This window comes from Arvicola amphibius, chromosome 3 (assembly GCF_903992535.2).
Source record: "Arvicola amphibius chromosome 3, mArvAmp1.2, whole genome shotgun sequence".
Lineage (NCBI taxonomy): Eukaryota > Metazoa > Chordata > Mammalia > Rodentia > Cricetidae > Arvicola > Arvicola amphibius.
This window is the reverse complement of record NC_052049.1, coordinates 99,473,026-99,538,711: the sequence shown is the minus strand read 5'-3', so window position 1 is coordinate 99,538,711 and position 65,686 is coordinate 99,473,026. Positions and strand designations below refer to the sequence as shown.

At 48.7% G+C, this 65,686-nt stretch overlaps 1 protein-coding gene across 1 annotated transcript; it reads left to right on the top strand.

Moving 5' to 3' along the window:
• The first annotated feature begins 17,421 nt into the window (after window positions 1–17,421).
• St14 (ST14 transmembrane serine protease matriptase) lies at window positions 17,422–56,132 on the top strand. Its single transcript, XM_038323351.1, has 19 exons — window positions 17,422–17,660; window positions 37,577–37,736; window positions 38,053–38,180; window positions 38,528–38,598; window positions 39,818–39,975; window positions 40,161–40,196; window positions 40,446–40,686; window positions 44,973–45,112; window positions 45,594–45,691; window positions 46,944–47,053; window positions 47,163–47,293; window positions 49,521–49,625; window positions 50,016–50,126; window positions 50,226–50,339; window positions 51,149–51,271; window positions 51,920–52,106; window positions 53,981–54,255; window positions 55,048–55,184; window positions 55,502–56,132. The coding sequence occupies exons 1-19, from the start codon at window positions 17,580–17,582 to the stop codon at window positions 55,661–55,663; spliced, it is 2,568 nt and encodes an 855-aa protein (XP_038179279.1). The 5' UTR covers window positions 17,422–17,579; the 3' UTR covers window positions 55,664–56,132.
• Window positions 56,133–65,686: the final 9,554 nt, after the last annotated feature.

The following is a 65,686-nucleotide window of genomic DNA, read 5'->3' as shown; positions in this document are numbered from 1 at the left end:
TTTTAGTTAACACGATTACAGGGTCACCTGCACCTAGTGGTAGAACCCAAGTCTGGTTACGGACAGTGGGTTCTTTTCCAGGACCCAGGACAAAGAGCGAAGTGGTCTATATGAAACCAAGAGACCAGTGTCTATTGCCTTTCTGCCTGTGAATGCAGGATGTCTTTCTATCCTCTTTGTGCTCTTCATCTTCATTAGTGACTTCTGCTGCCACGCAGCCCAGAGATTAGACATATAAAATATATTTTCTCTAAAATTTTGAGATGGATTGGAAATGGCTTGAGAAATCTGTAGATTTCTGGCCAAGAAAATCCAGACCTGGATAATAATTTTTGTTTGCCTTAGTTTTTTGAGACAGGGTTTCTGTGTAACAGCTCTGGCTATCCTGAAACTCACAGAGATCCACCAGCCTCTGCCTCGCAAGTGCTGGAATTAAAGGTGTGCGCCACCACCACCCAACTTCAGGATAACAATTTTGAAGTCAGGTGTTGGGTTGCAGTTTTGGACAACTGTAATGCCAGCACTTGGGAGGCTGAGTCACGAGGATCTCCAAATTCAAGGCTAGCCTGGTTTACATAGTGAGTTCAAGACCAACTTGGACTACACAGGAGACTCAAAAAAAAAAGATGTGTGTGTGTTTATATGTTTGTACATATGTTCATGTGTGGATGTATGTGCATGTATACATGTGCAAATGAAAGCCAGCATTTGATGTCCAATGTCTTCTTCAGTTTCCCTCTCCACCTTTAAAAAAAATCTGTGTGCATTTATTATGTATTTGTGTATATGTTTGCAGAGGCCTGAAGAGGACATCAGATAATGAGGAGCTGGAGTTGCAGGGTTTGCTAGCTGCCCAGTGTGGATGCTGGAAACAGCTCCTGTCCCCTGGAAGAGCAGCAGTTGAGCTCTGGCTCCAGCCCAATCTGCATGGGTTTGTGTGTGTGTGTGTGTGTGTGTGTATGTGTGTGTGTGTGTGTTCGAGACACTGTTTCTCACTGAATATTTGGCTAGACGGGTCAACAAGCCCTAGCAATCCTTTACCTTCCAGCACTAGGATTGCAGTGTGTGCTGCTGCACCCCGCCTTTTGATGGCCATTTTCCCATCCCCCCCCTTTTTAAGTCTAACTGAGTAGAAGTGAATGAATCAATGAAATTTTTTAGTAAGCAGAACCTTGCGAATATTTACATAGTAATTTTTAAATTATGTATGTACTGCATCCAAAATAGAAACCTGGAAGACAGAAAAGAGATGAAATAGTTTTCCCCAAATAATTTACTTAATAGGAAGATAAAACCTTTTGGATCCAGTAAGATACCGACTGCTACATGCATGCCTGGGTGTGGGGGGTGGGGAGGGAGGATAAAGCTACTTAGACCAGGCTAGCCCCAAACTCACAGCAATCTACCTGTCTCCACCTCCCCAGTACTGATATTGCAGGTGTAGTGCTAGCACCACACCTCGCCAGAGCGACTCTTGTGCTCACTCTCATTTGTGTGTGGCAGTGCACACCCATGCTGTGTATCCTGTCCCCATCAGTGGTCATTGTCATTCGGTTTGCCGTGGTTTCTATCTACTGCCACCTTTCTGTCCGTCCTAGGAAGTGACTTCCCTTGTTTTGGTGGTCTTGACAGGTGAGTAACAGGTTAGCTGGTTTTTTGTAAGATGTTCCGATGTTGGGAGTGTGTCTGATGTTTTTCTTGTAAAAACTTCCTGGGGCTTATGTTTTTTACTTTAATTTCTTTGTTTGGGATCAAACCCAAGACCTTGTACACATGAAACAAATGTAGCTCTCTGAGCTTTGGATGACCGCAGGAACAAACACGTTGTTCACAGGACTCATCACAGCCATGGTGACCCTGATCACCTGGGTGGCCCAGGGCTGTCAGATTTATCTCCTTTGAAGTTCCTTTACCCTCCCCCACAATGTTGTCTTTGGAAAGATACTGTTACATATATGTAGCCCATACTTAGAGTGGGGAGGTCAGCACTTTTGTTATGTCTTAAAAAGAGATGGGGGAGGGAGGGGATTGAGACAGGGTCTCCTGTAGCTCAGGCTGACCTCGGATTTGTTATGCAGCCACGGGGAAATATTTTATCTATTGTCTGTCTGTCCGTCCTTCCTTCCTTCCATCCATCCATCCATCCATCCATCCATCCATCTATCTACCTGTCTGTCTGTCTATCTATCTATCTATCTATCTATCTATCATCTATCGCATGCCAATCCCACTCCCCCCTTGTCTCCTCCCACTCCCCCACTTCCCCACTTCCCCAGCATGGAGTATCTTTAACTAGGTTTTTAACTGTTCCTCTTGCCTCCACATCCCAAGCACTAGAATTATAGGATGATCTGTCTCACCAGGTTTATACAGATCTGGAGAACAACCTTGAACTCTATGCATGGTTGGTAGGTACTCTGTCAAGTTTGAGTTCTTAAAGGCCCATTTGGCAGGCTTGATACTGTTGAGACCTGGGAGGAGGAAATTAGGTCATTGGGGAAATGCCCTTGGGAGCTGCACCCTTCCCCTCCTGGCCTCTAGGAGGTGGGCAGACTGCAAGTTTCCCAATGTGATGGGCTGTCTCGCCACAAGGCTGAGTGACCACAGACTAAAGCTGTGAGTGAAAATAGCTCTTCCTCCTCAGAAGCTGCTCAATTGGCGTTTTGTCACACGATGGCATGCTGACTGTGCTCTCTCTCACTGTTTTTTAGCTTGTGTTTTGACGCCTTGGAATAGAGCAATTCCTGGTTCTAAGGTCAGGTCGTTGCAGTGCTATACTTAATGATCATCAAAACTGAAAGAACATTCCAGATTGTGGTAGTGTTTCCACAGGTATCGTATGTCAGAACTCAGACATACATTTTATTGTGTATGAGTGATTGTGCGGTATATTATCTGCTCTCATGTTGCTGAGATAGGTGCCCACACACAGAACAACTTAGATGAGGAGGGTTTCTGTTGGCTCACAGTTCCAGAAGTGATGAAGTCCATTGTTGTGGATCAGGCAGTCAGGAAGCAGGAGTGAACCAGAGTGGAGTCAGGCTATAAAAGCTCAAAGCTCAGCCAGGCATGGCTGTCCACGCCTTTCATTCTGACACTCGAGAGGCAGAGGCATCTCTGAGAATTCGAAGCCAGCCAGAGCTACATGGTGAGACTCAATATCAGAAACAAACCCTCAGAGCCTGACCCTAATGACGTATTCCTCCAGCAAGGAAGTTTCCATCACATTTGACAACATCTGAAAGGTTCTGTAACATTCCCACACAGCACCACTAGCTGGGAGCCAAATGTTCGAACACTAACTGCAACACTCAGTAACACTGTCTTTTTAAGTGTGCTGGCGCTAGGGCACGGTTGGAGTGCCTGATTAGCATTCATGAAATCCTGGGTTCCATCACTGGCACCGCTGCATAAGTCAGACACGCGCCTGGATTCTCAGCACTTGGTGGAGACAGGAAGCTCAGAAATTAAGGTCCTCCTTAGCCATGTAGGGGGCTCGAGACCCTGTCTCAAACGAACAAACAAAATGAGGTGCCTCACAAAGTTATGCAAAGGCTACTTAGACTAGAAAGGGATGAAATGGCTTAGTGGCTAAGATCCCAGACTGCTCCTGCAGAGGATCCAAGTTCAGTTCCCAACATCTATGTTGAGCAGTTTACAACTGTTTTTAATAACAGCCTGGGTGATGCAACATTTCTACCCTCTGTAAGCACTCAGATACACACATGTGGGCATGCACGCACAGAGAATTAAAAATAATACAACCTTCTTTAAAGGCTTGAAATTGCATAAAGACTCACCCTATTCCCAGTGTCCTCTCTGCTTCCTGCTTGTGGATCAAGGTGTGAATCCTGCCACCCTGCTTTGGCTTTGGCATCTGAAAGTATAAGCCCAGTTACACTTCTTGCTTCTGTATGTTGCCTTGGTCAGGGTGCTTTGTCACAGCAATAGGAAAGTAAACACCTGCAAACTCAGCCACCTTAAACACTTGCCCTGTCTCACTGACTCTGCCTTCTTTCTTCCAGGATTCAGTTTAGTTTTTCCTGCCTAGCTAGCTTCTACCCTATCTAATAAAATCGACACATATATGGAAGGACTTCCTACATCAATCGTGGGCAAGTAACTTGAGAGCCAATCACAATAAAAATAAAGATTCTACACTTGTTTTTATGTTTTGTACTATTCTCCAACAGAGTTTCACTATGTAACTCTAGCTGGCCTGGAACCAAGAAGATCTCTGTGTCTCTGCTTCTGAGTGCTGGGATCAGAGGTGGCCACCACACCCTGGAACACTTAATTTTTTTTTCTTGTTTTGTTTTTTTGAGACAGAGTTTCTCTGTGTAATAGCCCTAGCTATCCTGGAACTAGCTCTATAGACCAGGCTGGCCTTGAACTCAAAGATCCGCCTGCCTCTGCCTCCCAAATGCTGGGATTAAAGGTGTGCGCCACCACTGCCCAAATAGGGCCACCTAATTTTTAAACCTTATTAGTGGTGTCAGCCTCATTAGTTATATCTCCAGGTCCAAGACACATTTTTGGGCTGGGCGGCGGTGGCGCACGCCTTTAATCCCAGCACTCGGGAGGCAGAGGCAGGCGGATCTCTGTGAGTTCGAGGCCAGCCTGGTCTACAAGAGCTAGTTCCAGGACAGGCTCCAAAGCTACAGAGAAACCCTGTCTCGAAAAACCAAAAAAAAAAAAAAAAAAAGACACATTTTTGTATACATGTACTCTGCTGTCCATGAGGAATAAGTTCCAAGACCCCCATGGCTGCCTGAAGCCACAGTACCAACTCCTTTCAGAAAAAGCTTCACACACATACCTGTTTCTCTGGTGTGGATCTTTCTATCTCTCCAAGGCCACGAGTCCCCAGGTTGGCAGTACTGGGAAGTGAGGTCTGCTGTTCTGGCGCTTGAGCTGGCTTTTGAAAACCTAATCCCCATACTGGGTGGCCTAACCCAATCCTTGTTCCTACCTCAACTTTATGTGCCATGTGTTGACTCCCGTAGGAGGCCTGCCCCTTTCTGAATGGAGTCAGAGGAGTAGATAGCAGGGGTGGGGCGGGAACTGGTCAGTATATAAAATAAATGAGAAAAATAACTAAAATCCCAATAACAACAAAAGAGTGAGATCTAGTGGGGAGTCCTCAAGTCACTAGGGGTGCCTCTGAAGGAGGTCGTGGGGCTTCAGCTTCCCCATTTTTCTCTCCTTGGCTTGTCATGGTTGAACAATTTTCCATTTTTTTTTCAGTTTGCTGCCTTTTTTTTCTTATAAGTTGATATCCAATTATTTGAGTACTAGAAAGCTGCCTGACATAATAAATCTTAATTTATTATGTTCGGTAAGAGACTGGCAAGAATGGGACAGTTATAGCTGCTGCAGTAAGTTATGCAAATATTCTCTCAGTGCTGGGCTCATTCTTTCTCCTGAGGTCATGTGACGTCATGCAGTGCCTGTGTGGTCAGATGAAGTGAGGTAGATGCTGCCGGCACCGTGACACTGTGGGTAAGGGTTACGTTAACATAAGCACTGTGATACAATGTTGTTGCTCTGATAATTGGAATGGCTACTAAGTAACTTAATGGGAAAGTGGTATAGACAGCATTCATATGTGGGCAATTGGGTGATTCATGGGCTGGGAATGTATCTAGGTTGGTAGAGTGCTTGACTAGTATGGAGGAAGTCCTGGATTCAAATCCCAGCACTGCATGAACCAGTGTGGTGGTAGGCACCTGGAATTACCAGCCCCCGGAGTGGTAGAGAATCTGCTCATTTTTACTTATATAGCAGATTTGAGGCCAGCCTGTATGAATAAATAAATTCTTAAAACAAATTAAGATCCTAGAGGGGATGAAATGGAATGATTGCTGCTCAGAATGGTATGCAATTTTAAATGATTTTTTGTGGGACTGCTGTCAAGATAGCTCCAGGGTCTTTATGATTTAAAAAAAAAATACGTAGGAGCTGAAGAGATGGCTCAGCAGCTAAGAGCACTGGTTGCTCTTCCAGAGGACCTGGGTTCAATTCCTAGCACCCACATGGTAACTTAAAACTGTAACTCCATGAGCTGGCTCAGCGGTTAAGAGCACTGGCTGCTCTTCCAGAGGACCCTCGTTCAATTCCCAGCACCCACATGGCAGCTTACAACTGTAACTCCAGTTTCAGGGGACCTGACACCCTCACACAGACATACACACCAATATACATAAGATAAAAATTATTTAAAAAAAAAACTATAGTGTCAGTCTCGGTTTTTCTGGCCTCTGCAGGGCTTTTAGACATAGACATACATGTGATGCACAGACATGTATGCAGACAAAATGTGTGTGGCGTTAATGTGTATATATGTATATGCATATACATATATGTGTAAATATTTGATAATAAAATTGTAAAAAATTACTTGGCTGTGGTTTGTTCGGTTGGTTGGGTAGTTTTTTGAGACTGTGTAACAGTCCTGGCTGTCCTGGAACTCCTTTATAGCTCAGGCTGACCTTGAACTCACAGAGATCAGCCTGCCTCTGCCTCCCGAGTGCAAGAATCAAAGGCGTGCGCCGCCACCACCTGGCTTGACCAGGTCTTTATCAAATGATAAGCATCTTCACCTAAGGACTGATTGAAGCATGTGACCGGATGACTCAGTGGACTTTGATTTTCATAAAAGCCTACGTGGCACTGTGGACCAGGCAGCAGGCTGCGGCATAGCTTCACAATGTAGGAGGATGAGCCTAGATGTCCTGAGGAGGTAGACAGGGCAGGAGAAGTCAGAGAAGGGGAGCATGGACTAGCCCAGGGTGCTCTGAGAACAGCTCCCAAGTGAACACGTCAGCGTGTTCACATTGCCTTTGCCGAGACAAATGCCTGAGAGACAGCTTCAGGAGAGGAAGGGCTTATTTTGGCTTGTGGTTTCAGAGCTTCTAGCCCAGCGGTTCTCAACCTTCCTAAGGCTGCAATCCCTTAATAGAGTTCCCCATGTTGTGGTGACCCCAACCATAAAGACACTTTGTTGCTACTGTGTAACTAATTTTGCTGTAAGAATCATAGTGTAGCTATCTGATATGCCACCCACAGAGGGGTTGAGACCCACAGGTTGAGAACTGCTTTTCTAGTCCATGTCATTTGGCTGCCGTGCTTTGGGGTCTACAGCAGCATAGTAAGTACATCAAGTGTGTGATAGAGGAAAAGGGAAGGAGAGACAACAGGGCTAGATTCCCAGCATTCCCTGAGGGCAGGCCTCTAGTGACCTAACTCCGACTGTGCTCCACCACCCAAAGGGTCCCAGAGCACCACAGGTCTTAGAGCACCACAGGGTGAACGAACGCCTCAGCACAGGGGCCTTTGGGGACATTTGCAACCCAAGCCATTGGATCCATCAGTCCATCTGCATTTATATAGCTTTGGACTTGACTCTGGCTTTCAAGTTGCCCTGTTTAGAGAATTTGCACCGAGTCCTGACCAGACAGTTCTTGGCTTACATGGCTCACTGGCCACCGACCCAGTGAGACATGCCCGGAAGAGATTTCCCAAAGGTTCAGAGAATCTGCTTTCCGAGAGTCAAGGAGGAAACCCCTGGTTTTGTGGGCAACAGTAGCATCCTGGCTGCTGTTCAGATTTCGAGCTCTGTGATGAATGAGTGGTAGGAGCAGTTCGGTTTGATGGATCTTGTTCCTGGCAGTTTCTTCTCCCTCCTACCTCTCTGGTTCTCCAAGACACCATGTGACTCACTTAGAATCATTTCCTTATCCCCAGCCGGGAGAAGTGAATCAAGAATTAAGTGGGGTAGGAGGTGGGAAGGCAGGGTAGTATGCATGGGGAGAGATAGCGAACACTAAAGACTCCTGAAAACACCATATAGAAAACTAATGCAGTAGAAGCTTCCTAAAATACATGCATGCATACATACCTCTCTCTCTCTCTCTCTCTCTGTGTGTGTGTGTGTGTGTGTGTGTAAGAGTTGCCCTATGGCAGGAAAACAAAGCCTTTTCTAGATACCATAGTCTATCAAAGGAAAGACAATGCCAATTGTGGTGGCATACACCTTTAATCGCAATACTTGGGAGGCAGAGGCAGACGGATCTCTTTGTTAGTTTGAGGCCCTGGTCTACATAGTGAGCTCCAGGCTAACCAAGGCTACTTAGTGAGACCCTGTCTCAAGTGAAATAAAGGCTAAGTGCCAGGTATAGGTTACATATTTTCCAGTTATTTGCCAGTGGGATTCTGTAGACCTTCCAAACTTTATAGGCCATTGCCATTCTCTTGTTTACCTTCCAGAACTTGATGGTAAGATCCTGTTTTTGAAGGTACTGAATACTTCAGTTATAAGACATTGAGAAATCCAGCTGGTACTGACCTAGAAGCTTCATCCCTATTGGCTAACTTCCATAGGTACTATGTGCATTACTGGGGGAGAGAAGTAATCAATAGTCTTACCCAGATGTGAATCTATGAACTGCAAAAATGACCAACCTGGCATATACCAACATGGCAATAGCGACATGATTATTGTGGGAGTAACTACCTTTTGATTTGGATTTCAGATCCACTCCACAAGATGAAATTCATAGGTGGCACCATTCACAGGCTATTGACTGCTAAATGGCCTTAGTATTAAACCCCTAGACGAGTGCATCTTCCAACCTCCCACAGAGAAGCTGCTTCTGCAGTAGATGGTAACTAGCATGGAGACACACAACTGATCATCATGCATGGAATAAGACCTCAGAGTGCACAGCTCTGAACGGGACATCATCACCTCACCCCTCAAGTGTAGTGATATTTCATTTGTATTTTAATAAATAAAGCTTGCCTGAAGTTCAGAGACTAAAACAGCTACACAGATCAGCCTTACAGACCAGGCAATGGTGCACACACTCTTAATCCAAATAGCCACACTAGTTTGCCATAGAAACCAGATGGTAGTGGTTCATGCTAGAGAAGAATATAAAACAGGAGGAGACAGCTCTCACACACAGTCTCATCCTGAGATTCTTGAAGGCAGGATCACCATTTCCGACTAAGGTAGAGGTAAGAGCCAGTGGCTGGCTATTTTCCTTTCCTGACCTTTAGGTTGAACCCCAATTTCTGTCTGTGGGTTTTTATTAATCATGGTAGAGGAGTGGGTATAAAGATTTTAGGATCCAGAGGCAGTAGATGCCTATAGCAAAGAGCATTTTCTGGACACAATGGTGATTGCACATAAGAATTCACCACAGCTGTGACAGGCATGCACAAGACTTCAAGATCAAACCAGACAGAATGAAAGTCAGTTCTCCTCAGCTCTACAGCCTGAGAGTCTGCCCATGCTTAGTAGATGGCCCTACACCCATGAACGTATTGGCAGCATTAAGTGGATTTAGTGGGTAAGAAGACACATGACATTGGGAATGGGAACTATTGGGGAGGGGAAACACGAACAATTGGAGGGCTGGTCATGACGGATGGATTTGACCAAAACATACTATATGTATTTAAGAAATTCTCAAAAGAAAATCTTAACAGGAAAAAAATCCTACCCCTGCCCTTTTCTTTGCTCACACAGTGCTCTGTTCGTCAGCTGGGGTGTGGGTAAACTCCACTAAGGACAAGTTCTCTGACCTCTCCTGGAAGAAATTACCTGTTGCCTTTAAAAACTAGGTTTGACCAGGTGGTGATGGCACATGCCTTTAATCCCAGCAAATCTGAGTTCAAGGGCAGCCTGATCTACAGAGCAAGTTCCGGGATGGCTGGGGCTCCATAGAAAAACCCTGTCTTGAAAATCCAAACAAGCCGGGCATGATGTTACATGCCTTTAATCCCAGGACCCAGGAGGCAGAGGCAGGTGGATCTCCATGGGTTCGAGGCCAGCCTGGTCTACAGAGTGAGTTGCAGGACAACCAAAGATACACAAAAAAACCCTGTCTCAAAAAAACAAAAAAGAAAAGGAAATACAAATAAACAAAAACCAAAATCTAGGGCTAAGGGAGCTGGAGAGATGGTTCAGCAATTAAGAACACTTACTGCTCTTGCAGAGCACATAGGTTCCATTCCCAATACCCACATAGTGGCTCACAGCCATTGTAGCTCCAGTTTCAAGGGATCTGATGTCACTTTCTGACTCCTGTGGTCCCCAGGCACACACGTGGTACCCACACAAGGTGCACGTAGAAAATACATGGCGGATAGGACACTGAAAAAGTTTTAATCTAAGAAAAAATGATAGAAATATTTAAAAATAAAAAGCTAAGGTTAAAAACCAAAGTGAGGGCTGGGACTGTATTTTACCCAGCATGCACGAGACCTCAGGTTCAATTCTCAGTGTGGCTAGAGCAGGAACAACAGTCATATAAGGGGTCTCTGTGAGTGGGGAAAAATACAGATAGAACAAGTTCATATCATGTGGTCCTACATCGTAAATGGAGGTCTCAAATGGAACATGAAGAGTACTTTATTTCTTAAAGGTCTCATCTTCCTGAGACCAGGGCTGTAGTTCAACGTTACAGCACATGGTTCAGCATGAGTGTGGCTCTGGCTTTGGCCTCCAGCATCAATAAATAATGATGATGATGATGGTAATAATAATAAATTTTAAAAAGAGAAACAAAACCTCCTACCTTTCTAACTGGAAACCCAAGAAACAATGACCAAAAGACCAAGGCATATGCTTTGTGCCCAGATTAAGACCTTAACGTTGGGGCTGGAGAGACGGCTCAATGGTTAAGAGCATTGCCTGCTCTTCCAAAGGTCCTGAGTTCAATTCCCGGCAACCACATGGTGGCTCACAACCATCTGTAATGAGGTCTGGTGCCCTCTTCTGGCCTGCAGACACACACACAGACAGACTATTGTATACATAATAAAATAAACAAATAAATAAAAAAAGAGCTTAACATGTCATGCTCTACATGACATCAGTATATATTAAAGAAATGGCTAGTGGGTAATGTGAGCCATGAGCGCGGTCAATGAAAAGATATATATGTAACGATGCCTGGGACTGAGTCAAAGGACTCTCGGCAGCTGAAAGCAATGCCCATTGGTTGAAGAGGGCATTCTTGAACATCCAAACGCTCAAGGATGTCCGTGAACCAAGTGTAAGTCCCCAGCATCCTATCCTGTAAGAGCAACAGATTACGCTGGAAGTGTAGCTCAGTGGTGTGGCATTCGCTCAGCACATAGGAAGCTCTGGGCTCAAGCCCCAATTCTGTGGGAAAAAAAAAAGCAAAACAAAACAGCAAAACAAAACTAATTAGTCTGCAATAGACTGGGTATAAAGAGGTCCCCACTGGCTGGGTGTTAAAGGCCGGATCTCTGTTGGTGCTGTTGAGAGGCAGTGAATTTTAGCAATTGGGCCCAACAGGAAGTCATCCGGTCTCTGGGGGCATGCCCTTGAGGACTGTGGGACGCTGGCTTTTCTCTCTCTCTCTCATCCTGAGATGAGCAGTTCTAGTCCACTACATGCTTCCACCACGCTATCCCATGCTACTGCAGGCCCCAAACAATGCCCACAACTGACCACATACCAAAGCAGCACATCAAAATGCAGCCGCTGCCTTTGTAAGTTAATTGTGTCTGGTTTTTGTCAAAGTGCCAGAAAGCTACTAAATTCCCTTTTAATGAAGGAAGAGATTAGTAGAGGTTTCCTTGCTCTCTTCCTGCCTTCCTGTGTGCATGTGCATGTGCGTGTGTGTGTGTCGTGCATACGTACAGATGTGCGAACACTAGTATTATCATGAAGTAACTAAGCAGATGTTGTGAAGATTTACTTTCTAAGTATTCCTACAAGTCAATAAATAGGAATGATGGGTTCACTATTACTGTTTCCACTTGCTAATGAATTTAGAATTGAAGCATGGAGCATACACTAGGAGACAAGAGACAACCCGATTAGAACCCCATATTAAAATACAAAACAAAGGAAAGCAAAAACACTCCTTGAAGGGGGCTGGAGAGATGGCTCGGTGGTTGAGAGCGATGGCTGCTCTTCCAGAGGACCCGGGTTCAATTCCCAGCATATGCATGACAGTTCACACCTGTCTGTAACTCCAGTTCTGGTTCCTCACACAGACATGCAGACAAAACACCAGTGAATGTAAAATAAAAATAATTATTAAAAAAAACACACACACAGCAAAAACACTCCCTGTGGAATCAGTTCCCCTCAAAACAGAAGCACAAGAGAAACATTTCAGTAGGCTCTTCTCTTCCCTTAACACGAGTGCCACTGAGGCAGAGAGTGTTCACACACAAATGGATGAGAACAGAAAATAAGCCTTGGTCTGGCAAGTTTCTGGACAGGCTGGTTTTTAGGGAAAACCAAGATTTCTGCAAGCCCAGTAAACAGACTACAGAATGAAAGCAACATGGGCAGCTGCGGGAACATCTGCACAGAAAACAGTGGGAGCCCTCAGTGAACACATCGTAAAGGAAAAGTTAAAAAACAAAACAAGATGAAGTAGAGCCAGACATGGTGGTGCACACCTGTAGTCCCAGCACTTGGGAGATGGAGGCAGGAGAAAGATGAATTTAAGGACAGCCTGTCTAAAAATAACAATGAAAAATAATAATAAGACCCTGTCTTCAAAAAAAAAAATAACCAGAGTATTGGTACAACAATTTCTTACATTGGTGAGAGAAGAGATTGCTTTGGGGACATGTGCACAGTTTGTGGTGAAGCTGATGAAGTTCTGCAGGCTGTCAGGCATGGTGGCGGACGTCTTTAATCCCATCATTCAGGAGAGGAAGGTGCGTTGGTCTCTGTGAGTTCCAGGCTAGCCTGGCTACATAGTGAGACTATGTCAAACAAGCAAGCTAACTAACTAACTGACTAATGCTACAGGTAGAGCCCAGCCCTATTCTGAAAAAGAAAAATGAGACCAGACACTGGTGCATGCCTTTAATCCCAGCACTCTGGAAGCAGAGGCAGGTGGATCTTTGTGAGTTCAAGGCCAGCCAGGACTATAGAGTGATCTCTAGGAGAGGCTCCAAAGCTACAGAGAAACCCTGAGAAAGTGTTTGAGTGTCAATATGCCACAGGTAGAAAAGTCCACACCTGGGATGGTCTGTACATGCAGTAGAAATAGTGGCTAACATAGAGAAGGTGGCACTCAGCTGTGCACGGAGCTATATACGAAAAGTAAAGAGCTTTGTGGCTAGAGTTTGGGTCCTGCCCTAAAGATAGGATTATGCATATGCAAATATTCCCACATCACAGACAGTTGTGGGCTCAGGTATTTCAGATGAGGGAGAAAGAGGACCTGTTATTTCTCACCTAGCCGTCCATCCCAGGAGTGTTACCGTATAGTAGCCAAGGGAGGGTGGGCAATATCCATCTTATGCTATCTTCTGCATTTTCACTATATTTATTACTGAAAACTTAGATATCAGAAAATTGGAAAGCGTTTATTGACATTTTTTATACAGTCACCTTTTAGTCACTATGACGCACTTGTGTGTGCTAGAGAGCCGGATGCTAATCCCTGCCTTTGGGAGTTCTGTGTTTTGAGAAGAGAGTGACTGAATACACTCTGTCTTTGACTGTGATCCCGATAGACTGGACTTAGGATGGGGAATGTGGCTCTGGGGGTGGAATGCTTGCCTACAGTGCAAGACTGCTGAGTTTGATTCCGGGCATCATAAAGGAAACACACAGATTTGAGTGGAGCTATAAAGCGGAGCCTTCCAGGAGGAATGTAGAGTTTTTGGAGGAGATGATGATGGGAGCTTGGGCTGGGGCAGATAGATCGCGAGCGTATTTTGGAAGTAGAACTATCAGGCTAGTGATTTGTGCGTCTGTTGTTTGTGGGTGGGTGGGAGAGGTAAAGGAAGGCATCAGCAATGCTTCATCAGCAGGGTGACTGGAGAGATGAGATGGCCTGTCCAGAGCCGCAGGCAGACGTGAGACGGTGCTCAGAAGTGCTTCTCTACTGCAAGAGAGTGGCTCATGGCCCGTCTCAGGGTTTTAGAACGTTCTTTTTTAGCTCACGGAACTACATAGGTGTCTTACCCATAGAAGGCACTCAGGTGGCTATTTGAACACCATGCATTCATTACAAATCCCAAGGAAGAGAGGAGGCAGCCAAAAATCCTTCCTAGGGGATCACTGTATGGGATCAAGGTATTGAGTACACTCTGCATGACAGATGTTGTTTAGCCCTATGCTAATTAAGTTCAATCCATTTGGCTTAATCCTCATAACATTACAATATGCTTTTGTTTCTAAGTTGTAAGTGAAGAAACTCAACAACAGCCCGAGCAAGGGCTTAATAGACGGGTATTCAGCTTCACGGACAACTGTCATCGCTCATTCTGTTTCTCAACAGCGTTTTGAGAGTCCTTATGTATAGCAGAAAGACAAAAATATGCAACAATTTCAGGAAGAAGAGCTTGGCTCTGCCTGGGAAAACGTCACAGATGTGATGTGCCAGGTGAACTGGGGTTTCACCACGAGTAGGCAAAGTGGTTTTGGTGAGCAAGTGGGGGGGTGCTGGTGGCAAATGGGGTGGTTTGTCAGAGCCGGGGCTTGGAAGGGAACAGGCTGAGTTAGCATGGGGACACTTACACAGTTGGTGTTTACAAGGTTCATTTTACCACACAAGGCAACTTGCGCAGGTAAGAGCCATAACAGGTTGTCAGACTGATGCCCCTTCTCACACCAGGGGATGCGGAGAACTCATGAATGAGTATTCTCATACTGTTCATTTTACGGCTCTCCCACACCTGCTTCAGGTTTTTCCTCTTCCTTGAAGGAGTGGCACTCAGACGTCTTGGTCCTGTTGTCTTCCACAGTAACAGAGTCATGGTGACTCTAAGCTTGACCTAGGTCTCCACACCATGGCTCCACCTTCCCATATCATCACCAGCCTAGGTAGGTGGTTTCGCCAGAGTCTGGCCCACATATGTCTACCTTTTAAGTGCCCCAAAGACATTCATGAACTGGAGAAATCCTCAGAGGGTCCTAGGAATGTGAACTTGACTTTCCCAGCAGGCAGTGTGCTCTGAAAAATCCAGGGAGAGAAATCATAGCTGCTTTGCAGTAAGCTGGTTTCGGATATGGGCGGGCATGGTAATGCAGCGGGGAAGGCACGTGGTAAAGTCTGACTCATTTGGCTATGAGTTATCCTAGTATAGTGAGAGATGGCAGAGGCTGAAGACTGTGTGTGTGTGTGTGTGTGTGTGTGTGTGTGCTTATAATCCTGGGTATCAAATGCATAAACACTCATATGATAGGTACTCTATCTCTGAGTTACATCTCAGGTTTGGGGTTTTAGACTGGCTGTTCTTAGGGTTCTTCATTGACAATTTATAGACAAAGGTATTTAACATTATGTATACTTTTATTTTATTTTATTTTATTTACTGGGACAGGGTCTCCCTGTGTAACCTGGCTGACTTGGAGCTCAGTATGTAGACAGGGCTGGCCCTGTGCGCCACCACACCCAGCTTATATATCCTGTTAAAGGATTAAACCAAACAGTTCTACGATGTTAGACTAAAGTTTGCTCTCTCCTGTTGTAGGTCACATAGATGCTATAGGCATGCACATAGGGTATGCATAGCACAGGGAGGTGACTCTTCCTCCAGGTTTACAACAAATTTGTGGCATTGCCTTACCTTCCAATGACCACATGGATGCCTTTCGCAGACATGATGTCCATTGGGCCCCCCCCCCCCCCCCGAGACAAGGGATGAAACTCTAGCCACACGGAGAGACTATGAGTCACCCTTTCATAACAGAATAGCAGGTTCAGTACAGAGAGGACCTTTGAGTCCTTGCTGCCTCCGATCTGGCTAACTTTCAGTCATTCCCTAATTAAAGGGTGCTGTGCCAGTCGTAATCCAAAGCAGGGAGTTAGTTCTCAATATCTTCCATTTGGCTTGGGAATGCGTTGTACGCCGTAGGATGACAGATTTATTTTCCTATGCATTAAATTGACCTAACTCAGACTTGGAGTGTTCAGGTCAGTGAGACACAGCAATGTAACGATAGAGGGACAGACAGACCCAGTTCCTGCTCACAGGGAAAGAAGAAGCTCGTGGTGGGACTTGTCTGTCCATCGAGCTAGGATAAGTCTATGCCAGTAGACACAACTATCAGCTCTCATTGGTCTAATGTCACCAGAGTTGTCACATATCACTTATATCTGGAGTCAGCAGGGGACTCTGCTTATTGTAGCTGCTGCGTGACACAGACTCACAGAGATTATACTATTTTAAGAAGATGGGTGAGTTTTGGATGGAAACCTGGGGCTTTTTGGTTTCAAAGTAGGGGTTGCAGTTTTATCCACTCTTGTTTCCCAAAGCGCAGGACAGTGTTTAGCGCACGCGCAGACTCAGCAGTTTTGGTTCGCCGCGCAGGACTGCAGGGTACCAGCGGAGAGGTACCCAAGTGGTTGCTAAAGCAGACTGGGCACGGGCACTCCTGCTGTGTCTTCTGGGAAAGCAGGTTTCCTTATTGGAGGTGAATTGTCCAGAAGGAAAGTGTATGGGCCGGCAGGGTGACTCAGCCACTTAGGACTCTTACTGCCAAGCCTAACATTTCCTAGAACCCACATGGTGACAGGAGCGACCTGAGTCCTTGCGAGTTGTTCCCTGATACTCAGATGAATGTAACAACAACAACTACCATGAAAGCTTAAAGGGAGTGTAGAAAAAAAAAAGGAGAAGGCTGACGAGAGAATGTTGGGGGTCCTTGATGTTTAGGGATCAGAAAGGATTATAAAAATACAGGAAGCCGGGCGGTGGTGGCGCACGCCTTTAATCCCAGCACTTGGGAGGCAGAGGCAGAGGCAGGCGGATCTCTGTGAGTTCGAGGCCAGCCTGTTCTACAAGAGCTAGTTCCGGGACAGGCTCTAAAAGCCACAGAGATACCCTGTCTCGGAAAAAAAAATACAGGAAAGTTTCTTTTCAACAGGGATCTGCAGTCAGTATCTGCTGTGGCAAACAGTTGGAGGATGACTCTAAGGATAGATTATTATTTCTCTGGGCATAGGCCACCGTCAGCGCCTCTCACAGTGAAGAATCAGCTACTTGTCCCCAGAGGAGGAAGGTCCTTGCATATGTCCGTGGCACATGGCACGCGGTGGAAGACCCGGTCTTACAGCAGCTGGCTCGGATTTTGGTGGTACTATGACTTGGACACAGGCATCTCTGTCAAGATGATTGTGGGGAAAGACCCAGGGGAGAGAGATTAAAGTTGCTTAAGGCCGGAGGAAGAGCTGCGCCCCAGGAGAAAGAGCCACCTGTGAGAAAGAAAGCACCAGCACTTCGCAGTGCTCCTTTTCGGGGGTTCTGGCCGGAGGGGAGGAGCTTCCTTGGAGGGGCATGGCGGAGGGCGGGACCGGTCGTAACAGGTGTGCGGGCGCCGGGGCTGGCAGGCTGGAGGCGGGGCGACCGGGGAGGCCACACCCTGAAACTACCTGCTCGGGGAGGAAGGATGAGAACGGGAGCCTCTGCCGCCGGCCGGGCGCGCTGGGCCTGCCCCGGAACTTGGCCCGTACCTCTCCTCGCACTCCGCGTCCCTCGTGTCCCCAACGCCCCGCGGGCCATGGTAGTCGGCTGCCTGCAGGGACCACGCGTCTGAGACCGGCGATCGGGCCGCCGAGACCATGGGGAGCAATCGGGGCCGCAAGGCCGGAGGGGGCTCGAAGGACTTCAGCGAGGGACTTAAGTACAGCTCCCGGCGAGAGGTGAACGGGGGCTGGGTACCCGGGAGCGGGGAACCTGGGCTGGGCGTCCACAGTCCGGATTCTCGTGCACCAGCACCTGCGCGAGGCTCTTGGTTTCGCCTGAGCTCCGCTCTACGACCCGTGGGTGGCCCGGGCTCGGGCGCACAGGTGGAATTTCCTGTTCGGTGGGTGCCTGGCCGCTGGTTGCAGGGCGGGGCTGGCCGGACCTCGGCCCCAGAGCTGCCTCGCACCGGCCACCGAGGAAGCGGGAAGCCCCAGGGCCTGGAGGCGTCGGGGAGCTACTCCTGCCTCCTGCCCTCTCGCTGGCTTGAAAAGAGAACCTCCGTGGTGGTCCCATTCGTTCTGGGTTATAGTGTCCTGAGTGGGCGATCCGGGCTATGTCAAGGACATATCCAGGGGTTGGAGACTTGTCTGTCCTTGGCTTCTGCCTTAGTTTTGGTCTTTCCTGGTCAGAAGGTGTTTTGGCTCTTATGTAGGAGTAATCTCAGAGCAGTTTGTCTACGTACAGCGTGGAGGTGAGGGCTTGTTGGCCCTTGAGAAGGTGGCTGTCTGGGCAGTGGTGACCGAGCCTCTAACTAGATTTTTGGAAGATACAGAAGCAGGAAACAGAAGCCCGGAGAAGTGCCGGAGAAGTCTCTTGAAAGACCTCCAAAGCAGTGTCCTTTACTGTACGGGGGAGAAGGGGGGCTTCAGTCACTGAAGGACACGTATGAGGTGGGGGTGGGGGCAGTGCTCCGGTGGGATTAGCGGCAAGAGGCTTGGTGAGTGAGGCTTGTTGCTCTGAGCGAGGCAGTTTGCTGGAGCCCGATTTCCCCTTCTGACACCTTTTCGTGCACTCTTTCCGAACTGACTTGCAGAAGACGAGATCTGGGGCGCGGGCGTGTGTGTGGGGGGGTGTCTACTGTCTTCACTTTCCACTCCCAGTGGCTGGAGTCCCTGTAGCCTGTGCTTCAGCCTTGCTGTGAGATGCATTCCGGTCTTTCCCACCTGCTGCCTCCTTCTCTTCCTTTCGGTAGTTGGGGCGTTTAGGAATCCTTCGGGCTCCTGCTTCCTGCTGTGTGCTGTTTCGTTTCTGGACTGTTTTTCTCCTCTTCCAAGTTTGCCCTTCCTGACTTCCCTTACAAAGACTGTTACTGATAATGAAAGTGGGTCCTCTGGGGACTGAACTCAGTCTCCTCTCTGGGCTACACCACATCCCACGGGGGTTGGGGTGCGCAAAGTTCCTCCCCAACTGGAGTCCGGGTGGGGCTTACCTCCCTGGTCCCTGGGCTCCTGCTAGGTTACTCTCCACCAGCAACTCCACCTCGTCTTCCTCCCCCCTAGGTCCTCATTCATCTAGTCTCCACTCCTACTTCATCTCTGCCGGTTTCTTTCTCATATGTGGTTTACTTTGTCTGTTTTTTTTCCCCCAACGGTGCTGGGCCAGGCATTCACTGCCCCGGGGGGCTCTCAGAGAGATACGATTGACTCCTTTAAGGAACTTGCTGTCTTGTGGGACATGTGAACAGACACGCACAAAGTTTGTCACCAGACAGTGTGTCCCCAAGAGAGTAGCCACAGCGTACTTTTATACCGGGAAGTTTTCAGTATGTCTCCCACCCTAGGCTTGGTTGCGCCTTCCCTGGCATCACCCAGCAGTGCCGTTTACAGTTGGGGTCTGTAGATCTGCCTGGGCATGTTTTCTGATCAGCCTGTATGGCTGCTGCCTCTCGGTAACTTCTGTCACAGAGCCTGGCTCAGGTCATGTTGGGTCCCAGGACAAACACTATCGGGGCTTTTGGGTTCCTTGTGTCTTGACTGCCTCCTTCCTATTGCTCTGGTCCCTGTTCTGCCCTCGTGACTCCAATGGAGGGGAACAGTTATTACACAGGGTTGTTTTCCCCATTGCACGTATCTTGGGACTGTGTGTGCCCTGCCCAGGTGTGAGCAGGTGTGTAGATGCCAGTTGTTACAGTCACTAGTGAGAACTGAGAAGCTGATTTCACTGAGTGGTTAAGTCCGTGTTGAATGTTTGCTGGTGGCTGTGAAGTTGCCCTGACCTAATGCGTATTTGATCAGTAATGATTTCCGAAGGTGAGATTCAGTGTTCCATAACTACAGAGAGACTGGTTGGGAACTTAGATGCTGTGGGTCAAGATCAGGTGTCTGGGAGCTAGGTCTTCCAACCCTGACAGTCACCTCTTAATTGGTCAAACATTCACCCATTCACCCATTCATTCCAGTCCCTCATTTGCATAACAGGTGTTTACTAAGTATCCAGTGACCACTCACGTGCCAGGTGTTGAGACGAATCCAAGTCCCAGTCCCTGCCTTCAGGGCCACTGTGGGTAGTATGTATGAGCACAGAGTGCGCATTGGGAGGGGCATCTGTTGCTGGGTGGTGGTGGCACACGCTTTTAATCTCAGCATTCAGGAGGCAGAGGCAGGTAGCTCTCCAGGTTTGAGGCCAGCCTGGCTCACATAGTGAATTCCAGGACAGCTAGGATTGTTACACAGAGAAACCCTGTCTTGGGGGAAAAAAAGAAAAAAAAAAGAAAAGAAAGGAAAAGAAAAGAAAAGTTAAAAAAAGGTATCTGTTTATCCCAAGTTGGAACTGTGGAATCACCAGTGCAGCTGTACTAGGCTGCAGGCATCTGTGATGTGGTGACAGAGGGGACAACATGGGACCAAAACCCAGGGCTGCCGCTACCTAGCCAGGTGATCTGAGATGTTATCCAATCCCAGTTAATCTCGATTTTCCTGGCTATGAAATGGGATGGCATGCCTGGCCCAGCTTTGTTGCTAAGACTCAAAGGAGTGCTTTGTTTGCATGGGAAACCTCAGTCAGTCTGCAGTGGTTTCAGATCACGCCATAAGGGGTTTGTGAGTTTAAAAGGCCCTGAGACCACTAGGAGACTATTTACTGGGGGAGGGCAGAGATGCAAATCAGGAGAGGCTCCACTTTAAATGGGTTCCTGACTTTATGCAAGTGCTGAGAGGCTTGACTAAACAGTGGGCACGGCACCACAGAAGGTGTGCTGGGGAACAACACCCCCAGTTCTCTGCCATGCCGGCTATCTCCCTGAGCTCTTTCACTTACTTACACACACACATCCCGTCTCCAGCTTCTATGAAAAAAGATCCTTTTTTGACAAGAACATGAGTGGCCTGCTCACTCTGTTTCCCTCAGATCCTTTTCCGCTCCCACCAGGCAAAACACACCTATAGAGATCTTTCTTTGTTCTCCTAAGTACTGGGTGCTGCGTGAGGGAGAGAATAGAGGAGACAGTGAGCCCTGGGAGTCTGTATGGGTGGGGAACAGGTGCTGGCAGTGGAGAGGAAGGCTGTTTTCTCCAGTGGGTATCAGAGGACCCACGCTTTACCCCTACCCTGGCTCCTAGGAACATCTGAGACTGCCATTTCATTTAGGCATCTGGAAAGCTGAGACGGAGGGGACCTCCGTACTTTGAGCATTGCTTCTGTGTGACTGGGTCTCCCGTTCCCAGAGGGTTTGCTGAGGGTCCTCTGTGGCTAAGGTGTCATCACAGACGATGGAAGGAGAAGCAGTCTTGCTCCCTTCCTCAACCTGGTCTCTGTGGACAGCGGCCTCAGAGCCCTGTGGCCCTGGAGTTCCCCTGGTGTCTGTTTGTTCTCTATTGTTCTTGCTCAGGCTGCTGGCTCCTCTCTCCTGAAGTGCAGGTGTTCTTGAAATGGGAGGGAGAACAGGACAGAGTCTCCAGAGAGTCCAGGTCTTAAAGATGTTATCTGGCTCTCTATGGTGACCACAGGACTGGATCCACTACAGCACTGGCTATTGCTGCTAGTACTTGGGAGCCCACACTGTCCTCTCAGAGGTCGCAATGTACCTTTGTATCCAAGAGATTGTTTCCAGTACCATCACGGATCCCAGAATCTAAAGTGCTCAAGTACCTTCGGTAAGATGGCATTGTACAGCCAGGATTGGATTCACTGTAGGGAGACGTTCCGAGAACTTGGTCATTAGGTGGTCTGGTGTGTGTAGCCTGCCACATACTGGGGCTGTGTGGTATATACTGTTGTATGTGGTAGTCTGCTTTGTGAAGTTTGACTATTCACATATAATCCTAACACATGCCCATGTGCTTCAGGTCATCTCTAAATTACTTATAGTATATAACACAATAAAAATAGTCATTAAACTAGAGATAAACAAATGTCAGTACCTGTTCCCCACAGATAACAGTTTTTATTTAATTATTTATCAGCAATTTCTATTTGTTAGTGGTTGTTTGCAGTGCTAAAGATTAAGCCCAAGGCTTTGTGCACGTGGGCCAACTGTCCTGCCTCTGGGCAGCCTTCTGGTCCTTGCCAACAACTTTTCTAGAAGCAGGTCCTTACTAAAAGTTCCACTGAGGTACTCGTCTTCCTATTCTGCCCATTCTGACTGAGTTTAGCAATACGTCAGGTTTTCTCTGGAAGTTTTGTGCCTGTTGTCTAAGTGGTTAGACTCTCAGATCTCTCTGTCTGTGGCCCCTGCGGGTGATGCTGAGGTAGATTGGCTATCATGGATGTCAATGGAGGAAAGGTGGATGGAACCCCTTCTCCCCTTGCCTAAATACGTGTGCTTCAGTCCGTTGTCTCACTCACCACAGCGTTGATGGGGAGAAACTAAAAGCGTAGTTTTTACAGACGAAAACTCAGAGGCTCAAAGGCCTTGTGTAAACTTCCCAAAGGCAGTGGGAGGTAGAGCAAGATTTCAGACCTTGATCTGTGTGACTTCAAAGCCCATGGGCTTAACCACAATGCTATTATAAAATTGTGTTCCAAAGACAGGGGTGATTGACGCATCTGCTCAGCAAATCCCAGAACACATCATTAGGGCGTTGTGAGCACATTAAAAAAAAGAAGTGGTGATCACCAGGCGCCAGCACCAGCGCACCCAAGTCATCTCTCTCCAAACCTGTCTGGTCTTTCTTTTGATGGACTGAGTTAGCCGGGAGACTAGGTGCATAGCAGATGTGACTTCAACGTGGCTTTCAACAAAATGTACCTTCATTTATTATGTGCATAATTAAAAACCATGGCGCAACTTTAAATTGAAAAACAGTTCACCCAACCCACACTGGCGAATCAGAACAGTCCATTTCTTTTGTCTTGTTCCATTCCCTCACTTGGTTCATGAACTTACCTTGTTTGTTGTGCACAAGTCATTAGCCTGGCAAAGACACAGTAGTGATCCTGTCCTCCAGGCACCATGGAGGGCTAGGAACTGGGAAGTCTTATGGTTGGGTAAGTTTGTGAATGACTGAGCATCTGTGCTAAAGAGGGTCCTTCTGGATGGTGACCTTCGGGCTGCCCCTCATTTCCTGCTGGGCACTGTGACTTTTCCTCTCTAGTAACAATTCAGATGGGACCTTCAGACTCGGGGCATTCGCCTCTTGGCTTTTGCACATGACATTGAACTGGGAGGGAAAGGCCAGTGACACTGATGGTTTCGTGTTGAGTCAGAAGGAGCTGCTAGCCTCTGGATGGATTGCTGAAATGGAAACGTGTCCATCTGGGTCTGGAGGAAAAGCTAGCTACCCATGCGACAGCACTCTCCCAGGCTGAACCAGAAATCACCTCCCTCTGTGGCGCAGGGTGAGGAGCCTGGGTGAGGAGCCTGCTCCGCCCCAGTACATCCAGAGTTTTGAGGTGATCTGACAGGGAGAGGCCAGGCTTGGCGTTTGTCATGTGGCTGTTCCAAGTCTAAAGAAAGGGTTTTTGCTTTTGCTTTCTTACCAGACCATGCTTATTTAGATCTATTAAAGAATATCTTTAAGGGCCAGCGAGATGGCTCAGCAGGTAAAAGCGCTTGCCAAACAAGCCTGATGATCATAATTTTATTCTTGAAACTCACAAGAGCTACATATGGAGGCTCGTATCTATAATCCTAGTGCTCCTCCCGTGATATGGGAGGTGGAGATAGAAGGAATTCTGAAAAGCTGGAGGGCCAGCTAGCCTGCAGTACAGTGCCTAGCAGAAAACAAGAAAGATCCTGCCAAAGTAAAGTGGAGGGAAAGAACCGACTTCCAAAGTTGTACCCTGACTGCCACACCTGCGCCAGGGCACACACACACACACACACACACACACACACACACACTCACACACACTAATAAGTAAAATAAAAAATTAAAATGTTATTAAAAGGCTACAGAATTATATGTTCAAAGAAAATATAGTCAACTCAGATTGCCAGAGTTTCTTTTTAAATGATTTATTTATTTTTACTTGCTGTGTATTAGTGTTTTGCGTTCATGTATGTCTGTGTGAGTGTGTCAGATTCCTTGGAGGTAGCATTCCAGGGAGTTTGTAAGCTGCCATGTGGGTGCTGGGAATTGAACCCAGGTCCTCTGGAAGAACAGGCGGTCACTGATCCAACTCTCCAGACCTGATAGCCAGAATTTTTAAATGAGGGGGAAGTGTTGTAGCAATTTGCTGTTGTTTATGCATGTTTTTCTCTCTCTCTGGTTTTTTTCATGGTGGCTACTATTTAGCTTTGGTTGTCCTTGACCTCACTATGCACACCAGGCTGGCCTTGAACTCATGGAGACCAGCTTGGCTCTGCCTCCCAAATGCTCTCTGGAGGTTGGTTTGTTTGTGGTTACAAAAGTTGGGGGAGGGGTTTGAAGTCAAGCAGTATAGAAAGATTCGGATTAGAATGTGAAGTTTTCTGGGATTTGTTTCTCAAGGTATTAATTTTAAAAATTAAAAATTATTTTCATTTTTGCTTATGTGTGTGCATCACTATATGTGTGCAGGTTCCTCAGAGGCAGAAGAGGGGCATCAGAGCCCCTGGAACCACTCAGTGTGGGCACTGGAACTGAACTTGGGTCCTCGGTAGAAGTGCAAGCACTCTTTACCACAGAGTCCTCTCTCCAGCCCCTTGCTCCCTAAGGTTTTAATCCTTGTAAGTGGTCAGGAAGTCTTTGGGTCATCGGGGCATCCCTCTGAGGGGAGCATGGGACACTGGTCTCTTCCACTAACTGAGCATTTTGCTTTGCTGTATACTCTTGCTGTGATGTTCTACTACAGCTGTCAATCAAGTTGAATCTCTATCAGTTGATTATCTAAGGTATTTCATGACAGTAACAGAAAGCTAACAGCTGGTGCTCATTTTCCAATAAGTCATCTCTTCTTATAAGAATTGGGGTATTGCTGGGTGGTGGTGGCACACACCTTTAATCCCAGCACTCAGGGAGGCAGAGGCAGGCAGATCTCCATGAGTTCAAGGCTAGCCTGGTCAACAGAACTAGTTCCAGGACAGCTAGGACTACACTAAGAAACCCTGTCTTGAAAAACAAAAAACAAAAGAAAGAAAAGAAAAAGAAAGAAAGAAAGAAAGAAAGAAAGAAAGAAAAGAATTGTGGTATTAATTGATATGTGTATACATATTCTTCCCAAATGGAATCATAATGTAATTCCATTCTTCAGGCAAAGACTTGGCTGTCACAACTTAATTCAAACACTTTGTAATTTTTAAAACTTTTTAATTTTATGTGCGTTGGTGTTTTGCTTGCATGTGTGTCTGTGTGAGAGTGTTGGATCCTCTGCCTCTAGAGTGCTGGGATTAAAGGCATGTGCCATCCCCACCCAGCCTTATTAAATATCTTAATCCATACTAGAACTGTGGAGCTAAAACGTAGGCCCCTCTCCTTGCCCACCCCATCATGTTGAGAGTCTAGGAAGGGCTCTGTCCCGGAGAGTTCTCGGAGGACATCTGATGGTCATAGAGGGGGCAGGAATTTGCTATGACCCTCCAGATCTGTTCTGCAGAGCTAACCAACCACTGGTTAAAAATGTTTGGAGAAAAGCACACAGCCGTGTAGGCTTTCTTGCCTTTATTCTCTGAAACACACAGCACACCGTCAGTTAACACTTAGGGATGGTTTGAAGTGTACAGAAGGATGTGTCAAGGTTCTGTGCAAACAGTACTTCGTTTTATGGAAGGGCCTGCACCTGAAGGCCCACAGAGTTTGGCATCCAGTGAAACCTGGAACTAAACTAGTCTTCTGTGGCTAGGGATGGGTGACTTTTTCTGACGAATATGACTTCTCTTTCTGTCTATCTTCGTTTTACCTATTCTTTGAAAGGACGTTTTGGCTTATCCCTCAAGCCTTCCTCGAGTGGTTGTATTATCCCTCACCCCTTCCTTTCCTTTGATGACTCGGGTGAGCCCCTTGATGTGTCCTTGGATGATTAATGGAGATGCAGCAGTAAGGATGACGGCTGTCCCTGAACACCTGCAGCCCCATGGAACCCACTGGGTCAGATCTCTTGTTGAATTTAGATCGTGTTTACAGAAATAGGACTAATGATGAGGTTAAGGCAGATGACCAGAGGTCTGGGAAATGTTCCGTTTGACTGATTGGAGGAATCGAGCATGGTTAGCTAGAGAAAGCGGAGCCAGAACACGCGGAATGCTGATAGGGAAGGGGTCTGAGGCTGAGCACATCAGAAAGAGGAAAGACTTGTGCTGTTGGTGTCCTGTGATAATGAAACTTCCTGCAGAAGCAAATGGCTCTGCAAGCTCGAGGGTGGGATGTGGCCTCGAGTCTGTCCCACGGGAAGACTGCAGCTCCAAAGCTCCCCCCCACCCCAGCTTACTACTGCCACCTCCCGAGATTCTGGCTTGTAATTATGGACTCAGCGGGAAGGGTTTCCCTGTTTGCATGTTGAGTCCTTTCACACCAACCTATCCTTAGATCTTCAGCTTAATTAGGGGCCTGGGAGCCACAGAGCAGGTGTTTCAGAATCTCACCAATTTGTGGAGGTTTGCGGGTTTTGTTTGCGGATCCAAGGGCCTCCGGAGCACAAACGCAGTATGGTATCTATATTTCATGGGTTATTCCTCAATCAGAGAAAAGAATGTCACTCATCTATTGGTAGAAGCAACGCCTCTACCACTGAGCTTCGTGCAGGGGAAAAACAGAGGGGGACAAAGCTAGTTTTCCCTGAATCCTACATGTTGTGTATTTAGATACCATTTTAAAAATAATCCATTATTGAAGCTTAAACAGATTAGTGGCTGGGAGACTGAAGAGTGGCGGACAGGAAGAAGGTAGGTGTGGTTCAAAAAGACGACAGTGGGCTGGGTGTGGCGGCACACACCTTTAATGCTCGCACTCAGGAGGCAGAGACAGGGAGATCCCTGTGAGTCTGGGCCAGCTTGATCTACATAATGAGTGCCAGGACAGCCAGGACTGTGTGGAGAGTCTTGTCTCAACCCCACCCCACCCCCAAAAGAGACAACAGGAGGGACCTTCGCATTGAGGTGGCACAGAGGCTTGTCCATAGTGGACATGGGAACCTGCCCCGGAGGTAGAGCACATGGAGGGACACACTGTACAAGTCAGACAGGAAATCTGGGTAAGATCTGTGGGTTGTATCCGTGTCACATGGTGAGACTTTTCCAAGTGCTACCATGGCTGGGCGTGGGGGGAGGCTCACGCACAGCCTAGAAAGCATCTCATTGTTTCTCACAATTTTGTGGAAATCTGAATTATTGCAACAAAAACTACAGTATTAAAAAAAACACACTAGTCTGTGAAGTTGGAATGTAGACTCAGTGGAAAGTCATGAAAATAAATGAGAAGTTAGGAGAGGCTCAGCACACCTCCCATTTCTGTTTAGTTTAGTGACTGTGTGTGTGTGTGTGTGTGTGTGTGTGTGTGTGTTGGAGGTTGTGCTGTTGTTGCAGAGAGGATGGTGAGGTGGTTGGGCCAGGTCTCAATCCCTAGCTGCTGCTTCATCCCACCTCCTCCAAATCAAAGAGTCAAGTGATACATCTGGGTGGAGTGGAGGATGGAGGACAGGAGGGAGAAGAGGCCTCTCTGGTTCTGTGGCTCACGCAGGTGCGGGTGCAGTTCGGCTGGCCTCCATGGCATGCCCCATGCCACACCTGAGCTTGGTCTGTCCTGGGCTTGTCAAGTCTGCACTGGATAGGTGGATTCATGGTGGGTGGGGAAGTAAAAATCAAAGAGGCACAGCAGGGAGGCCCTGTCATTAGCAGGAATTAGCTAATTATGTTCTCTAAGGGGTCATTAACCCAGTTTTAAGAGAGGGAGACTGAGGCCCAATGAAAAGTATTTGCCCCAGGGACTTAGGGGGCTCAGCCCAGAATGCCATATAGGTCACACCCACTTCGCCTCACAAAAAAGGAAAGAGATTTCTGTCAGGTAGCCCTCCTCACACAGTGTGTTCCCTCTCTTCTGAGAAGGAAGGTGTCTTATGGCTGGGATGTGTGGCTTCTGTCCCCAGGCTGTGCTGGCAGCAACCCTGGGCCTCAGTTTAGCGGGGAGGCATAGAACAGTCACAGAAGGAGCCTGCAGTTCCCTGACAAAGAGTCTCATTTCTGTGTGTTGTGGAAGTCAGGTAGGTCCTGGGGACTTTCCTTTATGATCAGATCAGGTATGGAGACTTTCGGTTTACTTTATTCTGTTGGTGTTCTGTTCTGATGGACTGTAGTTGACACACGGATGGAAATTCTTCATCCACTCATGTCCCAGAATTCACGTCTGATGGGACAGTTGAGGTCAGTGATGGTCAGAGAGCAAAGACGAGAGGGCTGTGTGGGAAAGTGGCGACGGGAGCCCCCACCCCCTACCCCACCCCGCATGTGTCTTGGCCTGAGGCTGGCTCCGTGAATGGCAATTGTGTGTTTCCAACAGCCCCGGGGAATTTGAGGAAGATGCCTTAACTATTATGGGTGGGAGGGTCCCATGGCAGGAAGTAAAGTCAACCCACACCACAGGTTCCTTGTGTCCCGGTGGCTTAAAATAAACTGGCTGGAGCTGGTAAACCGGGCTACCTCTTCCCTAGTGCTGAGAAGTGGGTGAGCCTGACCGCCTGCAAACTGGAAAGGGTAGGTGGAGTTTCTCAAGAGTCAGCTGCCGGAAAGTGACCCAAGCACTTGTTTAGACCTTTCCAGATCCCAGGCCCTGGCCCTGCCCAAGACACCAGGGTCTGCAGGATCTGGAGAGCAGGAGAGAGGCAGGGGATGGTGTGTGTGTGTGTGTGTGTGTGTGTGTGTGTGTGTGTGAAAGAGAGAGAGAGAGAGAGAGAGAGAGGGCGAGGGCTGGAGGGAGATAGGCATAGGGATCCAGACTCCCGAATGAGTGCTGTTTGTTCTTACTAGACGTCTAGGGAGGTTGGCTTGTGAGCTCAGCAGGGACCAGAAGCGCCTCTCGGCTTTTCGGTTGATCAAATGCTGTGGCTGATGGCTGAGTTTCTAGTGTGTGCTTTTTCTTCCATTCTCCTGTGTGCCCAAGGTCCTCTTTGGACTGGAGTTTGTGCCGGGTTCTGCACTGTGGTGGTGGTTTGTTGGGTGAAGCCTCAGATGATGGAATCCATCTTTCTCTGTGGCTGCTGGTTCCCTGGAGAAAGTCCTTCTCTGCAGGGCCCCTCTGGCAGGAAAGCCCTGGGGGATGTTGTGGGTTTGGTTCTGGCCCCTGCAAAAACCAGAATGTCCCGTAGATTCCTGGTTTTCCAGTTCATTTGAAAGTTAATGTTTTCCCTGCTATGCCATTAAGTGTTAAAAGCAAACAAACAAAACAATGTAGCAACTTAACTAAGAACACTCTTGCTAAAAACAATGTAAGTGATCATTTGAGCTACTGTGAAAATGGCGCCTGCGAGACTGAAGGTGGCCTTGCCTTCGGTTTGTAAGCTACGCCCTATTTCTGCAGCAATGAAGTGGAGCGCCATAAAATGAGATATGTAATCAGCATCTTGGCCTCTGGCCTTTCTCTGACTCCATCCCTCTTTCAGCTCCTCCTGCCCAGACACAAACACCCAGCTCCCCTCCAGTGCTCATTCTCTATTCTGTCTGAGGTGGCCTCTGGCTCTGTGGCATTTCTGGGGAACTGGCTGGCAAGGTTACGCGGGCAGATGTCTTCAAACCGCTCTAGACTGTCTTCTCGCGCGGGGGCGCCGCCGGTGCTCAGCCTCGGCCATGGCTCTTTCATTACTTGTTTGAAGAGCCATAGGGGGATTTTACAGTTCTCATGGCCCGGTGGTGGTGACATCACGGAACCGAACTCCATCCCACCTGCTGCGTCGATACACTGAGTCACTGCCTCACATCAGTGACAGCTGGCAGTGGCTAATGTGTCCAGCCACCCTTGTCTTGGTCTCAGGTTTGAGCCATACACCCATGTCCCCAGAAGACGACATCACCTCTGCCCCTTGACCTTGATCTCGAGCAGCAGACAGACGCAGGTTTGCATTTATCATGGGACTGCCCTTCACCCTCCCTGAGAGAGTCTGAGTAACCTCTTCAGGCTTCCATGATTACCCATGTCTTCCCAGCAGGTCACACCCAACTTCTAAGATATGAGCCCGGAGTGAAGGTTTATTTTTCTCCTGCTATGATTTAGATGGAATCTCTTTGGATCTTGTATAGTGTGATAAGGAATGGACAGGCAGTGAAAGATTTCACCCAGATCAGACCAGAATAGAAAATGCTAAGTTTACTGCAAGGAAGCCACGGATAAGGACGGAAGCAGAACCACCTGCCTTGGCCAGGGCTGCAGTGGTTGGTGGTTTCCCTTTGGGAGCCATCCCCCAACCCCACCAATCACCACCTGACATGCAAATGAGGGCAGTCCTGACTGGTTGCTATTTGACTCTGGGGGAAGTCTGGGTTTAGAGGCCACATCTCTGTTGCGGGACCATGGTCAGCTTGGTTGGCCACATTTAGCCTGACCAGTTCCCGTTTCTTCTATGGCATTGTTAAAGATTCTTTCTGGACCAAGTTTGCATTATTTAAATTACCTGATAGGGCCATCCTTTCTGGTCTCTGAGCTAATAATGGTAAATTCTTGCTTTGATTTGTTGGTCGCAGAGCCAGGCGTACTATAGACCTCAGAGAGACTGTGCTCTGGGGATGGGTCTGTATGGCCTGGTAACCAGCAGAGGGAGCCTGTCAATGAGAGGATCCTTTAGTTGATTTGAGAAGTTTTGTTAGTTCAGCATTTAGGGTTCAGCCATGGTTGGTTTCCTACATAATGGAATATATCAGGAAATAAAATGCACTCTTTTTTTTTTTTTGCTGTTATAAATAAAGTTTTTGTTTGCTGTTTGTTTTGATGAGCTCTGGTCTCAAGGACCAGTGTGCTTAGAATAACAGAAAATGTGATTTCCAGAGAGGTGGGTCGTTTGGCAAAAGTGCCTGAGTTTAGATCCTCGTGGGAAGGAGATGGGCGTATCACCAGAGCTTGGCGGCCAGAGCAGTGTCATAGGCAGAGAGATGGCTCAGAGGTTAAGAGCATTGCCTGCTCTTCCAAAGGTCCTGAGTTCAATTCCCAGCAACCACATGGTGGCTCACAACCATCTGTAAAGGGGTCTGGTGCCCTCTTCTGGCCTGCAGGCATACACACAGACAGAATATTACTTACATAATAAAATAAATAAGTATTTAAAAAAACAAGGTGAAAGAGTCTGAGAAAGACACCTTGCATCTTCTGGCATTGATGCATTTGAACACACACATGCACTCACGTGTATATGCACCTGCATGCACACATGTACACACACACACGTCACACACACACGTCACACACACACCAAAGAAAGAAAGAAAAAAACCTTTATTTCCTCCAGGGTTTCTGGTTTCTGTGCTCTTCCCTTCTGGGTTGCTGTACCGTAGGGCCTCTCACTCCAGGAAGCTGAGTGGGAATGGATACTCTGATGTCATCCTTGCCACCTGAGCCCAGGGCTTTCCCCTTTCGTGCCCCAGGGCCTGTACTGATTTACACACTTCAAGCCACTCATTCTGTTTCCTCAGAAATTATCCTGCGCTCTTTTGTCTCAGTGCCCTGGGGCCATGTTGTGTTTCTGGCTACTCTGGCCAGTAGCAAACAGAGGTTGTGGGCAGGAAGAGGCCACCATAGCTACCAGGCTTCTGTTTGCGGTGAGCAAGCACCTGGCTTCACGACCCTGTGTTTTGTTTGTGCACCTGCAGATACGTTTGCGTCTAAGGAGCCAAAACAGAGGCAGGCGCAGGTGTACTCTCTCTCCTGTTGTCTCTGCCTGTATAGAGACCACGGGTGAAGTTACACCAGGTTGTACAGAGAGGGCTCTCTGCTGCCTTCATCCTTCCCACTTACTCTCTCACTGGACTCCCAGTGGGCAGAGCTTGGCTCTTGTCCCCCGCGTCACCCTGTTGCTAACTTTATCTTTGAGACCTTGGACTGGCCACTCCCTCTCATTCAGCCTCAGTTTCCTCATCCATAAAATGACGGAATTAGGTGAGACAACCTCTCCGATGCCTGAAAATGGAGCCAGGAAGCTGTGGTTATGTAAAGGGACAGGCAAGTTACTGATTAAACAGTTGTATCTGGGTTGAGTAGAACCCAAGAGCTCTTATTTGCTCCCTAAATTCTGGAAGGTGATCATGCAGGGAGGCAGAAATTAAATCATGAATCGGCCTCCAAGTGTTATGTGGTTCTGCAATGACAGGAACGTAAGTAGTCATTAAAAGGATAGGCAAAAGATTAGAGAAAACACTTCAGCCAAGAAGGTCGGCCGAGGACAGTGGAGCGCATTAGAACCCATCAGAGAAAAGCCATTTAAAGGCTCGGTGAGACACCACATGCATCTATGAAAATTAAATAGACTGACTGCCCTAGTTTGCTTTCCATTGCTGTGATAAATACCATGACCCAAAGCAACTTGGCAGAGGAAAGGGTTTAGTTGGTTTATAGTCCCGGTCACAGCCTGTCAGTGAAGGAAGTTGGGACAACGATTCAAACAAGAGCCAAGGCTTTCCTTGGAAGAAAACTGCCTATGAGCTTTCTCCTCGTGGTTAACTCAGATTGCTTCCACACGTAACCCAAGACCACCTACCCAGGGATTTGCACCACCCACAGTGGGCTGAACCCACTCACAGCAATCAATCCATCCTTCCAGGTGGCTCTAGTTTGTAGCTGGCTGACAATAACCAGCACGTTGACCATACCGGATACTAGGTTGGGCGTGAACATCTAGGATTTTCATGCATTGCTGATGGGATGTGAAATGGCACAAGCACTTCGTGAAGCAGTTTGGTGGTGGTTCCTCAGCTCAACACGTCCTTGCCATAGGGACCTCTCCACAGTGAGATCTTCACCCTACGGAAGTGAAAGTGTATTTGATACAAACACTCTTGCAGGGCGTTTGTACCTACTGAATAATTTCATTAACATAGCATGGCTGCTTGAGTGAGATCTCCCTATTTCCTCAGGCATTTCTATACTTGGTCCCCAGTTGATGGCAGTGTTTTGGGAGACTGAGGAGATGTGACCATGCTGGCGGAAGTATATCCCTGGGTGGGAGTGGTCTTTAGGGTATCAAAAGCTACGCACTATTCCTCTCTCTCCTCTCTCTCTCTCTCCTCTCTCTCTCTCTCTCTCTCTCTCTCCTCTCTCTCTCTCTCTCTCTCTCTCTCTCTCTGTCTCTGTCTCTCTCTCTGCTTCCTGCTTATGGTTGGAGATATATACCCTCAGCTGAAAGTTCTATTCTCCACCACGCTTGCCTGCTACATCACTTCCCCGCCATGACTGTTGGAAGCACTATACTTGCTAAGCCCCCAGGCCTCAGTGTTATTGAAGATGAGAGTGAGACCAGGAAATGTATAGTTCAGAATCTCCAAGTCTCTGTCTCTGCTCGAGCAGAGACTTCTGCCCCTCAGATCCCCACAGTGGATGGGAGGGAGAGTTGGAGAAATGTAACCAGAGAGCGTGGTGACTTGAGGACTCCAAGGTCAGAAGAAGACTGTAGGGAGAGGTGCAGGAAGGGAGATGGGTGTTTCCCTCCACCTGTTCCCGGAAGCTAACAGCTGCGTGTAGAGGCAGTGAGGAATCAGAAAGCAGTGTGTTCTTTGGCGCAGTGAAACCCTACCGTAGAATGATCTACTTGCTGTTGGCAGTGCCCAGTAGAGACTCTGGCTAGACTGCTGGAGAGTAGCTTATGCATGCAGTGCTTTGAACAGCCTTTAGGGTCTCCTTTTGTGATGTGCATGGACAATGAAGGGTCCTTGAGGATTTGCGGAGAAGCTTCAACACAGAGGAAAGGTACATGAGAAAATATAAAGAGAAAAGCGTACATCTGCAAAACAAACACAAGATACAATAAAAGAGGAAATGAAAAACCTCATTAACGTTTTGGTAGCAAACATGACCAAATGTAGTAAAACGGTTAAAGAATGAGAAGGCAAATAGACAAAGGATGAGTAAGTATTGGTAATGTTAGGAAAAAGCAGATCAGAGAAAAAGGAGAGGAATAAATTAAGAACTAGCACAAGAAAGTGTCTTAGATTGAAACACGGAAATTTCCAGACTCAGAGGACATATGGCAACTTCAGCATAATGAAATTCAGAGCCAATTCAGAGTTCATTTTGAGGTTTTCAAAGACGAACCATGAAATGAAAGAAAACAGATTTATGTCTCTCAGAAGCAAAATTAGAAATGTAGTGTTTTCAAAGTTTAAAATGGAAAATATTTTATTGCTATAATTCTATACCCACCCCAACTATCAACAAACTTGAGTGTAGAAAAAAAGATATATATACATACATATATATATATATATATAATTTATTCATGCTTTTGCAATAGGGAGGGTCTTTTTTTTTCACTAGGTATACCAGGCTGGCTTTGAACTCACAGAGGTTCACCTGCCTCTGCCTCCTGAGTGCCTGAATGCTGGGGTTAAAGGTATATGACAAACACACACACACACACACACACAGAGAGAGAGAGAGAGAGAGAGAGAGAGAGAGCTACAAATAAAAACTATATTTAAAAGCATGTAAAGTATCAAAACTTTCCATCTCAGAAATCCACTAAAAGTGGAATAAGCTTTGGACAGAGTGGCTCATGATTGCAATTGCAGGACTCAAAGCTGAGGCAGGAGAGTCACTGAGTTCAATCCTAGACTACATAGTGAGCTCCAGTTTAGCCTAGGCTACACTGCTCATAAAACCAGCAAACAACAACAGCAAAATAAAACATCAAAAACCAAGTAAAAGTGAAATGAGCCGAGCAGATGAAGACGTGGGATTTAGCAAACGGAAGTGTCCACACAAGACAAAGTCAAAGGAAGCGCCCAGGTGAGGGGGCAGTCCGCCACAGGTGTGGGAAGACAGCGGGCTCGGATGAGAGAGAGGACGAGGGCACTGGGAGAAAGGCTCACAGGGAGAAAGTGAAGTGAGTTATTTGACAGACCTCATGTGTGGAAGGTTGAGAAGAATTACAAGATCTTAGCAATTCTATGTAAAAACTGGAGTGTTTATTGAAATCTAAGTAAATGAAACATTGTAGCAAATGAAACAAGTTCTATAGGCGAGGAAACAGTGAGTGAGTGAACTAGTCTAGTGAAAAGAACGAAAAGATTTATTTATTCATTCATTTTTTAAAAAGTGTTTGGTTTGGGAAAGTTGTTTTGTTTTGAGACAGTGTCTTCCTATGTAGCCCAGGCTAGTCTGGAGTTTGCTATATAGTCCAGCCTTGCTTCAAACTGGCAATCCCACTGTCCCTTGCCTGCTGAGTGCTCGGGTTACCGATGTGTGCCATTATCCCTAGCGGTATATCAGGATATAATCTTTCTTTCTTTCTGAGACAAGAGCTCTCTGTGTAGTTCCGAGTGTAGACCAGGCTGGCTTTGAACTCAGAGATCCACCTGCCTCTGCTTCCCAAGTACTGGGATTAAAGGTGTGCACCACCACCACCTAGTTTATGATTTTTTGTTTGTTTGTTTGTTTTGTTTAAATTTGGAACTATGATTTTGTGGGGGTGGAGGAGAAAAAGGAAGAATGTTATAATTTCATTATCAAAACAGCAAATCAGGGCTCAGCAACAAAGAGCGCCTGCTGCTCTTCCAGCACCCACACAGGGCAGCTCTCAGACGCTTGTAACTCCAGGTGATCTGACACCCTTTTGTAGCCTCCGAGGGTACCCGCTCTCACGTGCCTATATCCACACACAGATACACAGAATTTTAGAAAGTTAGCTGGGCATAGGGGCACACGCCTGGTTATCTCTGTGAATCTGAGGTCAGTCTGCTCTGTACAGTGACTTCCAGAAGGAGAATGATTTCGGAGTGCTTACCTCTGAGATGTGCATCTGTGGGATCAGTTAAGCAAAGGCCTGAAATTCTGAGGTGCAAGTGTTCTCCTGAGGCAGGGGTGGGTTCTGTCACATCAACGGTAACGCTGTGACAGATCGAATGTTGTTCAGGCAAAGACTTTTGACTGCTCAAGGTGCTGGGAATAAGGAATGAGTGCTTAGCTCTAGGTCACTTACACTGCTCTGCTCTAAGACCAAGGAGCATTGTGTTAGGGGGCGGAGAGAATGGAAGGGCTGGGAGATATTCGGGAGGGTGGCAAACGCCATTTTGTTCAAGACTCAGCCGTTGTAATTATGAACTTACAGCGGCTGTGACTACCTGCATTGAGTCTGCTCAGCCAGCAGCCAGCAGGCAGGCATGGATGGAGGAGGGGCTTGGGCTCTCATTCCTGAGCTACAATGAATAGTTTCAGGGAAAGTCACTTGTGTGACTACTGGTGTCTCTTAAGTCTCCAGTGAAGGTTCCTATCCAATCATCACACACTTGGCCCTGGGGAGACTCAATGGGCCGGCCATAAAACCCGAAGTCATAAACCTGGGAAAGAGACTGTTAGGAAGAATGGGGATGGGGTGGAGATCTGAGGAGATGGCTCAGTGGTTAAGAGGACCTGGGTTTAAAACCTGGCACCCACATGGCAGCTCACAATTGTCTGTAACTCCCACACCTGACACCCTCACACTCATACATGCAGCGAAACACCAATGCATACAAAATAAAAGTAAATAAATTATTTAAAAAAAAGAATAGGGGGAGCTGATGGAGGTAGGAGGGAGAAAAGAGAATGTAGGAAGAGAATCATCAGAATGTATTCTAAACATGTATGAAATTGTCAAAGAACAGCCTCAAGGTGGCTGGGCAGCTAAAGGCCTTCTTTGTCACCAAGCTTGACAACCGGTTTTAGTCCCTGGAGCCCATGTGGTGGAAGTAGAATAGACTCCTGCAAGTGGTCCTCTGCCCTACACACACACACACACACACACACGTTTTAAAAGAAGAAGGAATATTGGTTGGAGCTTGACATACAGTACCTAGGTGACAGCGGCAGTACTTCAAACAGCTGAGGTAGACAGGGAGGAGATCAGGGTGGGGCCATTGCTTTCTTTGCAGTATCAGGGATAAGACTGCAGACAGGGTGGGCAATTTCCATCCTGTCCACAGACTTTCTGGTCCAGGTGACCACTGGGTACAGTTGTGGCTGGTCTTGGAAGTCCCCACAGTGCCCTCTTATTCCTGGGCTGTTTGCTCTCCCTGCATTTAGGCAGCCACCTGTGCCAAACCTTCAGCACTGGGGTAGACACTCTCCAAGTCCTGTACTTGTTTGGTTTTGTCTTGAGAAAGGGTCACATCTAGCTCAGGCTGGCTTCGAACTCCTCACATGGCTCAGGCTGGCTTCAAACTCCTCACAAAGCTCAGGCTGGCTTCAAACTCCTCACAAAGCTCAGGCTGGCTTCGAACTCCTCACGTAGCTGAACTGGTCCTAAAACTCCTAATCTTCTGCTCTCAAACCTCAAGTGCTGGACTTGTAGGACTATGGCAGCCCATCCTGCTCTAGGCTCCAGGTTTTGTTAAGCAGTTCGTACCCACCGACCACAGAGGTGTGGTCAGAAGCCCCTTCATTTCCTCTACCGGGATGGTGTTTTGCGTCTTGGGATGAAGGGGGGAGGGGCATAGAGGCTTTGCACTTCTGGGTGAAGCCCCTTCTTTATGGCCCAGTCCAGCTTCTCCCAAGCTCACACACATCACTGAACTTCCAGGAGTGGGAAGCTATTGTGGGGAGCATTTCTGAGCCCTGAAACATCTTTCTGTTTAGAACATGAATGGCTTTGAGGAGGGTGTGGAGTTCCTGCCTGTGAACAATGCCAAGAAGGTGGAGAAGCGAGGCCCCAGGCGCTGGGTGGTGCTGGTGGCCCTGCTGGTCAGTTTCTTCTTGCTGTCACTTGTGGTTGGCTTGCTGGTGTGGCACTTCCAGTGTGAGTATAACGGGGGGGGGGGCTGTGGGCGGGTGATATAGTGGCGGTGCTCCCTCTTCCCTCAGTGGACAGACTGAAGGGCCACCTGTGATGAACAGGGAACGAATTGGGGAAGGGATGAGAGTGGATGGGAGGAGGAGGACCAGGGGAAGTGTCCCAGGGCACTGTCTCCCTGAGCCCTCTCAGGCCGTGATGGTAAATGATGGGGACCGGTCAGATCTGGCCCCCTTGCCATGTGTTCCTCCCAGCTGAGGGCAGCAGGGTGGGCCTGGTGAAGTTGTACCATGGTCCATGACCACTTCTTGGCCTTTGGCAGACTCAAATGTCCGGGTCCAAAAGGTCTTCAATGGCCACCTGAGGGTCACAAATGAGAACTTTCTGGATGCCTATGAGAACTCAAACTCCACAGAGTTCATAAGCCTGGCCAACCAGGTGAAGGAAGCGGTGAGTCTAGTCCCAAGAGATGCCCTTTTGCCCTGCCTGTCCCAGGACCCCGCTGTGACTCAGCTCATCTTTGCTTCCAGATTCCTGAGCTGGGGGTGGGGTATGACATCATGAGGGCAGCCTGGGGAAGGGGGGGTACGACATCATGGGGGCAGCCTGGGGAAGGGGGGGTACGACATCATGGGGGCAGCCTGGGGAAGGGGGGTATGACATGGGGGCAGCCTGGGGAAGGGGAGTATGACATCATGGGGGCAGCCTGGGGAAGGGGGCTTACGACATGGGGGCAGCCTGGGGAAGGGGTCATTTCTACTGTTTGGCCGGCTTTATGCCTTGTCCTCTCCCCTCAGCTGAAGAAGTTGTACAGTGAAGTCCCTGTCCTGGGTCCCTACCACAAGCGCTCGACGGTAACTGCATTCAGGTGGGTTTGGGGGTGCTGATGTGAGCCTTGACTGCCGGGAATAGGATGGTGTGCCACTAACTTAGAACACTTACCTGGTCCTTCTGTGCCTGAGGCAGGGAGTGGGTCGTGGTGCTGGCTGGGTAAAGTCCACAAACACCGTTGCCACAGGAATTGCCACTTGTGCCACGCCCAGAAAGAGACCGATTTTCCAAATTTGGATTTGAGGAAGTTGGTGCCCAGGAAGGCTTCCAAACTTCTTTTTTTTTTCTTTCTTTCTATCTTTTTTTTTTTTTTTTTTTTTTTTTTTTTTTTTTTTTTTTTTTTTTTGAGACAGGATTTCTCTGTGTAGCCCTGGCTGTCCTGGAACTTACTTTGTAGACCAGGCTGGCCTCAAACTCAGAGATCTCTCTGCCTTTGCCTCTTGAGTGCTAGAATTAAGGGCATGTGCCATCTCCTGGCCTCTTTTTTTTCTTTTTAATAGTCTTTCTGCCCAAAGTATTGAATTGCTTTCATCATTTTTCTACAGCACTGGGGATGGAACCCATCACTTCACATGTAAGAGGCAAGGGTGCTACCAATGAGCTCGCGCTCCTTATTTTTGAGACTTGCTCTCACTGTGCTGCCTACTCTGGCCTCAAACTAGTGGACTTGAGTGACCTTTGGCCTGGCCTCCTCCTGAGTCACTGTGCCTGGCTCCCCGTTACACGCGTGTTAGCCTGTGAGATGACCATGGGACCTCACTGATGCTAAGCACTGTGCCACCAAGCTGGCAACCTCTGCCTCTTGTCTGGAAACATCGTCTCCTCAGGTTGCCCAGGCTGGCCTCAGACTTGCAGTCCTTCTGGCTCAGTGTCTGGGATTGCAGGTATTGCTCCCACACCCAGCTCGGAAGTGCTTTCATTTCGCTTACGCAGCTAAAGCTTCTGGAAAGCAGGGCGGCAGGCAGAGGTATTCTCACACCTGTCTCAAAAGAGCAATGAGACCCAGGAAGATTCTACTGAGACGTAGTGAGCTCAAGCCTAGGCCGGGCTTCCTCCTCATTCCTAAACTTGAGCTGGCCCCAGGACGTACCTGCTTGAGGGCTGAGATCAGGAGAACCAGCAAGGGCTAAAGTAGAGAGCCAGAGGCAGGCTAGTGTCTCTCAGTAGCCTGAACTGCTATGTGTGTGTGTGTTCATTGGTAGCAGAGAATGTAGGTTCCTGGAGCACCCCATCTTAGGCTCCCCCTGTCTCCCCAGTGAGGGCAGTGTCATCGCCTACTACTGGTCAGAGTTCAGCATCCCCCCGCACCTGGAGGAAGAGGTTGAACGAGCCATGGCTGTGGAGCGAGTGGTCACATTGCCACCTCGAGCACGGGCACTGAAATCCTTCATGCTGACCTCTGTGGTGGCCTTCCGTAAGTACGGAGCAGACCCGGGTGGGAATGTGTGGCCCAGCATATAGGAGCGGGGCTGGAGGGTAACCTCATCCGCTCAGGCCCTGGAGGACTGCTTGCTGACTGGCTCCTCCCTTTCGGTAATAAGGAAGCAAGAATAAGAAAACTGATTGTTTCAGTGAAATGTTTGCCTTCTTGTTCTTCAGCCACTGACCCCAGACTGCTGCAGAGGTCTCAGGACTGTAAGTATCATATTGACCCCTGGTGGGAAAGAAAGAGATCTTGTCAGATGTCCCTTAAGTCGTGGGGTCCCTGGAAGTTAGAGGATGTTTGAAGGACAGGCATCCGTTTTTGTTCCCTTCCCCTCCAAGAAGCCCCCTTCCTTGTGTCAACCTGAGCTTTCCTTCATTTGGGATGTACTGGGGGTGGGGCTCTGCCTGGGGCGTGGCCTGCAGGGTGCACACCTTCCTTCTGTCTTCTCTCTCACACAGACAGCTGCAACTTTGCCCTGCATGCCCACGGTGGGGAGGTGATGCGCTTCACCACCCCTGGCTTCCCTAACAGCCCCTACCCAGCTCATGCCCGCTGCCAGTGGGTCCTGCGGGGGGATGCTGACTTTGTGCTGAGCCTCACCTTCCGCAGCTTTGATGTCGCTCCCTGTGATGATTATGACAGTGACCTGGTCACCGTATACGATACCCTGAGCCCCATGGAACCCCATGCCGTGGTGCGGTGAGTCTCCTAGGAAACAAGGGGGGGGGGTCTTGGCTGAGGGAGCCTGGTCCTTGCTGGATGAACCATCTGCACTGATTGTGGTATAGGCTTGGGATGTAGTTTGTGACGTTTGGTCACAGGCCACTCTGAAACAGATTGGGGAGGGCAGGTATGGTGCACACCAGCGTGAGCTCCAGGGAGTGAGCCAGGAAGGAGATCCTCAACTTTGGCAGCGTCAATGCTGGTGTGCGTCCAGCAGAGGAGCATGGGCCTCCCTGACTGCCGAGAGAACTTGAGTCTGCTGCCAGAAAGGCAGATTTGTGACCAAGCAGAGATAGCCAGGCCTGCAGTTCAGGAGACAGTTACCATTGAGAAGGTAGATGGTTACAGTTCCCAAAAGGAAGGGGCCATGGTACAGCACAGCTCAGCATAGCACAGCTCAGTTCAGCATACAGAGTAACACTGGAAGCGCCAGGTCAGTGGGAGGCAGAGGGAGTAAAGAAGATTTGATCGTTTATTTAAGAAAAAAAACCTGAGGCTGGAGAAATAGCTCAGTGGTTAAGAGCACTGGCTTGTCTTCCAGAGGTCCTGAGTTCAAGTACCAGCACCCACATGGTGGCTCACAACCGTCTATAATGGGGTCTGATGCCCTCTTCTGGCATGCAGGATTATATGTAGACAGAGCCCTCATGGTGGGGAGAGGAGGAAGAAAAAGAGAGAGGGAGAGGGAGAGGGAGAGAGAGGGAGAGAGGGAGAGAGAGAGAGAGAGAGAGAGAGAGAGAGAGCCAAGACAGGGGAACAGACTTCGATTGGCTCGTTGGGATCATCTCAGCAGGCTCTGGAGCCAGGGCTGTCCCTAGCTTCTGCTACCGGACCCCACATGTAACACCTGATGGAGAAAGTGTGGGGGCTGTGGATTGGCGGTCTTGGTAGGTAAGGCTCTTGTAGTTTCTTGCTGGTACCACGAAGGCAAAACCAGAGATGCCAAACCGGGCGGTGGTGGCGCACGCCTTTAATCCCAGCACTCGGGAGGCAGAGGCAGGCGGATCTCTGAGTTCGAGGCCAGCCTGGTCTACAAGAGCTAGTTCCAGGACAGGCTCTAGAAGCTACAGGGAAACCCTGTCTCGAAAAACCAAAAAAAAAAAAAAACCCAAAAAAACAAAGATGCCAGAGCATCTCTAAACTAAAGGTGTCATTACTATACGTGCTGGGGGGAGGGGGAGCTGGCCCAAGATGGGTACCCCAGATAGCCCCATGTCAGGATGGAGTTCTTCTCACACTTGTCAAGGGTGCTGGGGGATGGTCAGCTTCTCCTTGACTCAGTAGGTCAAACCCTTCTATCCATGTTGGCCCAAACCAAGATAGAACCATCTTTTGACACAGCTTAGCAGTCAGAACTATGCCCCTTTCTCATCTCTCTTTATGTACCTTTCCCATCTGTTAACTATGTAAAAAAAAAAGAAATATCTGGGCTGGAGAGATGGCTCAGAGGTTAAGAGCATTGACTATTCTTCCAGAGGTCCTGAGTTCAATTCCCAGCATCCACATGGTGGCTCACAACCATCTGTAATGAGATCTGGTGCCCTCTTCTGGCCTGCAGGCATACATGCAGACAGAACACTGTATACATAATAAATCAATAAAGCTTTAAGAAAAAAAAAAGAAAGAAATACCCCATACACACTTCCAAAAAAGCCTAAAGCCAGGTATGTGGTTCATACTGAGTCCAGTACTTAGAAAACTGAGGCAGGGGCTGGAGAGATGGCTCAGAGGTTAAGAGCATTGCCTGCTCTTCCAAAGGTCCTAAGTTCAATTCCCAGCAACCACATGGTGGCTCACAACCATCTGTAATGAGGTCTGGTGTCCTCTTCTGGCCTGCAGGCATACACACAGACAGAATATTGTGTACATAATAAATAAATATTAAAAAAAGAAAGAAAAAGAAAACTGAGGCAAGAGGATTGTCTGCATTACCTAGTGAGCTCTAGAACAGCCTGGGCTACAAGTGTGAGGACCCCGTCCCCCCCCCTCCCCACACATACACTAATTAGTGACAATAACAGTAAGAAGAAATCCAGGAAGGAAAACATTAGAACCCAACAAGCAGGAGAGTGAGTGACCACTGCTGCCTTAGTTTCTTGCTGTTGCTCTGACAAAAACACCGTGAAAACAGTCATTTAAGGGAGAAAGGGTTTATCTGGCTCAGAGTTCCAGGTCACAGTCCACCATGGCGGGGAGTCACAGCGGCAGGAGCCTGAGGGAACTGGTTACATTGCATCTGCAGTCAAGGAGTCGGTGATGAATGCCTTGTGTCTCTTTCTCTATTTTATGCAGTCCAGGGTCCCCACCAGGAAATAACACATCATTCCACCATTTATACATTCCCTGCATGTCCAAGAGTTCATCTCCCGGTGAATCTAGATTGCATCAAGTTGATAGCTTTAATCATGACATGACTCCTCGCCTCAGCAGCTAGGATCAACCACCATTAGGGTTGACCCGACTTGCGTACGTGTGCATGCCTTTAGGAAGAATTTTACTGTATTTGCTTGTTTTATTGATATTTGGGGTTTTTTTGTTTGTTTGTTTGTTTGTTTTGGTTTGGGTTTGAGAAAGGGGCTCTATTCAGACAAAGCTGGTCTCAAGCTCACAGAAAGGATTACACTGTATTTGCTTGTTTTGTTATTTGTTTTGTTTTTGTTTGTTTTTGAGAGAGGAGGCTCTATTCAGATGAAGCTGGTCTCAGAGATCTGCCTGCCTCTGCTTCCTGAGCTGGTTAAAGACGAGCGCCACCCACCCCTGTCATAGAATCTAGGCAAGCTTCTTAACCTCTCTCACTGATTCAATGTCCTTCTCTGTGACATGGTGGTTCTAGTGCCTACTGTAGATTGTCATAGGGATTTTGAGTCAATAGATTTAAGAGCATTGGCTAGGGTTGTAGCCCAACAGTTGAGTGGTTGTATAGAGTTGAGTTTATCCCCAGCTCTGGAAAGAAATGAACATGAGCCATCCACCGAGAGCCATGTCTGTCAAGTTATTTTTTGAAGAGATTTATTGTTACAATTATTTCTTATCCATAGATATGTGTGAGCAAATGCCAAGAGTATGCAGAGGTCAGAAGGGGTCCCAGATGCCCTGGAGCTGCAGTTATGGGCAGTTGTGAGGTGTCCAACATGGGTGCTGGGAATGGAACTCATGTTCTCTGGGAGACCAGCAGGTGCTCTTAATCATTGAGCCATCTCTCCAGTCCCCTTTTGATGTGTTCTTAATAAGAAAATATTAAGAAGGCAAACACAGGCAGATATCTGAGTTCTAAGTAGCTAAAGCTACATAGTGAGACCTTTTCTTAAAACAAACAGAACAATCTCTAGCTTTCTGTTTGTCAGCGACTGTCAGGTGGGCCAAGCTGGATGTGCACAAGCCCATGCTGGAGCAACGAGAAAGAGACAGTCCAGTGTAGTGGGATTTCATCTGAGGTTCTGTGCTTCTCCGGGCTCAATTAAAGCATCCAGACTGGCTCTGAGGCCAAGCAAGGTCATGTCATATGCAGAGTTCATGTGTAATGTAGTGGCCACAAATACTCTCATGGTAAACCTGCCCGTCATGGTGCTAACCCATTGGAGTTTGCCTGAAGCCTGTTGCCAAGGAGACAGCTGAACAGCACTGGGGTACTCTGAGGGTCCCAAACTCTTATTGGGTTGGAGAAGACCCCACAGACAAGTTCTTTGTTGTTAGGCTCACTGGGCCATTTAATGAATCTCAAAACTCCAGGGAGCCCCAGGCCAGTCCGTAACTCAGGGAGCTTCACAGACTGGAAAGGGCTACAAATCCCAAACTACTACTGATGGTTTGCACTCTACAGATCATAGGAGGTACAGGATGCTCCAGCTGCACAGGATGCCGCTAACAGTAACAGGAATGCTGATTAAGTTTATACCTGATAAATAATTTAGAACAATAAAATAATTAAATTTTAGCTTGGCGTGGCAGTGCATGCCTTTATCTACAGTACTCAGAAGACTAAGACAGAAAGCTGAGAATTTGTGGCTAGCCTAGGCACTACACAGTGAGACTTGTTTCCCAAGAGTCTTATTCTGTAGCCTAGGCTAGCCTTGAACCCTCAGCCTCCCGTTGCTGGGGCTTCAGATGTGTGCTACTATGCCTCATTTTTTGAAAACATTTTGACCCTGCTCTTGTTCTTCTGTGTTCAAGTGTAGGGTTAGAAATGAGGTCTCCGGGCCTCTGATCAGAAGCTAAGCTATGTGTGAAAGGTCTGTCACTAACTCCATTTCTCTGCCTTGCAGGCTGTGTGGCACCTACCCTCCCTCCTACAACCTGACTTTCCTCTCCTCCCAGAACGTCTTCCTTGTCACGCTGATAACCAACACCGACCGGCGGCATCCTGGCTTTGAGGCCACTTTCTTCCAGCTGCCTAAGATGAGCAGTAAGGATGGGCAGGGCCAACGGTGGGCACGCTATCAAATTATAGATAGGTGCAGGCCTTAGAGGGTCTCCTGAACCCAGGAAGTTGGCAGACTGGGCCTTCATGGGGACAGGCTGGAAGCTGAGACCAAAGGGCATTTTGCTAGCCATCTAGGTCAGGGACTGTTCTTTTTATTTTTTATTTGACAGGGTCTCAGTGTGTAGCCCTGGCTGTCCCAGAACTCACTATGTAGACCAAGCTGCCTCAGACTCACAGAGATTGGCCTGACTCTGCCCCCCAAGTTGGGATTAAAGGCAGGTGCCACCACGCCCAGCTAAGAGATCACTTTTAAAAGTAGTTGGCTTTGAGCACTTTGCCAAAGTCCAGTGTCCTGTTTGTAGACAGGTGGCCCAGGGTTTGAGTTCTAGACTGTTCAGCTCTTCCCTACACCCCCTGACTGGGGATCCTTAACTTCCCCACTTTCTCCTGCCTTTCTCCTCAGACTGCGGAGGCTCCTTGAATGAAGTCCAAGGAACATTTAGCAGTCCCTACTATCCAGGCCACTACCCACCTAACATCGACTGCACATGGAATATCAAGGTAGGATGTGTGTGTGGGGGGGTGTTGAGTGCATCAGGACAGAACTTGAGGGTGAACAGGAGAGAGACAATGGCTCCTTTAATAACCCAAAGAGCCACATTCATGAGCCCCATAAGACTGGGCCAAGAGTCCAAGGAGCCGTTTGCTGCAGACTGGCCACATTCAGACTTACGTCCTAGGTAAATGCCGAGAGAACACGGCCACTTATTTGTCTTTTCTGTGTGTCAGCCTGCTTCTGGGTAAACTGAGGCTGAGTGTCTGTCTGCGAGGTGTTGTCATGATGACGCCATGAGTGTGTGAAATAGAGCAAGCTCTTGCACAGTTGTAGGGTCAGAGGGGCTTTTTAGGTGTCTTTTACTTCCTCACCGTTGGAAGTCTTCCCTTAAAGATTTTGAGATACCGTCCTAGCCGTTTAAAGTGATAAAATACAAATTCTCATTCACACATTCGTGGTTTTGATTTCCAAGGTTCAGTTACTTATGGTCAGTCACAGTCTGAAAATGTTAAATGGAAAATTCCAGAAATAAGTAATTCATGCATTTTACATTGCTCATCATTCTCAGGAACAGGGTGACATCTTTGGCAGTCCCAGTCCATCCACATGGGTGGGAATAACCACTCTGTCCAGGGTGCCCAGGCTGTATGTGCTTCTTGCCCATTAATTCCTTCCTGGTTATTACGCTGGCCGTTGTATATCATAGTGCTTGCATTCCAAGAACTCTTACTTACTAATAATGGCCCCCAAATAATGGCTTGTTGGCTACGCCACAGAGAAAAGATATAAAGGTGAATGTCTGATTTCATGAGAATAGTGAAAAAGCCATTATGTTGCCGTTGTTCAGACTTGTGGGTTATTATGTTAGAGAACTAAGCCAGGCACAAGGACGACAAGGGTCACATGACCTTGCTTGTATGTGGAATCCCTAAAAGTTCTTAGAAACTGAGAAAATGAGGGAGAACAGGGAGGAGAAGCTGACTGGTGAGGGTGATGTTTGGTTAGAGGGCAGCTGGGCACTCCGATGTAAGTATTATGTAGTATTAATGTATATCAATTTTATGTTTTATGTATCCATTAAAATAAATCTTAAAACCTAAAAAAAAGGGGAGAGCCCCTATCTAAGAGGAAAAAATCATAGTGTGTGGGGTTCATTTGCTACCTTACTCCATCCTGCTCCATTGCCCTCCCATGGACATCCTTTGGGTTAAGAAACAGCAAAAGAAGCCAGGGTCTCCAAAGCATCTCTCTGTCCAGGTGCCTAACAACCGGAACGTGAAGGTGCGCTTCAATCTCTTCTATCTGGTGGACCCCAACGTACCACTGGGCACCTGCCCCAAGGACTATGTAGAGATCAACGGGGAGAGGTGAGCCCCAGAGGGTGTAGTCATCACCGTAGGGTTGGGAGGGCTGGGTTCCAGCACCCCCGTTGTCTGGTTGCCCCCAGTCGTCCTCAGCCTCCTACTTGCCCTCTAGGTACTGTGGTGAGAAGTCCAAGTTCGTTGTCAGCAGCAATAGCAGCAAGATGACAGTCCGCTTCCACTCTGATCAGTCCTACACAGACACCGGCTTCCTCGCCGAATACCTGTCCTACGACTCCAATAACCGTGAGCAGATGCCGTGGGTGCTGATGGGTGGAGGGATTGGCACAGGAAGTGCTCTCTGTCCTACGCTGTGCGTCCTCTGAGAGAACACTGCGCCCCATGCATCTACTAGCAGCTTTATGGCGGGGGTGGGGGGGGGGGCGGAACGAGTCTGTTTCTTTAAAAGGCTGGACTGGGGGTGACGCCCTGTGTTAGCAGAGCTTGCTAAGCAAGCACCTGCCAGGCCCTGGGTTCAATCCCCAGCATGAAAACCACGAAAGGGTGAGCGCTAGTATCCTGTGCTTCTCAGGTTTGCTCCCCATAGCGGCACAGGAAGCCCTAGGACTCTCCTTCCCGACTCCCTGGGTCCCGCCTCTTTGATTCAGCATCACAGTGACTTTTGAGAATCTGTACTTCTCTTGAGAACCTACTAGCACTTTTAGGATGACTTTGTAGTTTTGAAATATTAGAAAATACGATTGTCTGTGTGAACAGCAATCCATTGGCATACATAGTACAGGTTTGAGTGTCCCGGATGTAGAATACTTGGGACTAGAAGTGTGGTGGATTTCAGCCCTAACATTTTTGTGTGTATACACAGTGAGGTATCTTGTGAAGGGGACCCAAGTCTAGACTTGGAATTTGATAGTTCAGATAGTAGAGTGCTTGCTGCATAGCACAAGAACCTGGGTTTGATCCCTAACACCTACATACCAAGCTGGATTGTGTAGCCATATCTCAGAGCCAGGGAGGCAGACATGGGAGCCTGCTGGCCAGCCTCTGTAGACAAATTGATAATGCTCTGGGTTCAGTGAGAAGGCCTGACTTAAAAAGCAAAAACAAGTGGAGAGTGATTGAGGAAGACACATGATTTTAAATTATGGCTTCATGTATATGTATATATATATGTGTGTGTGTGTGTGTGTGTGTGTGTGTATGCACCACAGACACACAGATATGTATGTGGCTCCCCCCTATGGCTCTCAAAAAACTTCTGCATCCTTCTGGGCTTTGGTGTTTTGGCTGAGGGATGTTCAACCTGTAACTTTTGATTTTGACCCTGAATCATGGAGTAACCCTTTTGAAGGCATTTTAAGTACTTAAATTCACCTTTGATTTAAGATGTAGCTGCAGGGGCTGGAGAGATGGCTTAGGGATTAACAGCATCTATTACTCTCGCGGAGGATCTGGGTTTGGTTCCCAGCACCCATAGAGTGGTTGGTTCACAGCCATCTGTTAACTCTGGGTCCAGAGGCCATGATGCCCTCTTCTGGTCTCCATGGGCACTGCATGCATGTGGTGCATGGACATACATCCAGGCAAAACACTCCCACAGATAAAATAAAAATAAACAAACCTTTAAAAAAAAGACAAAAGCAACGCAATGACATAGTTTCTAAGAATCCTACTGGATGGCAGATACCTTTGGTGTAAGGACATGCTTGTGACAAGTGTGTGTGTGCGCGGTCAGTGACAACAGACTTCCCACAGTTCTGTCCTCCCTCAAGGAGCAATTGTCAGACCTCTCCCTGTTTCAGGAACATTGGACTTCAGATCATGCGTTCGTGTGAAGGAAGGACTGGTGTTGTTTTCACTTGGCTAGGACGCATACCCCACGGGCAGTTTGCGATGTCAGAGGCCTCTGCCGGGGAATGCACAGGATAGCGCACGGCTCCCCACACAGCGGGCTGCTCTCCCCATGGCTGTGCTCAGTGCAGTCCATGGTCAGTGCCAACCGCCTGCTGCCCATTCTGGCTGCTGATTTAAGAGCTCCCCTTGTCAGATTTGGGCCTCTGTAGTCAGAGGATGTTCATTCGTTTCCTGGTTGCTCAGATTGGAAATAATTACATATAAACTCTATTATTTAAAACACTGTTTAGCCAATCGCTTAAGAATATTGCTAGCTAGCTCTTACATCTTAAATCAACCCATTTCTATTCATCTGTGTTTCGCCATGTGGCTGTGACTTACTGGCAAGATTTCAGCAGGCTCCAGCAGAGGCATCTGTCTCCTGTGGCGGCTACACGGCTTCTCTCTTACTCCGCCTACTCTCTCTTTACATCTCTGTTTAGTCATTGGCTGAAAGCAGCTTGATCCATTAACCAATAAAAGCAACAGATACACAGAAGGACTTCCCACACCAGGACTCAGTGTCCCTCTGCTTGTAGGCTGAGTTCTCAGTGGGGCTGTGAGGTGGCTGCTAGGGAGAGAGGGGACAACCATGGACTCCAGGCCTCTTTCTTCCCTACAGCGTGCCCAGGGATGTTCATGTGTAACACCGGACGGTGCATCCGCAGAAACCTGCGCTGTGACGGCTGGGCAGACTGCCCAGACTACAGCGACGAGAGCAATTGCCGTAAGTCCTGCCCTGTCCTGCCCTCTCTCCCCCTGCCCTGTCCCCTCCTGCCTCTTCCTACTGTCTTATCCCCTTTTCTTGTCCAGTGGACTGCCTTTTCCTGCCCTGGTTCTGTCTTGTCAGTTTCATGGCCTTGTTTGCTGTCCACCCTGGCAGAAAGACACAAGGCAGTGTGACCCCGTTCTCACTGCTGTATCCCCACTCCCACCCCTACCCTCCACCCCGCCATGGGAGACCGTGGCAGGCAGGCAGGTGTCTGTCAGCATCAACGGCTGGTGGTGCAGAGCAGCTCACTGCCGTTCAGATGGGATAGCATCTCTGGCAGCTGTGAGCCGTGACTGCCCAGGCTGCTGCTGGGGGCTTCCAGCTGATTCTTCTGCTCCCATACAGGATGCAACACCACCAGCCAGTTCATGTGCAAGAACAAGTTCTGCAAGCCCCTCTTCTGGGTGTGTGATGGCATCAACGACTGTGGGGACGGCAGCGACGAGGAGGGGTGCAGTAAGTGCCCCAGGAGGGGGCTGCTGTGGCTTCCCAGTGCCCGCCTGGCCCAATGAGCCAGGACATGTGGGCAGTTGCTAAGGACCTCTGCCTTTCTAGGTTGCCCTGCTGAGACTTTCAAGTGTTCCAGCGGCAAGTGTATCCCTCAGAGCCAGAAGTGCAATGGCAAGGACGACTGTGGTGACGGGTCTGATGAGGCCTCGTGTGACAGTGGTAAGCCAGGCCCCGGCTGGCTGTCGGGGGGATTTTCTTTAGTCCCACACTGGAATGGCAAAATACTGATTTTTTTTCTCTTGGCTGTTTTGGGCGTACATCACCCATATCCCAAATAAATCACACACAGAGTCTTATTCTTTCTTATAAATGCCCTGGCTTAGCTTGGCTTTTCTTACCCTAAATTATCTCATCTACCTTTTGCCTCTGGGCTTTTTCCTTTTCTTACTTCTGTATTCTTACTTTCACTCCTGCTCCGTGGCTGGCTGGCTGGCTGTCCCCTTCTTTTCTTTCCCTTAATCTCTCTTGCCTTTTCCTTCTCCTCCTATTTATTCTCTCTGCCCGCCAGCCCCGCCTATCCTGTCTCCTGCCTTGCTGCTCACTGCCCTTTCAGCTCTTTATTTAAACCATCAGGTGTTTCAGACAGGCAAAGCAACACCGCTTCACAGAGTTCAACAAATGCAGCATAAAAGAATGCAACACATCTTTGCATCATTAAAACAAATGTTCCACAGCATGAACGAATGTAACACATCTTAAAATACATTCTTCTCACTGAAGTTGCACCCCAACGTAGTAGCCAGTATCAGGCTCTATGGAGTGCACCCAGAGTTTGTAAACTTAAGTTTCCTGTGTATTAAGTCTGGGAAGAATCTTCCAGAAGGTGGAGAACCTGTAGCCGGTCTGAAAGGACAGTGGACATAGGTGTGATAAATGGGGCCCACAGGGGTGAGGGGTGCAAGGTGGATGTGCCATCGTGGTGTGCCATAAGATCGATTTCGCTGCTCTGTGTCCTCCCCCATACATAGTGAATGTCGTCACCTGCACCAAATATACCTACCGTTGCCAAAACGGGCTCTGCTTGAACAAGGGCAACCCCGAGTGTGACGGCAAGAAGGACTGTAGTGACGGCTCGGATGAAAAGAACTGCGGTAAGCAGGGCAACTGCATGTGGGCCAGGGTGCTTGCTGTGCAAGGTAGGCATCTGGGAAAAGGCCCAGGGGTGGAGATCCTGCCAGAACCTCACTCCCCCAGCCCAGTGCCCACTGTGCAACTTGGCACAAGCACACTGTCCCATGGGAAGCCAGCAAGCATGTCAGCGCCTCCCAGACACAGCTGGCACACTGGCTGCTCCAAAGGTAGATAGCCATGGGCGAGTGGCTCGGAGGAGGAAGAGCCCAGCTGCCCGAGCACAAGACAGGGCTTTGTTTTCACCCATGCATGCCTTAAGCTATAGCCTGTGTGCCCTAGACGAGCTGGCTGGGTTGCCTTCACGTCCCCGTGCACTGTGCTCTGAGCTGGGGGCAGCACTGGGCATGGAAATCTAGGCAAGCGACACCACACCGCGCCTGAGCAAAGCGACTGGTGTCTGGAGTCTTGATGCACTTGTGTGGTGCCGCACTGGATGGGGAGACGGAGGATGAGGGGAGGACGGAGGAGCCGTGAGGCTTCGCACCCTTCTGCTCTGGTGTTGCTGCGCATGCCCCGTGGAGATTCCTGTGCCGAGGAGTCTCCTTGTGCGCAGCGAATGTCCCTTTCATGCTCAGTGCCTTCACTTTGGTTCTCTGTCCTCTCTCCAGACTGTGGGCTGCGATCCTTTACCAAACAGGCCCGGGTGGTTGGTGGCACAGATGCAGACGAGGGCGAGTGGCCCTGGCAGGTGAGCCTCCACGCCCAGGGCCAGGGCCACCTGTGTGGGGCCTCGCTCATCTCTCCCAACTGGCTGGTCTCTGCAGCTCATTGCTTTATGGATGACAGAAATTTCAAGTAAGTATCCAGGCATGCAGTAAGGCTTCTTATGTGTGAACTGTGCTAGGGTGAGCTGGTACCAGGGTAGGGGGATGGAGGAGTGGCAGGTACCCCAGGAACAGTTCTAAGAAAATTTAACTTTTTTATGTGTGTGTGTGTTGGGGGGGGGCGTGTTGCAAACGAGTCTTTCTATATAGCCCTGACTGTCCTGGAACTCACTATATAGGCCAGGCTGGTCTCGAACTCACAGAAATCCACTTGTCTCTGCCTCCTGAGTGTTGGGATTAAAGGCATGAGCCATCACTGCCTGGCAAGGCAGGAGTATCTTAAAGTCAAGGTCATGTTTGGTTACAGTGAGTTAAAGTTCCAGGTCAGCCTGGGATACATGAGACCCTGTCTCAAAAAAAAAAAAAAAAAAAAAAAAAAGAAAAGAATAAAAAGAATTTATATAGTTATAGAAAGGAGTGGCGGGCTGTTTCCTGGCTGCCTGGCTATCTTATGCCCCAAAATAACAACACACAAATTGTATTCTTTTAAACACTGCCTGGCCCATTAGTTTCAGCCTCTTATTGGCTAATTCTCACATCTTGCTTTAACCCATATTTAGTAATCTGTGTAGCACCACGAGGTGGTGGCTTACCGGGAAAGATCTTAGCCTGCATCCATCTCTGAAAGGAGAGCTATGGTGACTGCCTGAGGCGTCTGCCTCACTGTCTTCTTCCCAGCATTCTGTTCTGTTTACTCCACCCACCTAATTTTCTGTCCTATCAAAGGGCCAAGGCAGTTTCTTTATTAACCAATGAAAGTATCACATAGACAGATGACCCTCCTCCATCATATAGTCAGCGTCCATCATTAATATTGGCACTTGGGAAATACGTGTGAATAAGACTTGTTCCATGTATTTCACAGGCTGGCAAGGATAGAGGGTAAAATATGCATACATGCTTGTGCGCACACACATATACACACATGTATAGGCACACACAGGCAGCGAAAGCTGTGCGGAAACAGGTGTGGGCTACCTTGGGCCCTGGTTCTGTTTGGATCTCCTGAGAGGTCCATGTGGGTGGCTAGAGGATGCCTTTAGGAGCAGGCGGGTCTGAGTGGAGTGGTGGAGCTGTGGTGTTTGTCTGCTGGGTCAGCCCGTTCAGACGCCCGGGAAGAGGGAGTCCCTGCAGGGAGGCTGGGCTGGTGGGGTGAAGTTTCCCCGTCCTTGCCCATTTCCCTATTCAGTTTCGCCTCCCCATCTTTCCCTTTGTGCTTCGCATCTTCTCGCCCCCAGCCCCCACTCCGCAGGCTTTGGCCGGCAAAGCTGTAGCTGAGTTTGAGGTTTGCTTCCTTCCCTCCTGCCTCCCGTGCAGTCCTTGTCACCGACCTGTCCTCTGTGGGATGCTGTAATTGGTTCTCACATCTCACCCCACTTACACTCTGAACATTGGCTCTAGGGCCATTCTTGGAATATCATAGACGTTCGCAAATGATTGAGTGGGTGAATGAACAAACGGGTGGACGAATACACCGTTGGGGCAGAGGATGAGTGGGAGGCCACATTAGAAAGTAGAAGGCCTTGGACTGGAGAGATGGTTCAGTGGTGAAGGGGATGTACTGTCTAGAGGACCTGAGTCCTCGAGCATCCAAATTGGGTGCTTTACAGCTACCTGTGCCGCCAGGTCCAGGGGGACCCAAGACCTTTTACTATGCTTAATAAAGTCTCTGGTTTAGGGTTAAGCCCAAGTAAGAGGGCTTCCCTCTGCCTCCTGGTCCTCGGCAGCTGCTCAGGGCTTTGTTTATGGCGGGGAGCCTTCTGAGTCTGTGGGAGCTCACAGAACGCTGCCAGGGCACTCATACCCTCCCACAGATGTGTGACCGCTCTCCCGCCTCTGTGCCAGGTACTCGGACGCCACGAAGTGGACGGCCTTCCTGGGTCTGCTGGACCAGAGCAAGCGCAGCTCCTCTGGGGTGCAGGAGCACAAGCTCAAACGCATCATCACCCACCCATCCTTCAACGACTTTACCTTTGACTATGACATCGCCTTGCTGGAGCTCGAGAAGCCCGCGGAGTACAGCACCGTCGTGCGACCCATCTGCCTGCCTGACACGACCCATGTCTTCCCTGCGGGCAAGGCCATCTGGGTCACAGGCTGGGGGCTCACCCAAGAAGGAGGTGAGCACCCGTCAAGCCAGGCCAGGACCTGCAGAGAGCCTTAGGCCTTCTACTTACGCACTTGCAGCCCCTTGGTGTCTAGCCTTGACTGCACAGAGTTCAGCCTGGCATCAGGGCTGGTGGATGACTCAACTTTCTGTCAGGTGCCTGTCAGGATAAAGCTGTTGGGGGGTAGAAAGGAATAGGAAATTCCTAATAAAAGGTGTATAATTTGCAGGCTGGGCTCTTAATTAAAGCTTCAACTCTGCCCCCTAACAGCCTAGTGGCCAGTTGCTCAATCTAGTAACTGGTTACTCACCTGCAAAGGCGTGCTAAGTGTAACTGAGGGGTGGGCGCTGTTTTTGACTTAGACAAGCCTTTGAGCTGGGCCTGCAACGTTACCCACTGCGGGGCCTTTGTGCCCTGTGGAGGGAAGGCAGTTTGTAGGGAAACTTTGAATTGAAAAACTCCATTATTACAAGACCAGTCTAGTACATTGTGACTTAGAGGGCTCCCTTACAGACAGTCACGAAGGCATTTGGTGGCATTTTTTGCATTTCTCCTTTCTACCCATGCCTTACCTTGGTGCATGACCTGCCAGCAGCAATGTCACTATGCATGGCTGCACAATACCCTTCCATGTGCTATTAGCTACCTGCCCATCTATCTGCTGGCTGCAGGCACTTGGGCTATTTCCAAGCCCTGCTTGTAGACTTGAGCAGTGGGGAACATCTCCCCTAAGTTTTCCCTGTGCAGGGTGGCTTTCCCCGGGAACTGCCTGCCTCAGTCTACCCTGGCTTACTGTCTTCCCAGGCACTGGAGCACTGGTCCTGCAGAAGGGCGAGATCCGAGTCATCAACCAAACCACCTGCGAGGGCCTCTTGCCGCAGCAGATCACCCCACGGATGATGTGTGTGGGTTTCCTCAGCGGGGGTGTAGACTCCTGTCAGGTGTGTGGGCTTGCGGGGAAGAAGCTGGAGGAGGAGGGACCTAGAAAGGCTGGAGCTAGGAAAAGGCCAGGCCTGGGAGGGGAAGGGCCACGCAGAGGGTGATGGAAACGAGGCGGGACTAGGGACAGGAAGGGAGAAAGGGGCCTAACTAGGCTGTAGCTAGGGAGAGGTGGGGCTGGGGAAAGCCTGGGCAGGGGAGAGCAGGAGTCAAGAGGGCAAGCCGAGGGGTCAGCTGGGCATGGGAGAGGCCAGTTTGGTGCAGGCCGCTCCTGAGAGTTTGGGCAAGGGCCTCATGCAGAGAATCTGTTTTCACTTAGGGTGACTCTGGTGGTCCCTTGTCCAGCGTGGAGAAAGAAGGGCGAATGTTCCAGGCTGGTGTGGTGAGCTGGGGTGAAGGCTGCGCTCAGAGGAACAAGCCAGGCGTGTACACGAGGCTCCCTGTACTTCGGGACTGGATCAAAGATCAGACTGGGGTGTAGAAGTATGGATGGTCTGCCATGAACACCCACAGGGATGACCCACGTGAACACCTGGAGAGAGGCCAGGACCATGGAGGACATTGAATCTGTGGCCTCGGCCCCACAACCCAGCCTGTGAACAGTATCCCCAGGACTCAGGGTTCTTCCTTGGCTCCCAAAGTGGGGCCAGGAGTTGGGCAGAGAACTTCCGTGCCGGTGGCAAGGCTGCGGGCAAGGATTTGATGGCAACCTTCCACTCTTGTCCTGAGCTGGGTGAAGATGACCCTTGCCTGGATACCTGACTCTAAAGGGGCCACGATCACTGAGCCCCTGGGAGCCCTGTGGGTGGAGGGGCTGAAGTCCCCTAGGGTCACTCTCTTCAGGAAACCCTACCCCCAGGGACCCGGGAGAAAAAGTGGAACCTAAGATTGGAATTGTGTTGCTGGCTCCAGGGTGGGTATTTGTTAGTAAAACATTTTATTTCTTTTTAGGTAACTTGTTTTTCTTGCCATAGTGGGCTCTCCTCCCCCACCCCTTCTATGAAGGGTTCCCCTTGCACAAACTGGAATGAAATTTCCTTTAGCATAGACTGTGTGGTGCCATACTGGGTGCAGACGACAGTGCCTTGTGGTCCCTAGGCCAGAGGTTATTTCTGTCCTCAGTTATAGCAGGTGCTCACTTAGATGCCAGGGCCTGGCTCCCTGACTGCGTCAGTGGGTGAGTCAGGACGGAGTTTCGGGGAGAGGCATCATGTGGAGAGAGGACACTGTGGTTGCCCACGCCTGGCCCTACCAGGGGTGGGAGATGCTGGTGGTGACATGTCAGAGGAAGAGGAAGGTGCAAAGGGTTGTAGGTTTGCATTCAGTGCAGAGGTGGTCATATATGCTGAGTGTGTGCATATATGTGTACACGGGGTGCGCATGGACTGGCTGTCAGCATGGGTTGGGTGGACGGGTCCCAGTTGAGGGATGATGATGATGTTGCAGATGGGTACCTAAACCTCCTGGCCATCCCTCTTGTGTCTATAAAATGTTCTCTCCTTATTCAGAGTGTCCCAGGGGTGTGGGTGTAGATCTGGGGAGAGGTTAGAGATCTTTCTTTCTTTCTTTCTTTCTTTCTTTCTTTCTTTCTTTCTTTCTTTCCTTTTTCTTCCTTCCTTCCTTCCTTCCTTCCTTCCTTCTTCTCTCCTCTCTCTCTCTCTCTCTCTCTCTCTCTCTCTCTCCTTCCCTCCTCCCTCCCTCCCCCTTCTTTCTTGTTTTTATTTGTTTTTCAAGACAGTGTTTCTCTGTGTAATAGTCCTGGCTGTCCTGGAACTTGCTTTGTAGACCAGGCCACCCTTGAACTCATGGAGATCTGAGTAGTGGGATTAAAGGCGTGTGCCACCACTGCCTGGCAGAGGTTGCTAATCTTTTAAAAGGCCCTTAGAAGGCTCCCAAAGCCCTGTATGGGTAAGGCTGGGGAAAAGGAGTGGCCCCCGGTAGACTTAGCAGGGACTGTGCTAGTGTCAAGAGGGAAGATGTCTTTCTTTGCCCATCATCTACCCTGGCTCACACCCCTCAAGTTCCGGATGGTGTTATCGCTACTGGACTTTGTTCCGGGTGAGTTTAGTTAACAAAAGGGAAGAGAGTTATCATCTGTGTGGGGTCTGGTTTTAACCTGAGTATTTTCCAGGAAGATTCACCACGTAAATAACATTCCTTTTTCTCCTGACATGTTGCTCCTTCCTGGTGGCGTGGAGCAGAAGGACGGAGCCAGGCTCTATGTTAAGTGAGGGTTGCAGGGTACATATGTGGGCTGATTCCATGCATATGTGCATAGCCAGCTCACACATGCTATTTCAGGGAGGCTGGTGCAGACTGGGCCACCCACATAGCATCTCAATGTCCAGCAGAGCTGCCATCCACAGCACGGACTCATTCCCTGACAGTAGACATGCAGGTGGGGCTGCCTGGAAACTTCTTGGGAAAGGCTTTCTGCTCTACCCCACTGTTCTAGATTAATGTAGGCTCCACCCGTTATTTTCTGCCTGGGAACTCATTAGCCTTGGGGGCCACTTCTTTCTTTCCGGGACCCTGGAGGTGGAGACTCGGCCTGTAGTCTTGGACAGTGGATCTCCAAGAGTGGTCCTTGGGCAGGAACTTCCCACAGGGCTCCTAAGATCTCATTCCAGAGGTGCAGGCAGCAGCTGTTCACTCTGGGGGTCTCCTGAGGGTTACCAACACAATTTGGTGATGGCGAAGCAGTGTCAGTAGGGGTTGTTACTCTGAGTTTGCCACGGAGGGTTCCATATGACATCCTGAGCAAGGTCTGCTGAGGTATTCTTGATCCAAGAGTATTGGCAGAATCCTTGGAATGGCATTTAATCCCTAGGAACTCCATCAGATGTTGATGCTTCAAAAAATGATTATGGAGGACTGACAAGTGGTTCAGTGTGTGAAAGGGCTTGCCACCAAGCTTGGCGACCTGAATTCTGGCCCTAGGATCCACATGGTGGAAGGAAAGAGCTGACTCTCTCAATTGCCCTTTGTACTCTGCCCACACTCTGGCAGACACACGAAGAAATGTACTAAAACAATAAATAAAATAAAGTTGTATATAAATAAAGGTTATGAAGCCAAGTCTGGCTATTCTATTGACAGATTAAAATAGGCTAAGGACCCATAGCCAGCAGGAACTCAGAGTCATCACTGAGGCTCACTGAGAGGGACAAGTCACTAGTAGCACCAGAGTCAGGGGACGCCAGAGGCGCCACTGCACTGTGGAGCACTCGGCTACACCGCTCTGCGGTGGTATTGGGTATTGGCCCATCTTAGCTTTACTGAGGCAGGCCAGGGGACTGTTTTGCACACATTTGCATTTTCAATGCACAAACTCAGCTCCAAGCATGTGACAGAAATTTCAATTTAATTAGGGCAGGCTGCAATAGCCATAGCCAGATCCATTGTGCGGGGCATGGGATGAATAATGCATTCGGAAACCACTTACTGCCATTGCAGCCTGAGGCGAAAGTGCTGAAAGCTGGAGAGCCCATTACTCCACCCCAGGCAGCCAGGCATGGGTGTCTCTCCTATGCCTGCAAAGTGCTGAGCTCCTTGCCCAGATGGGCACGTCACTTGGTTCCATGCTCCACGCTGGCCTTTAAACAGGGCTCTATATACTTCATTTTGCTCCATGTGTTCTGTAGCGTGCCTTGCCTCCTGTGCCATTCTCTGGGCAGCCTGACATGGAGTTTAAGAAGTGGCCATGACAGGTGAGATGTGATGTGTAACATCTAGCCTCTTGGCTTCTGCCCCATTGCATAGATGAAGGCATCTTAAGAGCTGGTGATATAACTGGATCTGAGAGGACAAGGCAGAGGTGGCAGCAGTGCCAGGCTGAGACCCTCCCTGCTCCCAGATAACCCGTGTGCAGCTGGGCTTCCTGGAGACAGCTCGGGGTTGAAACTGGCCTCACTAGCTCAGCACACATCATGGAGTCTTTCCCCTGGCTGACCGTCTTGCGCTGGGAATCTCAGAGCCATTCATTTTTTTTGTCCTTCCAAATGGCATGGCATCTCTGTTATCTTAGCCACTTCTCAAAGTCTCAGAAGTTCACGAGCACACTCAGGTCCTGTGTGTTGCATCTACAAGAACTCCTGTCTCCATCAGGGTTCTGCGGGAGACACAGTGAAATAGGTTAGGGAAGGTGTCAAATCCTGTAGCTACGGGACTCCAGATTCAGAGCCACTGGGCAGGACTGGCTGCAAAGGTGTCATTCAGGTTTCAGTCCACATGGTGGCAATGTTGTGCTATCACAGGAGTGAGAGTCCCTCACAACGTGGGGCCAGATTCTAGTCTGTCTGTCCTCCTTCCTTTCGTTTATTATAATTTAAGAAGAAATTCTTCTCTCATGCATTGTGTTCTGACTGCAATTTCCCCTCCCTCCACTCCTCCCAGCATCCACCCCACCTCTTCTCTCTCCCAGATCCACGTCTCCCTTCCCCTTAGAAAAGAGCAGACCGCCCAGGGATGTCAAATGAACGTGGCACAACAGATTTCAATAAGGCTGAATGAGGCAACCCAATAGGAGGAAATGGGTCCCAAAAGAAGGTGAAAGAGTCAGAGACACCCCCACTCTCACTGTTAGGAGTCCCACAAGAACATCAAGTTACAAGATCATAACATGAGCAAAGGACGTAGCACAGACCCGTACAGGCTCATGATGGTCACTTTAGTTTCTATAAGCTCCTATGAGCCTGGTTTAGTTGATTCTGTGGACCGTGTTTTCCTGGTGCCCTTGACCCGACTGGACCTTCTGGGTTCTTTTCTTTTCTTTTGGTTTTTCAAGACAGGGTTTCTCTGTGTAACAGCCCTGGCTGTCCTAGAATTCGCTCTGTAGACCAGGCTGGCCTTGAACTCACAGAGATCCACCTGCCCCTGCCTCTCCTGGGTGCTGGGATTAAAGGTGTGTACCACCACAGCTTGTGGTCTCTAATTATACTTCAGTGCAGTAGAATAGGCTCCTGTCTCAGGGTTAGCAGCCAAGGTGCCCCAGCCCAAAGCATTTCTCTGTCAGTTCTCCAGCCCTTGGTCTGCAGGCAGGACCCACGGGCCCTCAGCATCAGACTCTAATGAGCTCATTACCATGCAGGCTCAAAAGATGTTGTGGGAGCGCAGTCATGGCCTCATGTCAAGTGGTATGTCTCTAGGTGGCAAGCAGGGGTAAAGAAGTATCCCATAAGAAACAACAGGCACCTGTCACAGCTCACTTTGAACCCTACAACACATGGGCATGTCTGTGCCAATTCTTTACTGTCTGCAAATGAGCTGGCTGTGTTGTATAATGAACAAGCCTAAGTCTATAAAACAGTCTAGTTCCGTAGGAGAAAACAAACTTTTTGTGTGTGTGTGTGTGTGTGTGTGTGTGCGCAACACACACAGAAAGGGGGGAGAGGAGGGGAGGAGAGGGAGGGAGAGAGGAATTGTGGGAGCAAATGGAATGGGGCATATCATGATAAGACTCTTAATTATTAGCAAACTGATCAGATTATGTCAGAAGACCTGGGTGACACAGGGCACCTTCTCCAAAACAACATTCAAGGTACCTATGGATTCTAAGTCTATGCTATGTGAATAAATGATATGTGGAGTCTGTGTGTTGCCTACCCCGTGACCACATGTAAGGGAAATGGTTCTTCCAACTGGTGAACCTTAGGCAGTTAACCTTAGGATTTTCTTGGGGCTGTAAAATGACAGGAAAATCCAAACGTGGTCTATTATGGGATTTCCTCAACCCTCACAACAGTCTTATGTCATCCCCATCTTACAGAGAAATCCAGGGGACCAGGACTTCAGATGACTTCCCGAAGCCCACACTTAGAGAAAAATGGACATGGGATCTGAACCCTGGTGATGCAGCCCCAGGGCCTGTACTCAGAAGCCCTACACTATCTATGGTGCTGATACACATGTCCTCTCTAGCATGTTCTTGGTATGTTTGCATACTGCCACTGTTCTACGAAGAAAGGAAACTGTAACAGATGGCTCATACTCTTTAGTACAAAAGTCTTCTAAAGGATTTAATTTGGGGCCCTCTTTCTTTCTGTATGCCAGAGAAACTGCCTCAGGGTAGCAGGGAGGTGTGGTCCAGCATTTGGGAACTATTTTTCCAGGCATGACTGCCCCTGGGCTAAGCCAGGAGGCTCATTTTCTAGGCTGGGGCTTGCTCTAGGCCTGTCACGTACATCCCTTCCTCTGGTTTTGCCAGCCCAGTAGAATAGCGGTCCAGCTACTAATCGCCAGTAGCTTTGTAGTCACCTCAATTTGCCAAGTAAGGATGTTTTGTGGAGGATGGAATGAACAGGTATCTCAGGCCAGGCCACTGGAGTGGGGTTCCTTTGGGTGGCATTCAGAAACGGAGTCTGGAAAGTGTGGGAAGCATGACGAGGTTAAACTCCACAGTAAGAACAGGCTATTTCTCACCTGGTTTTAGATCTTGGAATTGCCTAACGGCTGGACGAAGCTGTTCTTCCACAGAGGGACAAACGTGGCTCTCCTAGGTGCAGGGGTGGCATACATAGGTGCTTGCAAACCTACTACCAGCCAAGTGCCAGTGACAGCCATGGCCCAGCTCTGCTCTGAGATGACTCCTTTGAGCTCGTGACAGAGACAGTAGAAAGAGGGACATAAGAAGCAAGCAGCCCCGCTGCACACAGAATGATGTTCCAACATCTTGCCCCAAACAGATGTGTATGTCGCACTAATGGAAACTGGGCAGAGAGAACTAAATGGAGACACCTAACTTAGGGCTTCAGTGAGCCTCGTCCCACTCCCCTCTCCGTTCTAGTCTGATCGCCCCACGTCCGCAGCTGTGCGCACTCTCCCCACTTCATTTCCTAAAAAGCCAGTATTTCCAGGCGTAGGTGGACAGGCTCCATTGTCTGTCTGTTCCATTGTCTCAGCATCTTTCAGCAGGAGGCCCTACTTTCCTGGAGTGTGAGTTCAACTTTCCCTTCTTCTTAACTCATGTGTTTCCTCTCCACAACGCCTTTACCTTCACCTTGGAGGTTATCATAGCTTCCCCTGCCACACCCGTGACCCGGAATAGCTCATCTCCACGCCGGCTTTCTGCTACTCCATATGGTCCTGCTTAACACAACAGGGAAATTCTTCAGTTCTGGCCTAGCTAACACTCCAAGAACATGGTGTGCAGGGGTGGAGGCAATGAGAAGAGTAGGCCCTCCAAGGGAGGACAGAGGTCCCCTCAAACAGGAGTACATTCAGAGGCCAGCTCATAAAGGAGAGAGCACACCTTAGCCCCCTTAGAGGGCCATAGCTAGACAGTCTACAAGACAGCATGGGAATACAGATTTAGTCCAGGAAAAAAAATGAAATCTGTTTGAAAGCTGTAACTATAGCAAAACAGAAAGAAACGCCAAACTAATCATATAAACCATGGCAGAGGAGGAAAGAATTTGTTCATGAACTCAGCATGATGCTAGCTCTGATTGGGACTGAGGGTACTTGATATAGGATGACTTCTTCAAATCAGTGGGCAACTTAAAACATCAAAGTGGATGGTAGCTGCCCTTATGGGCTAAGCCATCTTACTGGTTGTATGCAAGGACTTTTACCCAACCCTTCAGATCTTCAGTGTCAAATATTTCCTGGGATAACCGCTGAGGCCACCCTTTTAGAAGAGGAGAACATGATCCTCCACCTCTGGGGGAAAGGGCCTTAAATCTAAGATCCCTGGGACCAGCCTCCTGGGAAGACTGGAATGACTTAAGTCAGGAGAGCAGACAAGCTTCTTGGATGAAGAGTCACTGCGTTTCCACAGGATTAGGGTCCCTCTGTGTCATCTGCTGAGCGTTAGAGATGGACAAGGCCTGAGCTTATCTGCTCAACAGTGTAAGTGGCCGGCACAACCAGTGGCATGTGCCGATGGCCTTGTACACAGCGCCTGCTTCCCTCTCCACACGGCCACTAAAATGGACCAATCATTGTCATCAAGCAGGCCCAGCAGGCCCAGAGATGCCCTGTAAATGCCCTGCTCCATGTTCCTCAGTAATGGGGAGAGGTGGGGAATTCTATAGCTGCTTGGGGAAAGAGGAGTTCGGTTCCTTTCTGGAGCCAAGGCCTGTCCACCTGGAACTCTAAATTGCCGGAACTCTCTTGCCAGGTAATAAATTCACTGGCTGAGGCACATGTGGAAAGGCTAAAAGGAACTTTCACTAGCTGGGCTGAATTGGCCCCATTTCCCAATCTTTCCCATTTCTTTGGCCATCTCTAGTAGCCCCTGGGCATTTCCCTTTTTCGGGGCCAAGCCATCTGCTTTCTCTTACTAGCCTGCTTGGGGCAGTGTGGATGGAGAAATGTTTCCTTGAGATCTTGGCTGTGGGCAGCAGAACACCATGTCCCATCTTGAAGTTCAGGACTAGCTCCTGCCCCTCACCAGCCTCCCTGAGCCCTGAACGCCTGTGGAAAACAGCATGGCCTCATGAGAAGCTTCTGCAAAGGAACAGAGCCCATGATGCAGGTAGCTCTGCCTTGAACCAGGCCTGGGAAGATGGTTAGAAAGGGCTGGGGGCGGGGGAAGGCGCCACTGCCTCTAGGGTAATCCCCCTTGTCAGGTTGTTTGATCTCAGGGGTGTACACATTGATCATGTGGAGGGTAGAAATACCTGAGAGCCAAGGATTTTCATGGAACTGGGTATTGGAGTAAGAAGGAAAACAATTCCACTGTTATTGTTTAAGGAATTTTGAAAACAAAAACTCAAGCAGTTAAAGTTTGGACCAGTTCATTAGGTGCTTCAACAAAAACTTTTTGATTGGATTTTAAATATTTTGTAAAGACAAATACAGAAAGCTTAGTTTGTCTTTAGTTCCTCCCTTGCAGTTAATTCCAAATGAGAACAGCAGTGGGTGCTCACGCACTGTACTGTGTGGTCAGTGTCCAGAGCAGCGGGATGAGATGGCAGCTTTGGGCAGCTCTCCACTAGTGTCCTCCCATGCGATTATGTGATCTTAGCAGGCGCAGATGTTGACCACCTGTTTTCCCATAAAGAGTGACAACAGGCTTGCATGCCATTGTCAAGGTGGCCTTCCATGACTGGTTGTGCTGGCTTTCCTATGCTGGAAGCTTAGCCCTAATATGTGAACATCACAAGGGTGACAGCACATACTGCCTGTTGTTTTTAATACAACAGGAAAACTGGCAGACTCCTTTTATGAACCAGAATGACTCCTGAGCTCCTGGACAGCCAACACTTGCTCATGTGGCAGGAGCTTCTCTGCCGTGACAGACGCAGCTAAGGGTGGAAGCCTGTGTCTTTCGGCTGGCGTGGTGTCTTACATCTTTAATTTCAGCACTTGGGATGCAAAGGAAGGTGAATCTTTATGTGTCTGATGGCAGCCTGGTCTACATAGTACATTCCAGGTCAGCCAAGGCTACATAGTGAGGTCCCCGTCTCAAAACAAACAAGACGCAGGCTTTCTCAGCTGATACCTAGGTTGAGCTAGTCTGTGGGAGGCCAAGGAAGTGGGTGCATAGTCTTAGCGATGAGGAATTAAGCATTGTTTAATTTTTGTTTTTTAGTATATCCTGATTGCGGTGTCCCTTTCCTCCACTCCCCCACCCCCATCAACTCCTCTGTTTTCCTTCAGAAAAGAACAGGCTTCCCAGGGATCTCCGCAGAACATGGCATAACAAGCTACAAGACTAGGCACAAACCCTCATATCAAGGATAGACAAGGCAACCCACTATGAGGAAAAAGGGTCCCAAAAGCAGAGGAAAGTCAGAGAACCCCCCCCACCCCCCTTTCCTACTGTTAGGGTTAGGCATTCCACAAAAACACCAGGTTAACAACCATAACACCAGCAGAGGATCCTTAGCACAGACCCAATGTGCCCTGTTTGGCGATTGCTGCCTGTGTTCTCCTGGTATCCTTGGCCCCTCTGGCTCCTAAAATTCTTCCTCCTTCTTTTTGGAGGGTTTTCCCCTACCCCAGAGCTCCAGTGGGAGCGACACTATGGAGCTGTCCAGTTTGGGCCCTCTCTCTGTCTAATGTTTGCTGTAGGCCTCTGCATCTGCTCCCACCAGCAAACATTCTTTTTAAACTACATTATTAATTTGGGATGTGTGTGGGGAGTGATGTGTCTGTCATAGCACAGAGCTAGTCAGACAACTTACAGGATCAGCTCTCCTTCCACCATGTAGGTCCCAGGGACAGAACTCCAATACAAGATTGGTGGCAAATACCTTTACCCAGTGAGCCACTGCATGGGCCCTTTGTTTTTCTCTGAGGCTGGCCTAGAAATGCTCCTCAGGACAGGTTGGGCAGAGTTTGGATTCCATCCCCATTAAAGCACCTGGAAATCTTCATTCCCTAAAGCATTCCCTCTCTAAGGTTATGTGAACCTAATACCTTTAGCCTGCTTTTCTAGCTTCCTGCTTATCTCAGGTACCAGGGAAGCTGAAGACTGGGAACATGTCCATGTAAGCTAAGGTCATGCAAAGCATCTCGTGGCATTAATTCTTGTACTGTTATCATTCATGATGTGGGT

Excerpts from the sequence above, each read along its gene's own strand:
- St14 (XM_038323351.1), top strand. The coding sequence starts at position 17,580 with ATGGGGAGCAATCGGGGCCGCAAGGCCGGAGGGGGCTCGAAGGACTTC. Across the intron at positions 38,599-39,817 it reads TCGACGGTAACTGCATTCAG|TGAGGGCAGTGTCATCGCCT; the intron begins GTGGGTTTGGGG and ends CTGTCTCCCCAG. Across the intron at positions 50,340-51,148 it reads TGAGGCCTCGTGTGACAGTG|TGAATGTCGTCACCTGCACC; the intron begins GTAAGCCAGGCC and ends CCCCATACATAG.